At 37.2% G+C, this 72,089-nt stretch overlaps 2 protein-coding genes across 9 annotated transcripts in view; both read left to right on the forward strand.

Annotated features, from left to right (window-relative positions):
* The window catches only part of LOC131168553 (putative serine/threonine-protein kinase), a 4,842-nt gene extending 4,409 nt beyond the window's left edge, over nucleotides 1–433 (forward strand). For all 6 annotated transcript variants that reach the window (XM_058128065.1, XM_058128067.1, XM_058128068.1 and 3 more), the window contains one exon: nucleotides 1–433. This exon is cut by the window's left edge and continues 104 nt beyond it. In XM_058128065.1, coding sequence (XP_057984048.1) covers nucleotides 1–160 — 160 coding nt within the window. In that variant the 3' untranslated portion in view covers nucleotides 161–433.
* A 4,432-nt stretch (nucleotides 434–4,865) lies between these two features.
* On the forward strand, nucleotides 4,866–43,871 carry LOC131168227 (uncharacterized). Of its 3 annotated transcripts, XM_058127524.1 has the most exons (7): nucleotides 4,866–4,990; nucleotides 5,226–5,422; nucleotides 5,567–5,647; nucleotides 7,411–7,531; nucleotides 8,570–8,875; nucleotides 26,227–26,298; nucleotides 43,494–43,871. In XM_058127524.1, the coding sequence occupies exons 2-7, from the start codon at nucleotides 5,226–5,228 to the stop codon at nucleotides 43,584–43,586; spliced, it is 870 nt and encodes a 289-aa protein (XP_057983507.1). In that variant the 5' UTR covers nucleotides 4,866–4,990; the 3' UTR covers nucleotides 43,587–43,871. The 3 variants fall into 3 exon arrangements, with proteins under 3 accessions (XP_057983507.1, XP_057983506.1, XP_057983505.1); XM_058127523.1 differs by lacking the exon at nucleotides 43,494–43,871 and having other exon boundaries at nucleotides 4,909–4,990; nucleotides 26,227–32,844; XM_058127522.1 differs by lacking the exons at nucleotides 4,866–4,990; nucleotides 5,226–5,422; nucleotides 5,567–5,647; ... (1 more) ...; nucleotides 8,570–8,875; nucleotides 26,227–26,298 and adding an exon at nucleotides 26,623–33,288.
* Nucleotides 43,872–72,089: the final 28,218 nt, after the last annotated feature.

The following is a 72,089-nucleotide window of genomic DNA, read 5'->3' on the forward strand; positions in this document are numbered from 1 at the left end:
CCGTTGTGTGGACTCTTCTAGTGAGAGACGTCCTTCCATGAGCTATGTGGTAATGGAACTTGATCGTATACTTGAGAAAGAAATGAGTTTGACTACAATCATGGGGGAAGGAATTTCAACTGTGACTCCTGGAAGCCAGCTGTTTAAAGCATCAAAATGAAAGAAATGAGGGTATCTTCTGCATCTGATTTGTTGTGGGATTTTTATGAAATATTGTTCGTCTCCTCTCTCTTTATCAATCAAAGCATCAAAGAAGAAATTCAGCTGTTTGATAATTGTATAAAGAACAGCTGTGATATTTTTTAAATTCTTTTCCGGTCATAAATGTATGAGAAATCTTGTTGTAAACTACTATCTGTTGTTTATAGCATAGTGAAAGATGGGGTTGGCTTGATTTTTTTTTTATAATATATTTGATCCAATGATTCTTCAATCTACACTTTGCAATTAAGGGAATGTTTTTGTATGCAGGAACGAATGCAATACTCATTACAGCATTTTGTTTCCATTCTTATTATGTTTTGATTGAGCTTCTAAAAGCTAAGACCGCCTAATCCAAGATAATTTCTTGAAATCCCTTGGAATATTTGTGGAATACCTGACTCTCTCCCCCCTCTTGTCATCTTTGTCATCTTGCTTGACCCAGCCCAGCTGTGCACACCATTGCTGCCTTCTCCTTCTCCTTCTCCTTCTCCTTCTTTTCCGATTTCTCTCTTTTTTCTGATACTGTTTTCCCCCAATTATCTTCTTCTTCTTTGCCAGAACCCTAGATCATCATCATCTTCTTGTTTTGTGACTCTTTAGTGCTTTTTAAATTACTTTCCATTGGAGAGTAACCTGGTTCTTGGATGCCTACTTGATGTGACTGGTTTTTTCTCTTCACCCTGTGTCTCTGGCTTCGGAGGTAAGTTCAAACTAGCAGTCTTGTCATCAGCAGCAATTTTTTAGTGTCTTGAATTACTTTTGAAAGTGGCTTGGTTGCATCCTTCATGCTCTTGATGCTTTTAGAACAAGTTCAAGACAGTGCTTTTATTATCAATAAGACTTGCTTCTAGGATTCTCAGAATATTGTACGGCATCTATTATCTTCTTTTCCTACTTTAAAGACAAAATTGGTCTGACTGTCCTTTTGTACTTTGCTTGTCTCTAGCTTTACATCAGGGTCATAAGTTAATTTACTCGAATCACCAGACCAGAAACATGAATATACAGCAACACAGTTGATCAAGATAGTTTTTCTTGCTTGTTCGTTTATTTTCATTCTTCTATCCATCACAGGGGCACACCAAGAGGTTGAAAGCTAAAATTAATGCCAATCAAAACAACCATAGCAAAGATGGTTTAACATCTGATGTTCATTTTTTACCATAGCAACTGATCAGAACTGCACAACTAGAAAATTTCTGATTTACTCAATTGTAGTTTACGGAAACAAGAGGCACCAACACCATACCTTTAATTTTTCTGCAGTAATTGTTCTGTCTGGTGGCTTAAGTTTTTCTACAGTGGTTAATTCCCTTCGTCATTCTCCTATGGATCAACTATGCCCATTTCTTTTCCTGTTTTGTGTTCTATGATTTTTCTCAATTTCCCATGTTAAAGAATACCAATTCTAAGTCTTTGTTTCCTCTAAGAATTTTTCTGAAGCAACTAATTCTCAATCAAAACAAACGAAAGCTACTGCAGAGAAAGAAGATGGAAAAACTAAAAAAGAAAACAAAAGTCCCAGAAAGAGAGTGTGCGTTTATTTTTGGGTGAAGAGTACAGTACCTCTTGTGAGTATGGTTGGCGTTTTGAAGCAGCATGCACAAAATCTGTGTGAGTGAACGAACGAACGTACGAATATTGGAGTTCAAGTTCAAGCATTGTTTATGCATCTGTTAACTGTTCAATCTACCATGTATGCATCAACTAAAAACTTAATGTGTCAATATGTGTGTGTGAGTGAATCTTAGAGCTCAAGTTCAAGTATTTCTTTTTTCTGGTTTTACACTTCTACATTCTCCCCTTATCATGTGGATGGGTGTCTTAGCCTCCATTTCCATTATATACAACTAGTGAAGATAGCAGTTTTAGAACACTAATTTGCTTTTATTAGTTTAATTACATTTGGCTTGTGAAAACAGAACAAAAAGGTAGTTGTATGTTAGAAAAGGAGCATTGTTTTAGATCCAATGCCAGCATTATTATGGAAGTTGCCGACCTTAACACCTTGGCTTGGAATTTTCTACGTCGCCCCTGAGTATTTCATTCTACGCTAACACTCAAAAAGATTTAAAAAGAATAATTCTTTCATGCGAAGCTTATAATCTGTCAATCATAGGATAGCATCATTGGTGTTTAGACGCGCACGAGTAGGAAGATTAGATTTTGGGAGGATGTTTAGGCTATAGAGAGAGCAACCACATAGTTATTTCTTGTTAAATCTATTATTAATCTTTCCCCTTCATATCTTTTTATGTAATTTGATTAATTCCATGCATTTCTAAGTGGGGATTGTACCATTTTCTCCCAAGAGATTGAATTTTGGGTGAGGAAACAGAGAAGGGGGGGGGGGGGGGAATTATAGCAAAAAACTTATTTTATTTTTTTTTATTTTTTAAAATTTAGCGGCCATTTGGTATCACAAAAATCGTGAAAAAGAAAAATAAAAATCATAAATAAAAGTTAAAGAACAAGAAATGCCAATTTGCATGGTTAATATTTTTTTAAACTAAAATAAATTAAAAATTCAATTGAACAAGTGCACATTTTCTTCTTGAATCAAGTAACTACTAAAAAAATATTATTAAAATTACAAAAGCATAAAATATTAAAAACTAAAATATTATAATAAAAATAAAATATTACAATTATTTTTCTTATTATTATATTTCAAATTCATTTAACACGAATTGTCTTATTGTACATGAAAATTGAAACTAGTTAAAATATTTTTTTAAATGGATTTATTATTTTTTACTTATAAAATTGTAGATTTTCCTTTAAATTTGTATGATATTTTTGCTTAATTTCAATGAAAATTTATGTTCACATGAATATTCACAAAAAATAATATTGGATATGAAGTAAATAACTAATGTAGTGATTCAAAAAAAAAAAAAAGTTAATTAACTAATTATTATTAATTAAATAATATAATAATGTATTAATATAAAATAATATAAGGTGCACTAAGACCAGATGAGGCGCGCCTTGAAAAATTTGAGCTTGTTAAATGAAAGAAATAGCTAGAGTTAGAGTCGTAGCCCTTATTCAACTCGAACAAATAGGAGCCCTAGCCCTCTTTGACCCTTCGAAACCCCACGACTCTTCGTGACTTCGTCTTGCACATTTGAACCAGTAGGAGCCTTCGCGAGCCTTTGAACCAGCAGCGTGAATTTGTCTCCGAGCCTTTGAACCAGCCAGAAGCCTTTGCGAGCTCATCTTCGAGTCGTCGAACCAACGCCGTGAGTTCGTCTTCAAGATTTCAAACCAGCATGAGTCACACGACCCTTCGCAACTTCGTCTTCCACATTTCAAACCAGCAGGAGCCTTTGCGAGTTCATCTAGGAGCCTTTGCGAGTTCATCTACGAGCCTTCAAACCAACCGTGGGTACTTTTACTAGTAGACATAATATTAGTCTTAATTGACTAGTTTTAAATTATTAATTAAAAGTTTATTTTGGAAAACAAGGAGGCCTTGTAAAAATGAAGATGGAAAAATAAAATTAGCTCATAAACCATCCTAAAACCGGAGAGGCACATGGGAGCGTAGCAGTAGCTGCTGGTCCGCTTAGGCCTGACAAAACGGGTCATTACCCGTTGGGTTATCCGGACCCATCCGTTTAAAACGGGTTCGGGTTTAAAGAAGTTAACCCGTTTAATAATTGGGCGGGTCACAGGTTGACTTGTTTATAAACGGGTTCAACTGGGTCGGGTGGGTAACCCGTGGATGACCCGTTAATTTGGATCCTTTATATATATATATATATATATATATATATTTTTTTTTTCGTTCAGTTGATCAGTCTTCACTCTTCCCTCTTCCAGCTTCACTCTCGGGCCACCGAAAAAAAAACCCCAAGTCCGTAAGACACTAACCCGTGCGGCTGCGCCGCGGCTCTCCTCTCAGCCTCAGGCTCTCAGCTCTCACTCTCTCAAGTCTCAATCCTCTCCTTTCCTCAGACTCCTCTGGTGCGTTGCTACGTGCCGCGGTGCCAGTGCTCCTTGAGCTTCCTCACGGTCTTGGATCAAGCTCCCTCACGATCCACCGACACAAATCTACCCTTATATTGCAGAGGACAGAGGTGGAGCCGTGGAGGTGAGTTACCATTTTTTTATTTTTTGGGTTCTCAGAGTGATACATTACACTCGTCATCTACAAAACGATTGATTGCACGATGAATTGATGGCAACAAATAGTCAATACTGCTCCTCTAAGGCAATATAAATGTTTGCAAATTATAAATTCAAAGTTATTTTTTATTTATGAAAATAAAAATCTAATCTCACTTCATTAATCATTTCTTTGACTTACTGTATGTTGGTGAAGAAAAATATGATAAAATAAAATAAAGACTACAACTCTAAGTTTATGACTTGATACATTATTCAAGAAATAGACCACATTAATTAAAGCCTAAAAGGGGACATTTCAATCTTTTGTTACTTTTATTTTATGTAGTATTAGAACAGCGTCCATCTTATTCAATCAGCTATTGCAGTAATTTTTTTTTAATTGTCATTTTAAATGGAATTTTTAAAAAATTTTAGAATAAATAAATTATATTTTTTAAATGGTGACCGTTATCCGCCCGTTTAGGGAGTTTAACATCGGCTCGTTTATGACCCGCCCACTGGTGACCCGTCCGGACCCTGCCCGCCCGTCCGCCCGCCCATTTTGCCACCCCTAGGTCCGCTCCGTTTCCAGTGAGGTTTCCAACTTTACCTTTTCCGTCATTCTGGTTGTCTCGCCTCTGATTCTGAGTGTCTCTGCTTCTAGTTTCTGGTAATTATCTTCTTCTTGTTCTTCTTCTTTCTGCTTCTTCTTGTTCTCTTTTTTCTTCTGATGATGATGATTTCTGGAACAATTAGTTTTGGGCAGTGTGTTAGGTCCAGCACATTCAAGGCTTGCTTGCAATCTTTGGGACAAAATAAATTAGTGCTTTGAAAAAATTTCACGTTTTATGCTTTTCCGCAATTTGTTTCACCAATCCGCGTTTTTCCCCCCACTGAATGCGTAGATGAGATTTAAAAGGCAGAAGCGCCATCGCAAGACTGTGAAGTTCTACACAACATGCTTTGGTTTCCGAGAGCCCTTTAAGGTGCTGTGCGATGGAACTTTTTTGCACCATCTCGTTGCCAATCATATTCGCATTACGCCCCCTAATGATGCAGTCTCTAGTCTCCTCGGTGCCAAAACAAAGCTCTTCACTACCAGGTACGCGATTCTTCTTTCTGTTTATATCGAAGCCAAAAGATGCTTTTGTATTTATTTCGGCATATGTATTATGGGTTCATGCGACCCAATATTTGGTATGTTCCAACACTATTTTTTCATTTTTGACAATGTTTTGGATTGTAGATGTGTTCTCACGGAGCTAAAAAGCCTCGGTGATTCCCATTCAGAGTCTCTTAAGTTAGCCCATAACCTCACAACTGCGAGGTCATCTCTCTCTCTCTCTCTCTCTCTCTCTCTCTTTCTGCTGTTGTGTGTTTTTGTGGTAGTGTGTGGCATCAAGTAAAGCATGGATTTGAACATGCCGTCTTTTCACCTACTTGCCTATTAGAAGGGAACAAAATAGTTTGATTGTAATAAATTTAGCGAGGTGTTTGTGTGCACTTGATTGCCTCTTAATATGTTGGTCTCTTAATTTTGAACCAATCTAGTTTGGGTGTTTGATTACAAGAAGAAGAAGAAGAAGAAGAAGAAGCAGCCTTAAGTTCCATTAGGTGGGGTTGGGTGAATGGATTTTTTTTCTACAATTCACCCTATCAATAGCATTTTCTTGTACTTTTTCCCACCACCTCATTCTAAGTTATTTTAGGCCTAACCTTACCCCTTTTCATACTAGAAACAATAACTAATCCACTCCTCCTCACAGGTGCTCTACTAGGCATGTGTTCAAATGTTCAAATCATCTAAGCCGCCCTTCCCTTATCTTGTCTTTGACCTGTGCTATGCCTTAATTATTGTGTATACGCTCATTCCTTAATTTATCTTTTAATATTATAGCATTTATCCACCTTAACATTCTCATTTTGGCATACATGTTATTTCTCAGTTGCTCAACATTTTGAATCATTAAGCATATCTAGCCTTATAGTCGTCTTATAAAATTTTCCTTTTAATTTTAAGGGTATTCTACGATCACATAATACACTTGATGCACTCCTCCATTTTATCCAACCAAATTTAATTCTATGTATTCTTATTCAGTTTCTCCTTCTGCTTGTATAATAGATCCAAGATATCAAAATCTATTAGTGCTAATAATTTTTTGATTTTCAAGTTTTATCTTAACCTTGCTACTCTTCTTTACGTTACTGAAATTACATTTCATATATTCTGTCTTATTCCTACTTATCCTAAAACCTTTGGACTTTAATGCGGTTCTCCAAAGTTCTAACTTAGATTTCACTCAGCTACTAACATCAATCAATGCAATATCATTTGTGAACAACATACACCAAGGGATCTCTTCTCCAATATTTCTAGTAAGTTCATCAATCACTAAAGTAAAAAGATAAAGATTTAAAGTAAAACCTTGATGTACACATATTGTGATTAAAAAATTTTTAGATTCTCCTCCTATAATCCTAACGCTAGTTGTTATGCTATCGTATATATCCTTAACGACCTCAGTATATCCACTACAAACCCCTTTCTTTTCTAAGACACGCTAAAGAACTTCCCTAGGTACTCTATCATATGCTTTATCTAGGTCAATAAAAATCATATACAAGCCGCTCTTATTTTCCCTAGGTACTTGATGTTTGATTGCACCTCTTAATACCCTTGAAATTAGTAGTCTGATCCCTTAAAAACCCTCTTATTTGTTCAAAGATGATTTGACAAGCTCAGAATTCAGTTCAATGACCAGCACTGGACCCTTAATTTTATCAAACTTCCACTTGTAGATACTAGCCTAGTTAGTTGTAAAGGACAAGTTAGGAAAACTTCATTTGTACAAGAAAAGCATCACAAGAAAAATCACAAATGATGTGGCATCTTATAATTTGTTAGAATTTATTGAGGGGAAAAGTAAACTAATTCCAACAAATGGTGGGCTGTCACATATTTTTTCTTGTGATGAATAGAAAAACTCCTAAAGTTAATTTGTTTGGTTTAAAGAATTTCCTTGGATCTAAATGTTGGGATTTTTGAAAACCTTATTCCATTTCTCCATGTGGAATCTTCTTGAGCAGATGTGATCATGAGAGGAGGAAAAGTGCTGTGGCTTGCATCATGGAAATTATTGGAGAAAAGAATCCTGAGCACTTCTTTGTTGCAACCATGGATGCTGAACTGCGGAAGAAGCTTCAGGAGGTTAGTTTGTTTCCTTTCTCATTGGATTCAAATTGTTGCTTTTAGTGTTTTTCATTACATCTTTGGTAGTTAATTCGTTTTGCCTGATTGTACTATCTTAAAGGCTCACTTAATGCAGTTTCTCCTTCATTTGTAGATGGTATACCTCTAATAAAATTAACTCGAAATGTGCATCACTTTTTAGCTATAATTTTGTTAGTGAGAGTCCTTTATATTGTTGAAAATATTTCAAGCTTGAACATAAGTTACTTTATTGATCTGAAAAACAAGACACTATGATAAATACACAGTTTTTTTTTATGTGTCAATGATGCAATTTCTGGTATCAGAATCTTCTTAGTACAACTTGGTTCTCTAGGTGGTTTAAGCTGTAATAGGTGCATGTGTGCATATGTTATGATCAAATTAACTAGCTTGAATTATTTTTGAGATCCTTGGATCTCATCTATGAGCTCAATATCTTTTACCTACACCATCAATGTGGAACACTGGTGGTGACAAACCCTCTTCCAAAAAATCCCACCCTTGAGGGAGGTCCAATCCAATTAAACTGCCGAAATGGGCTTTTGTGTTACCTTTGGTTGGGATTTTGCAACGTGGTGGGCTGGGTTGGTTGGCTCTCAGCCATTTGCAGCACCATGACCCCTTTCCCCAAAAGTGCTAGTTTGATTCACCTTTGAATTCCTTATGTCTTATGGAGCCAATTCTTCCATTACATTGACGTGGGCTGTGACAGAAAAAAAAAACTCAATTTCAGAAAACTGTTATTTGTTGGATGTGTTTACAGTTTGGAATTATTAGAAAGCGTAAGGTATAACCTGGAATGTTTTATGAAAATTTCAAATTGTTGAAAATGGTTTGGGAACGGGGATAAGTTTTGATTACTTGCTCCTGACAAAAAAGAAATTGTTTCAATTTTGACTTGAAAAAAATTACATCAATTTTCTCATATTGCTTCTAATGTGTACAAGCTTGCAGATATACAATGTATGTACAATTTTTCCTATGAAGATATGTTAATTTTATAATTGAGTGCAGGTACCTGGTGTTCCTGTGATGTTTGGTTTGCGTAAGGCACTACTTCTTGAGCAACCATCTGCATTTCAGCGCCAGTTTGTTGCATCTTCTGAAGAGGGTCGCTTGCATATGACAGAGTTGGAATATGATATGTTAAAGAGGAGGACAAAGAACAGGCAGGTATCTCAAGAATCAATGGATTCTTCTGATGCAGATGAAGGTCTAGGAGATCCAATGTCTGAGATAGATGCTGTAAGAAAGACAAATACTACAAGAAAGAGGATGGGTGAAAAGGATAAAGTTCAATTTAAGAGGAAGAGGGCCAAGGTTAGTAGTTTGTAGCCATGATTTTATCTTCCCCCACTTAATCTTAATTGTATTTTTTTTTTCTTTTCAATCACTGATTGTTGACTCCGTGTTTATTATTTTCATTCTATTTTTTTGTGGATATCCTTGTTTGTCAATTTCAATATGATATGCCAAAGGTAAAAAAAATAAAATAGCAGAGAACAAACAAGGTACAATGAAAGTAGAACAATATGTTCTCCAAAGAACAAAAGGCCAAAAATTACAATAAAGCTGGCCTCCAATTCCCTGGTGTTTGGACTGTGACAAACCCCATAAAACCCCGAAAGAATGGGCTGGGAAAGAGGCCGTGAACACTACTCTATCCCATAACTGACTAGGAGAAATTGTGCTATCCTTGAAGTTTCGTGTGTTTCTCTTGATCCAACGGGTCTAAAAAATAGCAAAAACTGTCGCTCCTGCTTTTCCTTTCCTGCTTTTGCCAAAGCCCCAATATCTCTCTAGAAAAAAATTGCCCACAACTCGAGGCGGCACCCAAGCTTCAACAAAACAAGAAAAGAGAGCACTCTGTAGATGTTTGTCACCAACAATGAAGGAAGAGGTATGCATTTATTTCATTAGTCTTGTGGTACATCAGGCATATAATAGGACTGACAGCCTTGTAGGTTCTTCACTTCTTCCAATCTGTTAAAAATATTTCTTATTAATCATATTAAGAGTCATAATCTTGATGGAAGTCTGAATCTTGGAAGGATCTTTTGCCTTCCAAATGATGTGGGAAGGAGTTTCAAGAGGTGAAGGAAAAAGCTTTAGCAGAAAAGAGATGTTGAAACTCATGAGCTGATTTGTTTCGCTGTGCTGTTTGTTTGAGGCTTTCATATTTTAATGTCAGTAGAAATGCCTGCAATGTGCATATGTATGACCACAAAATTAGGCCATCGACTTATTGCATCATAGAGGCATGTTTGAAATTGAATTCTAACATATGCTCATTTGGCTCCAAGGTGTAGACTGCTGTATCTCTCCTTTGTCTCCCCATTCTACCTGTCTCCAAATTTTCTTATGATCTCAAATGTTTGCAAGACTTGATCTCTTTTGCTGATAGGCTTGAATCAATGCAGTCTATTGGTCACAGGCCTCAATTCTTATCTTCTGGCATATTATTGAGATCTGGTTTATAAGATATATGTTTTGTCTCTATGTTTCTGTCTGCTGAGAAATACTACTAAAGATATTATTGGGAAAAACACAAGCATATCTACTAGTTTACAGAAAAAGAAGTTATTATTGAGATAGTTGGAACTTGAAGTTGTAGAAGGAAGGCCAATGACGGCTGGAGTGGGAACTTAGTTGATGGAGAAGGAGAGGAAGTTTAAAGGGGCATGTTACAAATGGTGCTTTAACTAAGAAAACATCCATTGAGATTTCTGTTGACACTAATTGTTTGAGGTTACAAAGTCATCATTAAATTAATCATAAATTTGATTGTAGAAGTATTAGTCATTAAGCTGTAGCATGTAAATATCTAAGTTTATGAATGGAAACCTCCTTTATCTAATACCATATATAATTCCACATTTCTAGCACATGTTCAAACCCTTATAACAAAATCCACCTTGATTCACTTGAAAAATGTTGAAAGAACAAGCTCATTATGGATTTTTTAATGTGAACACATCATTTATTCATTCTTCAATCCTTCCATCTTCTTCTCTTGTTTTACTTAACACATGGATACACAAGGCACATCTACACAAACGATGCACTAACATATATATGTTTAAAGAATTTAGGAATTTAATTTGTTCAGCACCTTGCATTTGTAATAGGATGTACTTGTCTTTTTCTACAGCTTCTAGATTTGAATTGTATATTGCTTATTAATTGTGCAGAGATGCATTTGGTAGAGATAAGACAAACACATTTGAGGCTTTGGGCTGATCACTTGTTAGATCTTTAGTATTCTTTCCTTGATGCTTTAGAACAGATGGCCATTATGCGCACATTTTTTTTTTATAATAAAAAAATTGTATTAAAAGAGAAAAGAATGTGCATCAGAAAAATTAGAAAGAGATAGGAAAAGAAAAAAGAAGAGACAGGGAGAATAAAAAATCCTCGCTTTACATCAATAGAAACTAGTTACAAAGAGCTCAACCTAAACCGAGAACCAACTCAATGTAACAGGGCCAACCAATCCTGCTGCAAGTCTTCCTGAGAAACATGGTGAAAAAAAACCATTTACCGACACCTACAGCGATGCAAGATATACCACTCTAGTCCAAAGCAAATTATTAGTAGTAGCCACAGCTTTGAATATTCTAGCACAATAACCATAACAGTGCAAAGCCATAGAGCTTTCCTATCTTTTCCTTTCTCAAAACCCTTATAAGTAATGATATAAAAGGCTTTCAAAGTGTATGGATAGACCCAATTTTCACCAAATATGCCAAATAACTTATTCCAATTAGCCAACTTGAAAAGGCAACAAAGAAACAGATGTGCATAAGTCTCATTATGTGTACATTTTATCACAAAATTACGCATTATGCTTTGGGAAAGGCACTCTAATCAGTAGAAGTGCATAAAGGCCATCTACTTTCTTGCAAATATTGAGCAGATGAACCTTGTGGGTGCACTTATTGGGTTTCTTTGGGGTCTTCCGCTGTCCAACCTCACTAGGGATTTTTTGGGTTTCTCTTGTAATGAATTTTATAATGTGTTTTTTTTTGTATTTTTTTTCCCATTTAGGTATTTTCCTTGCTGCTTATAGTCTTTCTTCAGCTTTTCTAGCTTGTTGGGGAGGACTTCTTTGTCCTCTAATCGTGTACTCCAATTTTCAGATTTATAATATTGTTCTTTTCATCTATTAAAAAAAATTCATGTGCAGATGAAACATTGAATTGGGTAGATGGAAATAATTTTTTTTTCTTCTTTAAATTGAATCAATCTAGACAAGATGACCTATGGTTCTCGACTTCGTTTTTGTGAATATATTTGGGTGGGTAATATTGCATTGTTCATCTCATTTCCTCATCTTTATTGTTAGTTCTCGGGGCATTATAATTTTGTTACTTCCTTGTTGATATCTGATGGTCATATGCCGTCTTGGGAGTTCATTTCTGAAGAACTCTAAAATTTAAATAATAGGGAGATGGAGGAGCTCTCTTATTTGTTATTGTTGTTGGAGACTTGTCTTCCTTCCACTTGGCGGGATAGTTGTTTATAGTCGTTAGATTCTTTGGCAAAATTATTCCTGTAAATCCTTTTTTTTTTTTTTAAATCATTTGACTAGTGCTAATATGCCCTTTCCGCTCCATGAAAATATTTGGAAGGCCAAAGTTCCCTCTAAAATCAAGGCTTTTATTTGGTTGGCTGTTCTTAAATAGAGTTAACACCGACAATCTGCTGTAGAGTAGGAGACCTATTTCCAGATGTGTATTCTTTACGTTTTGATATTTCACAGAAACATTTTGTTATTTTTTTAGCTTTGCCATTTTGCTTGGAGAATTTGGAATAATAAGCTTTTTTGGCTTATTTGGAAACTCTGACCTTAACCCTAATTGCATGACTGCCGCTAAATCAAACCCTGAACATCATAATACCACGCAACCTGCTGCTGTAGAAGGGTCATCAGCCTCACCAAAGTCCAGGAGCAGGTTCAGCAGTTGCCAGGAAAAGCTGCAGTCACTGGAATCATCCTGGATGCTGTTGTCCTCTTCAACACCTAAAGAAATACCTCATATTTTTGCAAAACTAGCCACATAGCAAGCCACAGATCCTGCTGATCTGCCAGCCCTCAAAATTTTGCAGCCAAAGGAGCCTCCACACACCGGCCAAAAGCAGGCAGTGGGTACCCCATGCGTGGCGCACGAGACACTTTTAAGCAGCCATTTTGCTTTGATTTCCTCCCAAATGTGAGACTCGTGGACTCCATTACTTTGGGTCGTTCTTTTCTCCCATTGTCTGCACAGCCGCTACTATACCGCTTCAAATCAATTGTCGCCTTTGTTATCCGTCCTTGGACAAATTAAAACAGCTAGTCCCTACCTTGAGTTATGTGTCTAGTCTTGAGTGCGAGTCTTGTAGTTGGCAAAATATCATCATGTCCCCTTTGCTTCTTAAGTCAGCAAATGGGCAGATAGTCCTTTTGATGGGGGTCAACATGCCTTACCCATTTCCTTTGCTGATATGGTGACACATGGACGACCTCCCGATGTCCACTCCTTTGCTGACATGGTGACACATGGATGACCTCCATGTCCACTATAATAAAATCTGTTTTGTAGGTACACGTGAGATTTCTTGAAGACCATCTACTTTTGATGGAAGACTTAGTTTGAAGACTTTATTATTATATTGCTTGGATTTGTATTTGCTTGGACATTTTATTTCAAGATTGTTAGGTGCTTAAAGACTCATGTGAAGTATTGAAGCAAGCTTCACCTCAAGACCCATGTGGGCCCCACATGCCTCCAATGGGCCCCACACGGATTGGGCCTCCCTTTGACTTATGTTTCATATTTTAATTTGTAATATTGCAAGACAATTAAGCTTGCTTGCATGTGCATGTTTAGTAATTTGTGTATTTAGTAAGTTGTGAGTGTATTAAATGTGTCTAGTAAGTTGGTGTATTTATTACCTTTATCCGCCATGCTTGTAAGAAGTTAATGTATTGTCCCCCATGCTAGCTAATCTAGTTAATGTATTGTCCCCCCCTGCTAGCTATATATATCCGTTCATTGTAAGAACTAAAAGTTCAGCTGAGTTTGAATATATTGAAAGGAATTTCCTTTGTTAAAGCTTGAAAGCTTTGTCCAATCTTCCAATTGTGTAGTGTGAGGCTATTTTGTTCTCTTCGGAGATCAGGTGGTGAGAGACCACTATCTATCCAATGACTCCATCACCATATCTTCCATTTCTCACCTTCAAGGCCTCCCATCTACCACCCACATGGCCAGCACCTTCATACACCCACACGGCCACCTTCCCTTCATTGCATTGCTGCGTTCATCTTGGTTACTCAAAGCTTATATGAAGGACTTGAACAACATCAAGTCATCCAACAAAATCTTTTGATAAATTCAGCCCTTGCTTGAATCCTTGCTGTATTTTGTGAGCCATTGCTAGTAGCATAAAATTCCATACTTGAATAACCCATTTGAATCCATAGATTGCAACATTGGTACTTGTTAGCTAAAATCAGTTGTATGAATGCTAGTTTGGTAGTTTAGAACTTGAAATCTTGATTTTGAAAGTAACATCTTCTGCATAAAACTAGACTCCTTGATCAGTATACACTTGGGATTATTTTTGAATGGCATCATACACCTTTTCAAAAATCCAACAACATGTGAAATGAAGCATGATTTATGGTGTTTATGTTGGTTAATTAAATTCTTAAGTCAAAATGTTTTGAGTGTATATGCTTGTGTGAGGGTTGAACCGTGGACATAGGTCGATCAATCCCGTCCTACATCATCTTGGTATCAGAGCTTAGGTCGAATTAGGCAAACCCTCTAAGTCCCAACATCCATTAGTAGCTAGCAGGATTTCAGTACTGTCTAAAACCGTCGACAGTTTCAATAAAACAGTCGACGGTTTGGTCTTGTACAACTTGTGCAGATTTTGAACTTTGGGTATTTGGAACGTTAGTTAAGTTAGGTTCACATTTGACCCTACTTTGTGTGACCAAATACCATTCCAAAGGGCTGCCCTAGTATTGGCCGAATAAGCCTCAACCCCTAGGATGTATACTCAAGTCTGAAATCCTTATCTAGGTCGTAGGATTGATGTTGAGAGAGATACTTCAATAGATGAGTTGTCAAGTGATTTAAATGAGAGCGTCAAGTTGAGTTTGCTGAGACGAACTATGATCATTCCCAATGATCATGAGGATTGGCGCCGCACTTCTATTTTCCATACTTACATTAAATGTGGGAGTGAAAGTTGCAAGATGATCATAGATGGTGATAGTTGTATGAATGTCGTGTCTAAATCTGCAGCTGAAAAGTTGGGTTTGAAAGTTGAGCCACACCTACAATCATATAAGGTAGCTTGGGTTGATGCCACTACCATGCCCGTGAGCCATAGATGCCTAGTCCCCATTAAGATTGGTGATTATGAGGACGAGATTTGGTGCGATGTCCTTCCCATGGACGTTGCCCATATTTTGTTAAGAAAACCTTGGTTGTATGATTTGGATGTCTTATATAATAGACGTGCCGACACTTATTCATTTAGGTGTAATGACAAAAGAATCATTTTGAGTGCACTAGAGCCAAAATGAGAGAAAAAGAAGAAGGAAAAGACAAAAACTAATGGAGAATCATTGAATATCATAAGTAAAAATCAGTTTGAGAAGGAAAGTCGAGATACACAGGTAGTGTCTATGGTTGTTACTAGGGAAACTGAAACACCCCTTCCTGAGCATGAAATACCATTAGAAGTATCACCTATACTTTCCAAGTTCGAGGATGTCATTTCTGAGCCACCTAGTGAGTTACCTTCCATGAGAGACATTCAACATGTTATTAACTTTGTTCCTAGTTCATCTTTACCTAATTTACCACATCATAGAGTGAACCCGAAAGAATATAAGGAGTTGATGAAACAAGTGAATGAACTAAGGGAACATGACTTTATTTAGGAGAGCATAAGTCCATGTGTCTGCCCTGCTCTCCTCACTCCCAATAAAGATGACACTTGGAGGATGTGGATCGATAATAGAGCAATTAACAAGATTACCGTGAAGAATAGGTTTCCCAAGACCATTGTTCCCGATAGGGTTGTGAAGCTCGTAAGCTACTTCTGGAAAGCCTTATGGGCATTATTAGGCACCAAACTCCAGTTTTCTAGTGTTTACCACCCCCAAATTGATGGGCAAACTGATAGGAGCTTAGGTGACCTATTGAGATGTCTAGTGGGTGAAAACATAGATTCGTGGGATTTGTGTCTTCCTATGGCTGAATTTACATTGAATAGTTCAGTGAATAGAACCACATGATTGAGTCCTTTTTAGGTTGTCACTGGTTACCAATCTAAGAAGCCCATAGATCTTATCCCATTACCTCCACAGGCTAGAGTGAGCGAACAAGATGATGCTTTTGCAAAGCACATACATGATCTACACTCTGAAATAAGAATGAAAATTAACTTGAATAATGAGCATTATAAATCTAGTGCTAACATACATTGCAGGTTACAAGAATTTTCAGAGGGTGATATGGTTATGGTCCGTATTCGTCCCGAATGGATTCCTGTAGGAAAAGTAAGAAAGATGCATGCTAAAAAATTGGTTCCTTTAAAATTTTTAAAGAAAAATAGTTCTAATGCTTACATGCTTGATATTCTTATTGATTTTGACATAAGCAATGTGCTTAATGTTGAAGATCTAACACCTTTTCTTGAAGCATCATCTTTCGTGGAGCCATTCAATGCTAACCTTGTAGGTGATTCTACTCCATTCCCCACTCATGAACCTGAAAACCCAAAATTGCCTTTGCCTCCACCTTTATCCATTCCAAAGAACCTTGATGAGATTGAAGAGATATTGGATGACAAGACAACATTCACACGAGCAGGATCATACCAAAAGTTCTTGGTCAAGTGAAGAGGCAAACCACTTTCTGAGAGGAGTTGGATTCTTAGAGAGGACCTCCTTCATCTCAACCCGGAGTTGTATTCCCAGTACTTCACTTCTCATTCTTCGGAGAAGAATTCTTTTGGGCTCGGGAGAGATGATGGGGATCAACATGCCTTACCTATTTCCTTTGCCGATATGGTGACACGTGGACGACCTCCCGATGTCTACTCCTTTGCTGACACGGTGACACGTGAACGACCTCCATATGTCCACTATCATAAAATCTGTTTTGTAGCTACACGTGGGATTTCTTGAAGACCATCTACTTTTGATGGAAGACTTTGTTTGAAGACTTTATTATTATTTTGCTTGGATTTGTATTTGCTTGGACATTTTATTTCAAGATTATTAGGTGCTTGAAGACTGAAGTGAAGTATTGAAGCAAGTTCCACCTCAAGACCCATGTGGGCCCCACACAGTTCCAATGGGCACCACACAGATTGGACCTGCCTTTGACTTATGTTTTATTTTTTAATTTGTAATATTGCAAGACAATTAAGCTTCCTTGCATGTGCATGTTTAGTAAGTTGTGTATTTAGTAAGTTGTGATTGTATCAAATGTGTCTAGAAAGTTGGTTTATTTATTACCTTTGTCCCCCATGCTTGTAAGAAGTTAATGTATTGTCCCCCCATGCTAGCTATATATATCCTTTCATTGTAAGAACTAAAAGTTCAGCTGAGTTTGAATATATTGAAAGGAATTTCCTTTGCTAAAATTTGAGAGCTTTGTCCAATCTTCCTATTGTGTAGTGTGAGGTTACGTCGTTCTCTCCGGAGTTCAGGTGGTGAGAGACCACTATTTATCCAACGACTCCATCACCATATCCTCCCTCCCTCACCCTCACGACCTCCCATTTACCACCCACACGGCCAGCACCTTCATGCACCCACATGGCCACCTTCCCTTCATTGCATTGCTGTGTTCATCTTGGTTACTCAAAGCTTGTACAAAGGACTTACAACGTGGTCTAACTTGTGTTGAACAACGTCAAGTCATCCAACAAAATCTTTTGGTAAATTCAGCCCTTGCTTGAATCCTTTTTGTATTTTGTGAGCCATTGCTAGTAGCATAAAATTCCATACTTGAATAACCCATTTGAATCCATAGATTGTAACATTGGTACTTGCTAGCTAAAATCAATTGTATGATTGCTAACTTGGTAGCTTAGAACTTGAAATCTTGATTTTGAAAGTAACATCTTCTGCATAAAACTAGACTCCTTGATTAGTAAACACTTGGGACTTATTTTTTGATGACATCATACACCTTTCAAAAATCCAACATGTGAAATGAAGCATGATTTATGGTGTTTATGTTGGTTAATTAAATTCTTAAATCAAAGTGTTTTGAGTGTATGTGCTTGTGTAAGGGTTGAACCGTAGGACATAGGTCGATCAATCTCGTCCTACATCACCTTTTGTGCTCGTCCATTTTGATGTTTGGGGCCCTAGTTGTGTCACGTCGAAATTGGGGTTTCGGTGCTTTGTTACATTTGTCGATGACTACTCTAGGATGACTTGATTGTATTTGATGAAAGATTGTTCTGATTTTAATATCTTTTTATGCTTTCTGTTCTCAAATAAAGACTTAGTTTGATATGCCAGTCAAGATACTTCGTAGTGATAATGCCAAGGAGTACGTCAGTACCCAATTCAGTACCTATATGATTAATTCTAGTATGACCCGTAAGTCAACTTGTGCCCACACTCCACAATGAAATGGAGTTGGAGAATGGAAAAAACAGACATATTCTTGAAGTCACTCGTACCCTATTGTTTCGAACGAATGTTCCTAAAGTTTTTTGGAGTGATTCCGTGCTCATTGCTTGCTTTCTCATTAATAAAATGCCATCCTTTGTCCTTGGTGGTAAAATTCCATATTCAGTTAGCTTCCCTAAGGCTCCTTTGTTCTCCTTTCCTTGTATATTTGGTTGTGTCTTTTGTCCATCATTTACCTTCATGAACGGATAAGTTGGATCCTTGTGTTGTCAAATGTATTTTCTAGGGTATTCCTATACTCATAATTGATGTTATATCCCTAATCTACATTGATTCTTTGTCTTTGCTGATGTCATCTTTTTTGAGGCTATCCCATACAACTCTGATTCCTTGAGTTCTATTGACCATGATGAGTCTCTTCCTCTGCCTAGCATTCCGATCCTATCTTATTTCGTTCGTCTAGTCTTTTTGCATCTTTATTCAGTTTGAATCCTTCTCGTCATTTGGATCGTCCCAATTTGCATGTGTACACACACTGACTCAAGGGAGGAGAACCTCCTTCAACATCCACTTCTATGCCTCTAGTTCCCTCGTTACATGATCCTCTTCCCCAAGTAATTGATCTTCCTATTGCTGTTTGAAAAGGTAAATGCACTTGCACTCAACATCTAATCTCTAATTTTGTTTCTTATGTCACCTTTGTACTGCTGCTTTGTTAGTACCTCTGTCTTCAATTCTTTTTCTAAGTCTATTTTTGAAGCTTGGTCCCATTCTGGGTGAAGGAACGCAATGATAGAAGATATGCATGCTCTATAGGATAATGATACTTGACACTTTCCTCCTAATAAGTATGTGTTGGTTGCCGTTGGGTGTACACTGTGAAGGTTAATCCAGATGGTTCCCTGGCTCAATTGTAGGTCCACCTTATTGCTAAGGGATATGCTTAGGTGTATGACTTGGACTATTTAGACACATTCTCTTGTATAGTTGAACTTGCCTTAGTATAACGTTCATCTCCTTAGCCACCACCTATCACTAGCCTCTACATCAACTAGATGTGAACAATGCTTTCCTACATAGTGATCTTTAGGAGGAGGTCTATATGGAGCAACCACCTAGGTTTGTTGCTTAGGGGGGGTGAGGTTTAGTGTGTCGGCTCAAGAAGTCACTATGTGGTTTAAAATAGTCACCTAGGGCATGGTTTGGTGGCTTTAGTGCTGTAGCCCTTGAGTTTGGCTTTCAACAATGTGCTGTTGATCACTCTATATTTTATCATCATACTACATCCAAAAGGATTTTGCTTAGTATGTATGTGTATGATATTGTGTTTGTTGGTGATGATCAAGATATTCAGAGCCTAAAGCTTTTTTTGTTGACTAAGTTTTAGACAAAGGATTTTGGACCATTGAAGTACTTCTTGGGTATAGTAGTATTGAGATTTTGTACTGGAGCTGTCTTGTCATAAAGGGAGTATGTTCTTGATCTTTTAGATGAGACTAGACTGTTGGGATCCAAACCTGTTGATACACCTATGTATCCTAATAGTAAGCTAGTGCCAAATATGGATGATTTGATGCCCAACACACGACAATAACGAAGACTTGTTGGAAAGTTGAATTTTCTCACGGTCATTCGGTTATATATATCTTTTGCAACAAGTGTTGTGAGTTAGTTTCTTGATTATCTATGAACAAGTCATTGGGATGCTGTGATTTGCATCTTGAGATATCTCAAAGGTGCACTTGGGAGAGGTCTCTTATATAAGGATCGAGGTCACACTCATACTCAGGGATATATTGATGTAGGTTGCATTGGGTTATCATTCGATAGAATATCCACAATTGGGTACTGTATCCTTGTTGGTGGAAATTTGGTTTCTTGGAGAAGTAAGAAACAAACTGTAGTGCCAGTCAAATGTTGAGTTAGAGTATAGTGCCATGGCTCACACTACATGTGAACTTGTTTGATTGAAGAACATGTTGGAAGAACTGGGTTTTCCACATTCTCAATGCATGAAGTTGATGTGTGATGTTTAAGCTGTCATTCATATTTCCAACAACCCAGTCTTCCATGTGCAGGAAAAAGACATTGAAGTTGATTACCACTTTGTTCGGGGGAAAACTTGTGTGGAAGCTCATTATCACCACTCCTCATGTGAAGTCTGGTTGATTTATTTACTAAAGTTTTGGGGGTTGCTCATGTTAAATTCATTTGTAACAAGCTAGGAGCATATGGTTTATATGCTCTAGCTTAAGGGGGAGTGCTGATGGTTATCTTAGTCATTTAACATTGTTAGTGTGTTAGTGTTATGTTAACAAGTGAGAGTTAGTAAGGGCATTATGGTAATTGGTATGTACTTTGACATATATTATAAATAGAGGGAGAAATCTATCTTTGTGTGTAGGTCTTCCATTTTACCCAGTTATTCAACATCTATTCTATAGACTTTAATTCTTTTTCTAGAGAAGAACAAGAGGGATTTTGATTAGTCGGGAGGTTGTTAGTAGGCCTAAAGAAGGGGGTTGTGTCTTGCTGTCTTGGTATTTGGTGTTTAAAAAATTTCCATGGTAGGGAAATGGTTGTGGAGATCTTGTTTGTAGCTCCACTCTCTGGGGCATAAGGTGGTTAGGAACAAGTATACTAGTATTGTCACGACCCAAAAATTCATACCATTTTTTTTTTTCATACCACTGATAATTCCTACTAGAATACACCTATGCAGTGGGAAAACATAAAATTGATTAACCATAACTAGAATACTAGAATTCTGTATTTTCCCCAAAATATATACATATTTACACAGCTACCTAGAGGTACCTACCAGAACACCTAAATTCTACTAACAAATACATCATCCCAAAACACTTACCTTTCAGACAGGGCGTACTAACAATCTCTTTGTCTCTGAGCCTGATCTGCTCGTCTAATTGGATCACCTGAAAAATGTTAAATTACTGGGATGAGACAACTCTTAGTAAGATGAAATATGCTACTACCAGTGTGTGGCAACTGAGTTTACATGAGTAATATACTGATAAATGATTGAAACTGAAATAGCATGTAGGACAATATAAAGCATATTGGTTTAAAATACAACTGTAATATCTGAGTTTTCTATTTAATCATACTTGTAGTAACTATTAATATATTTGCTATTTTTTGTAAAGCTATATATATAAATAATGGTGAAAAACTTCCCTAGATGGCTGTATGTCGTCATGATTTAACCCCTCATGACAAGGTTGTGTGGCCCGTCGGCGGGACTTAACACTGGTTGGCTTACCAGGATAAGTCAACCGAAAACCTCTACTATCAGATCGGCCGCCTCAACCCAGACTACTGGGGAGCCTGCAATCCCTCCCAATGCACGGTCGACTACACATAAAATTCGCACACTATCTGAGATATGTGGTTGCACTCTGAACTGAAATAGTTACAGTACTGTGCTCTAATAACTGAACTGAACTGATCCATCAGGGTTTGATACTGTATAATACTAATATATATAATTATCTTACTGGTTTACCATGATTATGTTATAACTAAAATAACCATAACATTATATATGCTGATCTGAATAACTGAAATATCTAAATATCTGTATAATAGAGATATCTGAATAACAATTGGTTCTGAAATCTAATTATCATGGTATTCTGTAATATGCTGTAAAATATATGTTTCTGTGTATATACTAAAAAACATGGTACTCTGAAAAATTGTATAAATTCTGTACTGATCTAATATTAACTCATGCCACACAACTAAATAAATAAAAACCCCTGTACTAAAATCTGTATTTTCCTAATAATAGAAGTAATTTATAGTCTATATAATTTTCCCTGAACACACACACACACACACACACACACACACACATATATATATATATATATATTAATTACTGATAAAATTTCTAAAATTACTAGCATTACATATTTCCCTTACCTGGCAAACTAAGTTCGTCTGCTAATTTCTAACTCACGTCCACGGCGTTCACAAATTCAAAATCCTGAAATTATACATATATATCTCCCTGTCAATCAACTGAATATTTAGAATAATTTCCATACTCACATTTCCTAAATTATAAACTATCTATCATTTACCTGAGTTCCCGAGAATACCCACCAAAATCCTTAACCTGCCTGCGGTGTCTACACCAAACCCTGAATTTTACAAAATTCTAATTTCTCAATTTACTCCAAAAATACATTCACAACTAAACTTATATCTTCAATAATTAAATAAACTAACCATAAACACCCTTACCTCAGTTTTGGGAAAGTGCCCCAAAACCCCAAATTGAAATTTTGCTTTACTTTACGTTGTAGAGAATCCTCCCAGGAACCCTGTGATGGTTCTTGATCGTTGAAATGAGGCTTAATGGAGTAGAAATTGTAGAGAGAAGGGGAGGGGTTTCGTGGGTTTTAGTGAGAGAGAGAAGAGAGAAATGAATTTTACAAACTAAACAAGCTTGCAGGATCTTATACTCTCAGTACTGTCTCAGAAAACCGTCGCCGGTTTTCTATTATCCAGCCCAAAATTTACCTTTTTACCTTTACCCGGCCACGGTAAATATCCAAAACCGTTGCTGGTTTTCTGGCCCTTTCAGAAAACAGTCACTGGTTTTCTCCTGCCTTAGCCAAAAATCCACTTTTCTCATTTTTCTTTATTATTCTTTTTTTCGGGTCTCTACAAGTATAGCCTTCAACGGTGGTATGCTAGAGGAGCTGTATATGCCATGCATGCTAGTTAGTGGTTGTTCATTTCTCACGGTTCTTATTTATTTGATCTATTTACTACTTATAAAATTGAGGATGGATCTTCTCTTCATTTATGGATGATGTTTGGATTAGAAATGCTCCTTTCTTTGTCTCTTTTCCTTGACTTTATGGACTTCCAAATTCCAAATCATCTTTATGTTCCAGTTCACTCTTTCTAATTGATGGAGGGGAAATCTAGTTTTATTCTTTTTTCTTGGCAGATGCCTTGTCCTCCTTTTATCTTTTTCCTTTGAGTAAATCTTCTTTTTGTTGACAAAAAAAAATTTGATTTGTAAACTTGAGCTGTCTAACTACTTCTAATGGTTATATTTGAGCTTGGATGTGGAGGGTTGTCACTAGAATGGCCTTACTGAATTTTGAAGGTATATGAGAGGATAGGAGTTTGTTGATTAAAAAGTTGAGGGTAATAAGAAGTTTCCTGCATGATTGCATATCAAAGCACAGGAAATGCATGTTGGTTCTTGCAGTTTGTCATTTTGCTCATATTTCTCATTACCCAGTAGTTAATTTATTTATTTTAATTATAAATATTAGTGATATGTGAGCTCAAAATGACTAAATCATATATACTTTTCTGAAGGAGATGTATATTTGTTTGAAATGGTTTGGGCACCTATACTTGATGGATATCACTTGATGAGCATCAGGCACTCACTGTGTCCAAAAGTTAAAACATATTTATATATATATAAAAAAAACAACATTTTGGATGCACCTAAGATATTGTTCAGTACATTTAATTACGTTTGTTTTTTGGTTAGCAAAAGAAATTCATTAATGAGCGAAAGAAAGAAGTACATACCAAGAATAACGAAAGTTCAGTTCTCCAATCCCTCTGGAGATCAAACAAAGAATATTCCCCCCTCCTACACAAATTCTTTAAGCATGTGCCCAACAAGGGAAACAACTCTATCCCATGACAATGGGAAGCTGTTGTTTTGGCATTAAAAAGCCCTGTATTTCCCTCAAGCAATATAGTCCAAAGAGTGTGATACATGGCGTGAATCCATAAACTTATCCTTTTTTTTGTTTTTGCTGAAACCCCATAACTACACAACCAGGAAGTCCTCATTTGCGGTGTTCCCAAGCTTCACCAAAAATAGAGAAAAGGGTAGCCCTAAGCTGTCTAGCCACCCAACTAGGTACATGGACATTCACATTGGACTCATTAAATTCTAGAGTCTAGACACTAATATTTGGGCTAATGGCATCATAGGGTCTTGTTACCAGTAACAAGTCATTCATATTAATCCTAAAATTTTATCTATCCTTAATGAAAGCACTCTATGCCAAAGTCACTGTTCACTAATTCGTATAAAAAAAGCCTCCCTAGACAAAACCTCTGTCAAGATCTCCTAAAGACCAGTGACTAGATTGATAGGCCTAAAATCTCTCTCCTAGAATGCTCCTCAGGAATGAAGGCAATTAAGGTAGAATTCACGATGGTCCCCACCATCCCACTTCTATTAAACTCATGAAACCCATAACATTCTCCTGAATGACCTTCCTTCCTACCAGACTGGGAGAACATCCTTTTCCATCTCAAATACTACCCCCTTAATTTCCTGAATGTTAAATGGTCTCTCTAAGCAGAGAGTTTTATCCCCTTAAATGGGACTTCAATCTAGTTCCTCTATCATCAATCTATTCTGACAATCCTATGAAGTCTATTATTGCCTAACCGGTTTGTTCCTATAGAGTCCATACTCGCCTCACTAATTTTCTTGTGATATCTTATAAACAAACCAATCTAGCTTCGACTCCATAATAGGACTTCTCCTCCTCCTATTAGCTACTCTATGAAATAGTCTAGGATTACAATCCTCCTCCACCCATATATATAGCATTGTATTAATATTATTTTTTATATTTATGTAGTATATATTATATTATATTATATATAGTATTACATTATAATATATATGTGCTTGTGTATATTTAATATAAAATAGTATAATAATTTTTTTTCCTATACTATATCATTATTAAATTTTATTATTATATATTTATAATTGATGGTAATAATAAATATTTTATTTTATTTTTAAGATAAAAAATAATAATATAATGAATCAATAATCATATCACAAATATATCATAATATTTAACATTTAATACTATTCTATTAATTTGTAAATGTTATAATATTATTATATATAATAAAAAATATTAATAATGATTATTTAAATAATATTTATATTAAAATATATAAAATAATATTTTAAATATTAATTATAATATCATAATATTGATATTATTTTTAAATTTATGATATATATATATTATATTATATTAATATAAATTATTATATTATAATAAATACTGTGTTTCCAAGAATTAGGATTTGATTTCAGAGTAAGAGTCAGGAATCAAAATGTAGGTAAAAGGGGGAATCCCATTCCTACATGGAATGGGAATCAAAATGAATAATGAAATTAGTGTAAAACAAACGTTTGGAATGAAAATCAACTATTTGGATTCCGATTTCTTGAGTTGATTCCCAATTACCAAGCACCACCTGATAGAGAAAAAGATCCAAGAATCCAATATCTGAAGGAACACAATTATTTGGCCCTTTGATGCTCCTGAAGAAGGGAGAAACACCCTAGAATTCCAAATACTGTTAACTGGAAAAGCATCCACTTCTCCTAGTTAGATTCCTGAAGAAGCAAAATGTTAGTACTAACTACTAAGCCTATTGACTAACTCCTTAATTGCCTCCTTTTATTATCTTCCCTACCCCCTATATATTCCAAGATGGAAATTTTATTTAATTAGGATTTTTCACATATTATTAATCAAGTTATAAATGTCTATTTTTTATATAATTTGATAAAAAATTATTTCTGCGTTTGTGTGTTTGTGCTTTTATGGGATTTAAAGGAGTGGTGTGTCAAGAGCTTTTCGTGTTTATGTTTCAGTGTCCACGCTTTGCTGACTCGTAATATGTGAAGATTGTGCACCGAAGTAGTTCTGCGCCTAATTGTTGTCTCACAATTGACAAGTCATCTTTTATTTCTCTTGTGTTAATTCAAGTAGTTGAGAGTCTAATTGTTGTCTCACTGGTCATCTTTAATTTCTATTAATGAATTTGACAGTTGATAGTTTGTGATCATTTATACTTGAATTATTTGTGTTAATTTTCTATTATTAATTTTAGCAACTTTGCTTTCTAAAATGGCCATGCTGCTGCTCATAGGGTTCCTTGTCTTGGAAATTTTCAGGGTCCAAACCCACTTTCATGTTTAAAGAAAAAGACACATGGGAAGCCACAACCAAATGTAGTTCCAATGAAGGTGAGTTTTCTTTGCAGTACTAGTATCATTCCTAAATGCTGTTGCATTTCTTCTGTGTTTTTCCCTTTGTCCCTTAATTTTTTTTATTTAAAGTGGCAGTCTGTGTAATTGTAGTGGTATTGGATGTTGTTGTTTCAAATGTTATCTAATGCGCAGCAGGTGCCATGTTCATGCATTCATTTATCACATTGCAGACTTGTTAAATTGACTCCAAAATCTGCAGACGGTTCTCTTAAAAACTGTATTAGAGCCTGGTTCTGAGACCTAATTCTAAGTGCCACAGCCCCCTCCAAACGAAGCCCTAAATCCCACAATCCTCTGCATTTGTACGTGCAGAGAGTGTGAGCACCACTGCAAGCTTGAAACCAATCGGCAGCCACCAGAAAACATACCTGTCACCAGAAAATTCCTAGGAGATGCTGCTTGTTCAGAAACACAAAAATCCTATAAGATTTTGAAAAATCTACACCATAGCAACCTAGACATTGATGATTTTTCAAAAAAACCTAAGATCCCATTGCCAGAGCTCACCCTTGCTCCCTCATGCTGCAGTTGAAGGCTGACTGCTCTGACTCCATTCATTGGCGCATGCGGTTTTGAACAACCATGTTTTTGGTCTGATCTGATCTCACTTGTTTCAAATCCGTTTATAAACCATGTTATCAAGTTTTGGATCATGGATTTTAGTCCAAACATCTAACCTTTTGGTTGTTCTCATGTGACACTCTGAATGACTGTTTGGTATTATTGGAGGCTGTTTGTTAGTGGTAACTAGTTCATTGGGGGCTGATGCAGTGTTATTTCATCATGTTTGTTTGTGATTTGTTCTGGTTGTGTGCACTGTGAAGGTCTTTATGGTTTGCCTGAAGGCTCTTCTTATTGCCAAAGGGTATACTTAGTGTGTGGTTTGGACTATCATGACACATTCTCCCCAGTCGCCATACTTACATTAGTCTGGCTTTTTATTTTCTTAGCCACCACTTGCATTTGTTAGATGTGAAGAATGTCTGTCTATGTGATGCTGTTCAAGAGGAGGTCTACGTGGAGCAACCACATGGGTTTGTTGCTTAGGGACCAGCGTGTGTGTGTTGTCTTAAGAAATCCTTATTTAGTCTTAAGCAATCTCCCAGAGCATTGTTTGGCAGGTTCAGTGTAATAGTACTTGAGTTTGGCCTTCAATGATGTGGGTAGATAACTTGGTATTGTATTGGCATACTGTTGATGGTAGGATTTTTCTGGTTGCATACGTGGATGTTGTGATTACTAGTGATGGTGGTGAGACTAGGCTATTGGGATCCAAATGTGTTCATACACCTTCAGATCCTAACAACAAATTTCTGCCAGATGTGGGTTGATTTTTTGGCTGATCATCGGACTTTTTGGAGAGTTTAAACTATCTAACAATCATTTACATCCTTTGCAGCAAGTGTTGTGAGATTCTTCTTGAACAAGTTAGTAGGATGCTTGTTGTTTTTGGCCGTATCCTGAAGGTGCTCATGGGGGACATGTGTTGTATCAGGATTGGGTTCATTCTCATGATTAGGGATGTATAAACATAGGTTGGGCTGGGTCACCTTTGACAAAAAAAAAAATCCACAATTGGGTACTGGGTGTTTATTGGTGGTAACCTAGCATCCTAGAAGAGTAAGAAACAAATTATGGTGGCCTTGAGTGTTGAGCATAGGGCCATGTCTCACACTAGATATTAACTCGTCTAGCTAAAGAACATGGTGGAAGAGGTGAACAACTCCAAACGTCCTTCTCCCTTATCTGCTGGTTTGAATCCTAGTTTCTCGATTAACCTTGATCTAAAAAATTGAATCAAATTGTAGACTCAACACCTTAACGTGTTTGAACCCTATATCCATCAGCAAGACTTGTCGTCTCCTCATACAACCCCTGCAATGCATATGACAAGTCATCCTTGGCTATAGGGTTCAAGCAGTTTTATCAGTGATAGAGAGTGATCGTGCAATTCTTATCTTAGTTGATTGATTATCTAGCTAGTTGATTGACCTTCTACGAAGACTGACTAATTGACATAGAAAAATTTTCTTTGACATTATTTCTTCTCTGAGACCTATGTTTGACCATATGGGGAATCTTTTTCCTAGAAATTGATCTTAGTACAGTCTAGTAATAACACTATTGCAAGTCAACTCAAAATCCGCCAGGTGTTGATAAGGGCACTCAGATTCTGTCTTGTGGAACTGAGGTATCAGTGACCTCCTCCCATGCTTAATCGGGAAATTAAGTGCATCATTAGGTAAAACAATGTAAGACGGTGCAGTGACTTGCGTCCCGTGCTTAATCGGGAAATTAAGTGCATCATTAGGTAAAACAGTGTAAGACGGTGCAGTGACTCGGGTGGCGTGCAAAAAATCCATGAGCGTGCGTGGTGCAGGTGTAGTCATATATATTTTTATTTTCAAAACTTTTTTTTTTTCATGAAGAAAAGCAAAATAAAAGAGAAAAACACTAGTTTGAAACTAAATCTGGCATTCCCCGACAACGACGCCAAAAACTTGACTCTCTAAAAATGAGCAGCGCAAAGGTTATCCCAAGTATAGGAGTTCAGTCGTGTAATAATTAGCCCAATGGCCAGATCGTCTCCTCAGGGAATGCAGTTAAATTCCAAACTTCGTGTAATCCCAAAAGAAAACAAAAAAACACAGTTTACTGAACACAGTTCAGATTCAGGTTCTTGGATTTTTGAGATTTTTGCAATGAAATTTAAACCATAACTAAAAATTAAACATGCATAAAATAACTAAATGAACACCAGATTTAATACTAGACTAATGAAGCAAACAACTCTGCAATCATTCAACCAACTAAAGACCGATTATACTAAGCAATTAATGAAGTCCAATAAATAAAAATACCAGTTTTATTACGGAAATTAGGAAAAATTAAACTCTTAACAAATTTTCTAAATAAAATTACTAACTTTATTAATAAAACACCCAAAGAGATTATTTGAATCCTAAAACAACTTTTAAATAAGAAAAGGAGGACAAATTAAAGTGAACAATCTCCCAACAGAATTTAAAAGCATCAATTAATTAAAACAAGAAGTGAAAAACATAAATAAAGAAATCTAGTGCTACTAAATAAATTAAACCTTGGCAATACTTTAAAAAGACAAATAAAAATAAAAACAACTAAGAGATAAGATGAGAAAAATAAGAGAAAGATGAGAGAAGACGACTGAGAGCTGAGAGATGACAAGCAATCTGTGAGAGATGCCGGAGAAGAACCAGCCGAAGATGAAGAGAGATGAGCAAAGATGCGGCCGGAAAACAAAGAACTGACGGTGGAACACCGGAGAAGATGCCGCTGCTCTCCTTCTCCCTAACAGGTCTATTGCTCCTGCTCACGGATCCGCTGTGACGCCCCTCTCCAGCCGAAGACCCCCATTTACAATAAAACCCTACTCCCCTATTAAAAAGCAAACCTACCCTCTTATTCACCAAAAAGCCCCCAGCGCATGGATCTCTATTGTTCACGTGGTCAAATAACCACGATTGAATCCCTAGCTCACGGGCTTCAATCTCTTCCAGCGCATTTTGTTCACGCATGGGCTGCCAGTATTACATGGTCTCAGCCCACTCATGCATGCTCCAAAGGACTCCACCCACTCATGCATGCTCCAAAGGACTCTCTTCATGGACGTTGATCACAGACTCTTTTCTATTTTGCATGGCCCGGACCCCTGGCTTCTTGCATGTGCATGCGATCCACGTGCATGTCTCAGCGCATGGTTGGCAGCCCCCTTTGATGCTCCACTCACGACCTAGCTCACACGACTTGAAGCTACCGATTCCTCGCACACTCACGTGCGCCAATTCTGGAAATTATCAGATTGTGTGAAGTCTAGCTATTATGCATTTGTGGCACGACCTCTAGCTTGATGTACACGACCTCATGCATGACATCCGATTCACGTACACCTCACGTACATTTTTAATTTCAGCCTTAATGTCCAAATATTATCCTACGATAATAAATCACGAATGTCCAGAAATTTTTCGTAAAAAATATGATAATTATCTAAAAATTATCAAATTGGCTCACTGATTAAAATATTGGACATAATCGGGCATTTAATTAATATTATAATTTTAAATGCCTAATTACGTAACTTTGACGCGTAATCACACTCCCCCAACTAACGTTTTGCTAGTTTCTAGCAAATAACGTGAATGCAATCCATGGCAATACCACAAACACCAATTTCAATGAATATTAAATGAATGCACATGCAACACAAATATACTATTTCACATACAAGAATATCACCAGATTACTCACAAACTCATTCATACACAATTCATGCAACTTCGAAGTAAGTCACTTATGCAAATTTCATCATTTTATAGCCATTAAGAATAGTATACTCACATAAAATTAACCAGTAATTACAATTCAGAGTTAATGTAGCCATATAAATTTGAGTATAAATAGGCAAAATTTCGAGGCATGTGTAATGTGTATGACTTGTTACATCCAGGATACCAATGGACAACTATAGAACGGTTGTTTTGACTTTGCGTAACTGGTATATCCTAAAAAACGCTAAAAAAGGATGGGTTTACTCGTCATATGTGAGGAGGAGTGTCATGATTAAACATCAGCAACTGGCTTTTGACAATAAGAGAGTAAGATTTCGAAATAAACTAGAACAAGCAAAATACGAGCGGAATGGGGTAGAGGAAATTCGGCTAAACTAGGGTATGTGAACCGAATTTGGAAAATACAAGAACATAGAATAAATTGTTTCTAACTTTGCCCTGTAGCAATCATGTCTCGCAACAGTGCTAAGAGCGTTGCCAAAGATGCTACGGAACTGGTTGATCCGAAAGTGTTTATGGAGGCCATGATGAGTGAGATGAGGTTGGAACTGGAGCAGGTTCACGAACGGATAGATCAAGTGGAGAATACACGTGAGAAGCAGCCACAAAATGCCCCTAATGTGCGTAGAAGGGAAAGAGTTCAACCGAGGGGAGTGAGGGTTGAAGATGAAGAGCCTTACGGGGTTGGTTTTGATGAAGAAGATGATCGAGATTCTATTTTTAGTAATAGGAGACATGGAGGGCGGTTTAGAGAAGCTAGGAACTGAGAAGATAACAACTTGGGTAGTATTAAGATGAAGATTCTGTCATTTCAAGGTAGATCCGACCCTGAAGCATACCTTGAGTGGGAGAAGAAGATGGAATTCGTATTTGACTGCCACAACTATTCTGAAACAAAGAAGGTAAAATTAGCTGTGATTGAAATTTCTGACTATGCTATTACTTGGTGGGATTTGTTTGTTATAAACAGGAGGCAGAATAGAGAATGACCAATAGAAACATGGGAGGAGATGAAAATAGTGATGAGAAAGCGGTTCGTTCCAAGTTACTACTACCGAGAGTTGAACAAAAAGCTACAAGGTCTTAGGCAGGGAAGCTGGAGCATAGAGGATTACTACAAGGAGATGGAGATTGCTATGATCCAGGCTAATGTAGAGGAAGACCGAGAAGCTACAATGGCTAGGTTTTTATTTGGATTTAACCGGGAAATCCAAGATAAGGTAGACATGCAGCATTATGTGGAGTTGGAAGATATGGTGCACATGGCCATCAAAGTGGAGCAACAACTTAAGAAGGGGGGTGTGTCTCGTGCAGCCCATAACTCCAGTTCTACCTCTTGGAAACCGAGTTATACCAAGCAGATGGACAAGTCACAAACATCCATAGCTGAGCCCAAGTCCGCGAACACCTGCCACATTCCTTAAGGTAATCTACCTCTAGGAATCGTGACATTAAATGTTTTAAATGTCAAGGCAGGGGACACATAGCAAGTCAATGTCCAAACAAGCAGGTTATGGTGTTGCAAGACAATGGTGAAATTTTGACCGACAATGAAGATTCCGACGATGACGACATGCCACCATTGGAGGAAGTTTCCGAGGAGGAATATTTAGCCCCTGATGCATTGACATTGGTGGCAAGGAGAGCATTGAGCTTGCAAACAAAAGGAGTTGATGAAGTGCAGTAGGAGAACATCTTTCACACTAGGTGCTACGTCAAAGACAAGGTATATAGTGTGATTATTGACGGTGGTAGTTGTACTAATGTTGCAAGCACAATTATGGTGGGAATATTGGGACTACCCATGTTGAAGCACTCTAGACCGTACAAGTTGCAATGGTTAAATGACAGTGGTGAGATAAGGGTGAACAAGCTGTTAGTCGAATTTCGAATCGGTAAATACGAAGATGAAGTGTTGTGTGATGTAGTACTGATGCAAGCTGGACACTTATTGCTAGGGTGTCCATGGCAGTTTGATAGGCGTGTGAAGCATGATGGCTTAAAGAACAAATACTCTTTTGTACTTAATCAACGATCAATCACTCTTGTAGCATTGAGTCCGCAGCAAGTATATGAGGATCAAGTGAGATTGCAAAAAGAGAGTGAACAAAAGAAAAGGAGTGAAAATCAGAGAGAGGCTGAGAAAAATGAGAGAGAGAAAGAAAATCAAAATTCGGCCATTAAGAGAAAATCAGAGAGAAAACAAAAGAATTTCTATGCAAAAGTGAGTGAAATTAAGCGAGCAATGTCTTCAAATCAGCCGATGATTGTACTTTTGTACAAAGAGGCGTGTCTAAATACTAACGAACTTGACCTTGTTTTGCCTAGTTCTATTGTTTCTCTTTTGCAGGAGTATGAGGATGTCTTTCCCGAGGAAACGCTACATGGTTTACCTCTAATCCGAGGGATTGAACATCAAATTGATTTTGTTCTTGGTGCAACAATTCCAAACCGACCAGCCTATAGGAGCAATCTTGAGGAGACAAAGGAGCTTCAACGGCAGGTAAGTGAGTTGTTGGAAAAAGGGCACGTGAGGGAGAGCACGAGTCCATGCGCCGTTCCGGTTTTACTCGCACCTAAGAAGGATGGGACGTGGAGAATGTGCGTTGATTGCCGAGCCATCAACAACATAACGGTAAAGTATCGTCATCCTATTCCTCGCTTAGATGATATGTTAGATGATTTGCATGGTTCTTGTGTATTTTCTAAGATTGATTTAAAGAGTGGTTGTCATCAGATTAGAATAAAAGAAGGAGATGAATGGAAAACTGCCTTTAAAACAAAGTATGGTTTGTATGAATGATTAGTCATGCCTTTTGGATTGACTAATGCTCCGAGCACCTTTATGAGACTTATGAATCATGTTTTGCGTGCATTTATTGGCAGATTTGTAGTTGTCTACTTTGATGATATACTCATTTATAGAAAAAATGCGGACGATCATGTAGTACATTTGAAATCTGTTTTAGATGTCCTTAGGAAAGAAAAGTTGTTTGTTAATTTGAAGAAGTGTACTTTTTACACCGATAAGCTTGTATTTCTGGGATATGTTGTTAGTACACAAGGTATACAGGTTGATGAAGAGAAGGTACTTGCAATCCAAGAGTGGCTGAGTCCCACAAGTGTAGGTAATGTTCGTAGTTTTCATGGACTTGCTAGTTTCTATCGGCGGTTCGTGAAGGACTTTAGTAGCATAGCCGCACCAATTACCGACGTGATCAAGAAGAACGTTGGATTTAGATGGGGAGAAGAACAACAGAAGACGTTCCAATTACTCAAAGAGAAGCTAACCAACGCCCCCTTATTGTCTTTACCTAATTTTTCGAAAACGTTTGAGATTGAATATGATGCTTCAAGTATTGGCATAGGCGCAATTCTTATGCAGGAAGGACGACCAATTGCTTACTTCAGTGAGAAACTAAGCAGGGCAGCCTTAAACTACCCAACTTATGATAAGGAGTTGTATGCATTGGTTCGGGCTTTAGAGACGTGGCAACACTACCTATGACCTAAGGAATTCTTGATTCACACTAATCATGAGTCCTTGAAACACTTGAAGGGACAACACAAGCTAAACAGAAGGCATGCACATTGGGTGGAGTTCATTGAGACGTTTCCATACGTCATCCGGTATAAACAAGGCAAGGAGAACGTGGTCGCGATGCACTTTCTCGTAGGTATGCATTACTCTCCACACTTGATGCAAAATTGTTTGGTTTTGAGCACATTAAAAACTTAAACGCTGATTACCACGAATTCTGTGAAGCATACCGGGCTTGTGAGAAAACTGCTTGTGGTAAGTTCTTTAGGCTTGATGGATTCCTGTTTCGAGAGAATAAGTTATGCGTACCAAATTGTTCCTTGAGGGAGTTGTTAGTGCAGGAATCTCATGGTGGGGGATTAATGGGACATTTTGGAGTTGCAAAGACTTTAGCTGTTTTGTAGGAATACTTCTATTTGCCTCACATGAAAAGAGATGTTGAGAGAATTTGTGGTAGATGTGTCATATGTAGGCAAGCCAAATCCAGAGTGAGGTCCAACGGTTTGTATACCCCTTTAACAATTCCTAGTGAGCCTTGGATTGATATTTCCATGGACTTTGTGTTAGGATTGACTAGGACTAAACATGGGAGAGATTCAATTTTTGTGGTTGTGGATAGATTTTCTAAGATGGCACACTTTATTCCATGTCACAAAATGATGATGCCTCGCATGTTGCTGATTTGTTCTTTAGAGAGATTGTGAGATTACATGGCATGCCTAGAACAATTGTTTCGGATAGAGATGCTAAGTTCTTGAGCTATTTTTGGAAGACTTTATGGTGTAAGCTAGATATTAAGCTATTGTTTTCAACTACTTGTCATCCACAAACTGATGGTCAAACTGAAGTAATAAACATGACTTTGTCTACTTTATTGAGGGCAATCATTAAAAAGAACATCAAAACATGGGAAGAATGTGTACCACATGTTGGGTTTGCTTATAACAGATCTGTTCATTCTACTACTAAATTTTCACCATTTGAAATTGTGTATGAATTTAATCCTTTTAACTCCATTGGATTTATCTCCTTTACCTTTGACTGAGCATGTTAATTTAGATGGCAAAAAGAAAGCTGACTTTGTCAAGCAGATTCATGAGAAAACATGACTCAACATTAAGCGAAAAACGGAGCAGTATGCAAAACAAGCCAACAAAGGGCATCACAAGCTGCTTTTTGAACCCAGAGATTGAATTTGGTTGCATATGAGAAAAGAGAAATTTCCGGCGCAAAGACTTTCCAAATTGCTTCCAAGAGGAGATGTACCTTTCCAACTCCTAGAATGCATCAATGACAATGCTTACAAGCTAGATTTACCTGGTGAGTACAATGTAAGTGCCATTTTTAATGTTACTGATTTGAGTCCTTTTGATATAGGTGATGATTTGAGGGAAAATTCTTTTTCAAGAGGAGGGGAAGGATGCAAATCATAGCACAACTTCAAAGGAACTTGTCTAAGTGCCAATTGGGCCAGTTACAAGAGCACATGCAAGAAAATTTAAAGCTGCACTCAACGGACTAATTCAAGACGCATGGACTCAAGCAAATTCGTGGAGGCCCATTGAGCATGATCCACGTGAACAACAAAGATTCATCAACATGATTGAAGCTCTAGAAGAATCTGGCCAAGACCAAGCTTAAATTTGCATGTTTAAGTGCTGTAATAATGGTGTGCTATTCAAATATGGGATTTGACTCTTTGACTTTTGTATTATATTTAATTTGTAATCATGCAAGACAACTTGTTTGCTTGCATGGTCTTTAGTAATTTGTTGAGTTGTTGAGCCTACCTTTGACTTTTGTGTTATATTTAATTTGTAATCTTGCAAGAAGTTTTAGTAAGTTGTTGGGAGTTGTTGAGCCTAATTTGTAATCTTGCAAGAAGTCTTAGTAAGTTGTTGAGAGTGACTTGAAGTGTTTAATGCTTGGTCTCCCAGGCTATGCTTATAAAAGCTTTCTTATTGTAAGAACAAAGGGCATCATTGAATAAAATTGTGAGAGTATTTTCTCTACGGTTCTTTGAAGAACTATTCGAACTTATCGGAATTTCCCGTGGCGTTCACCAACGATTTATCAAACGGTTTTCCACCACTGTTTGTGGCATCTTCCTTATATTGAGGTTCTTGTTTCACAATAAACAACGGGTTGAGGTCGTATGTACCAAGGTTCTTGTTTGTCGTAAACAACAGGTCGAGGTCTATTATTCAATTCTGAACGTAGAACGATCTTGGGTTTCCTTTCTTTTGTCGGATCTCGTTATTTTGGCGGGAATTCGCATCATTTGTTGTTCATGTGGGTCATGCTCAATGGGCCTCCACAAAGCAATTTGGAATGTCTTTGCGCCGGAAATCTCTCTTTTCTCATATGCAACCAAACCCACTCTCCCTTGGTACATATGACCTCGACCCGTTGTTTACGACAAACAAGAACCTTGGTACATACGATCTCAACTCGTTGTTTATTGTGAAACAAGAACCTCGGTATAAGGAAGACGCCACAAATGGTGGTGGAAAACCGTTTGATAAGTCGTTGGTGAACGCCATGGGAAATCCCGATAAGTTCGAATAGTTCTTCAAAGAACCGCAGAGAAAATACTCTCACAATTTTATTTAATGAGGCCCTTTGTTCTTACAATAAGAAAGCTTTTATAAGCATAGCTTGCGAGATAAAGCATTAAACACTTAAAGTCACTCTCAACAACTCTCAACAACTTACTAAGACTTTTTGTAAGATTACAAATTAGGTTCAACAACTCTCAACAACTTACTAAGTTTTCTTGTAAGATTACAAATTAAATATAACACAAAAGTCAAAGGTAGGCTCAACAACTCAACAACTTACTAAGACCATGCAAGCAAACAAGTTGTCTTGCATGATTACAAATTAAATATAACACAAAAGTCAAAGAGTCAAATCCCATATTTGAATAGCACACCATTATTACAGCACTTAAACATGCCAATTTAAGCTTGGCCTTGGCCAGATACTTCTAGAGTTTCAATCATATTGATGAATCTTTGTTGCTCACATGGGTCATGCTCAATGGGCCTTCACGAATTTTCTTGAGTCCATGCCTCTTGAATCAGTCCGTTGAGTGCAACTTTAAATTTCCTTCCTCGTTCTCTTGTAACCGGTCCAACTGGCACTTGGACAAGTTCCTTTGAAGTTGTGCTATGATTTGCATCATGTGAGGTGTACGTGAACCGGATGCCATGCATGAAGTTGTGTACATCAAGTTGGATGCCGTGCCACTAATGCATAATAGCTAGACTTCACACAATCTGATAATTTCCGGAATTGGTGCACGTGAGCATGCAAGGAATTAGTCGCTTGAAGCCGTGTGAGCTAGGCCGCGAGTGGAGTGTCAAGGGGGGTTGCCAACCATGCATTGAGACATGCACATGGATCGCATGCACATGCAAGAAGCCAAGGGGCTGGGCCATGCAAAATAGAAAAGAGGCCGTGATCAAGGTCCATGAAGAGAGTCCTTTGGAGCATGCGTGAGTGGGTTAAGTCCTTTGGAGCATGCATGAGTGGGCTGAGACCATGTCATACTGGCAGCCCGTGCGTGAACAAAATGTGCTAGAAGAGATTGAAGCCTGTGAGCTGGGGATCTAGTCGTGGTGATTTGACCACGTGAATAGTAGTGATCCATGCGTTGGGGGCATTTTGGTGAATAAGAGGGTAGGTTTGCTTTTTAATAGCGGAGTAGGGTTTTATTGTAAAGGGGGGTCTTCGGCTGGAGAGGGGCGCCGCAGCAGATCCGTGGGCAGGAGTGGTAGACCTGTTTGGGAGAAGGAGAGTCGCTACATCTTCTCCGGCGTTCCACCGTTAGTTCTCTGTTTTCCGGCAGAATCTCTGCTCATCTCTTGTCATCTTTGGCTGGTTCTTCTCTGACATCTCTCACTGATTGCTTGTCGTCTCTCAGTCTCTCTGCTCTTAGTTGTCTTCTCTCATTTTTCTCATCTTCTCTCCTAGTTGTTTTTATTTTTATTTGCCTTTTTAAAGTATTGCCAAGGTTTAATTTATTTAGTAGCACTAGATTTCTTTATTTATGTTTTTAACTTCTTGTTTTAATTAATTGATGCTTTTAAATTTTGTTAGGAGATTGTTCACTTTAATTTGCCCTTCTTTTCTTATTTAAAAGTTGTTTTAGGATTCAAATAATCTCTTTGGGTGTTTTATTAATAAAGTTAGTAATTTTATTCAGTAAATTTGTTAAGAGTTTAATTTTGTATGATTTCCGTATTAAAATTGGTATTTTTATTTTGTGGACTTTATTTAATGCTTAGTATAATCGGTCTTTAGTTGGTTGAATGATTGTAGGGTTGTTTGCTTCATTACTCTATATATTGTTCATTTAGTTATTTTATGCATGTTTAATTTTTTGTTATGGTTTAAGTTTCTTTGAAAAATCTCAAAAATCCAAAAACCCGAATCTGAATTGTGTTCAGTAAACCGTGTTTTCTTGTTTTCTTTTGGGATTACACGAAGTTTGGAATTAAACTGCATTCCCTGGGAAGTCGATCTTGCCCTTGGGCTAATTATTATACGTCTGAACTCCTATACTTGAGATAGCCTTTGCGCTACTCATGCTTAGAGTGAGTCAAGTTTTTCACCCCCTACTAACGTTTTGCTAGTCTCTAGCAAATAACGTGAATGTAATCTAGGACGATACCCACAAACACCAATTTCATTGAATATTAAATGAATGCACATGCAACACAACCATACCATTTCACATATAGGAATATCACCAAATTACTCAAACTCATTCATACTCAATTCACGCAACTTCGAAGCAGGTCACTCATGCAAGTTTTATCATTATGTAGCCATTAAGAAGAGTATACACATAAAATTAACCAGAAATTACAATTTAGAGTTAATATAGCCATATAAATTTGAGTATGAGTAGGCGAAGTCTCGAGACATGTGTAATGTGTATGACTCGTTACACCCATGATATCCGTGGACACCTACAGAACGGTTGTTTTGACTTTGCCTCATTGAGTTGATGTTTGATAATCAAGTCATATTGCCTCCAATCTTGTCTTCTTCCATTTAAGAACAAAATATATTTAAGTTGATTGTCATTTTGTTTGGGAGAAACTTGTGTGAAAGTTCACTGCTACTGCTTGGTGAAGTCTGAATACCAACTTGCTGAGTTGCTTGCTAAGGCTTTTATTTTATTTTATTTTTGTTTTGGGGTTTTTTTTTTGGGGTGGTGGGGTGGGGAGTGAGTGCTTGGGTTAAATCAATTTGTAACAAGCATAATAGTTAAAAGCGTGCCTTAGGCGCGAGGCGCAAAGAGGCAAGGAGGCTAGCGCCTCATATCATGTGAGGCGAGGCGACCTGCAAGAGGCGCAGTGAGGCAAGATGAGGCGCAGAGGGGCGGCAGGCGCAGTGAGGCGCGCCTTGAAAAACTTGAGTCGGTTTAATGAAAGAAATAGCCAGAGCCAGAGCCAGAGCCGTAGCCCTTATTTGACTCGAACAAACAGGAGCCCTAGCCCTCTTTGACCCTTCGAAGCCCCACGACCCTTCGCGACTTCGTCTTGCACATTCGAACCAGCAGGAGCCTTCGCGAGCCTTTAAACCAGCAACGTGAGTTTGTCTCCGAGCCTTCGAACCAGCTAGAAGCCTTTGCGAGCTCATCTTCAAGCCGTCGAACCAACACCGTGAGTTCGTCTTCAAGATTTCAAACGAGCACAAGTCGCACGACCCTTCGTGACTTCGTCTTTCACATTTCAAACCAGCAGGAGCCTTCGCGAGTTCATCTGTGAGCCTTCGAACCAGCCGTGAGTTCATCACGATGTCTTCAACATTTCGAACCAGCAGCTAGCTTGTCTTCTTCTTCTTTATGCTACCTGCGTACTGCTGCCTTTTTGCATTTTGCTTACGTCCCGTGAGGGTGGTGGTGGATTTCGAACACGTAACCCCCCAAATCAACGGATCACAATGGATTTCAAGCTTCTACCGTCTTATTAGGATTGGATTTCGGACACAGCTTGCTCTGAAGGATGACTCCAAAAAAAGAAAAAAAAAATGATTTTCAAAAGGTTAATGTTTAAATAATTCTTATATGATCAAAATTTATGTACCACTCATTTAAAATAATATATATTCACTCTCCCCATAGTATTTTCAAGAAAGTTTTAATATATCAAATGTGACAATTTAAACTTAATTTTGATATTAAATTTTATGGGTATTATCTTAAATCATTAGAATCGCTTTAATACAAATTAAAGTCGTGATTATTGTATAGTCAAATCTTTAATTATAATTATTGCTGCTAAAATTTATCTAAAAGAGAATTTTAATCAATTATAATATTGATTGCATGTGAAAATTAAAATAGAAATGACTTAAGGGGCGCAAGTTGTACTTCAGAGAATCGCTTCCATGCTTAAATCAAGGAAATCTTTTTAAACGAGTCTCTCTCCCATGCAAACTATATTTTATTGTACTCTTTTCTTTTATACTTTGAAATCTTTTATTGTACTCTTTTCTTTTGATGTTGAACTATGTTGAATCGTCCTGGCAATTTATTAAATTTTCAATTTTGTTATGGAATATTTTTGCATTTTAAATTCTAATATTACTAGATATTCATATGTTCATATATCAATTACCCCAAATAGATATTTTACATGATATCTATGCTCCATCTTGAAGGGGAATGTGATTGGTTATTTATTAGTATTATTTAAGTTAGAAAAGGTATTATGGTCATTGTGGTGCATTGGAGATATATTATAAAATAGAGAGGGAGACCTATTGCTCTGATTTGGTTTTCCAATTTACTAAACCCTGTTAACAATGTCAATTTTCAAGGAGTTATCCTCAATAAGATAACCACAGGCTTATCAACCAGTCGCTTGCCTTACCATCTAAGCCTTGTTAAAATGATGGTTCAATTGGCTAAATGTTGGAAGAATTAGTGATCTTGATTGTTTAACTTGAAAGTTTATTGTGCTTAGCATTATCTATGTAGAAACCGCTTCCTCTGCAGCCTGGTTTAGGGGATAATGCTGCCCTCCCTTAGAGTCTTGAGCCCAATGACTGGATCCCTCTATCAATTTACGTAAATGGTGACTGTGAGCCAAGGGTGGATTCGTGGTGGACAATGCAGCCACTTGCCCCAAGTGCGCACCCAATGCCATCCCAGAATAAACTATGGTTCTATTTTATTTTAGGTTTAAGTATGTCCCTAACTAAATTTGCACCCATGGGGACAACATTCGGTTCTCTAAAAGCTTGTTATTTTGAAATTGTAGAAGATGTTTGCTGTTTTTAATATCCTGATACTACCACCTCCTCACTGGATAGATCTGAGTTCAAATCATAGTTACCTGGGTCACTATCCTCCTGCCTGAACAGCGATATATATATTGCATGTACTGATTCGTGGGCCAATAGCGTCCTGGATTGATGGGGGTTGGGGTTTGTTAACTATTTTCAAATTAAAAAATTATACGAAAATATTCACATATTTAAAAAATCATGTTGAAATATTCACTGTTGCTGCACAGCCTGTGGGTGAGAGAGAATAGAGCTTCCTGTAGCTGCGAAGCCTGCGACGAGAGAAAGGGTGATGGTGGACGGATTTGAACACTGGGAGGGAGGGAGGGAGGGAGGGAGAAGTATAGTCAGTATAAGTGGTTCATGCGTATGATCATCTGAAACAATGTTTTAAAAGGTGAAGGCGTAAGGTGAGGTGTTTTACCCTCCGCGAGGCGAGGCGTAATCCTTAAGGCGTAACCATTTTAGGACTGTATTTTTTTTAATTAATAAATAAATACGATCAATTTATATATAGTAAAAAAATGATAAAAAATTTAGAATAATGGAGAAAAAAATAAAAGCATAATTTTTGAATAACATATAGGCCAATTTTAGCTAACAAACACAAACAAAACTTGTTAAAAAATAAGCATGATCCATAACATTACAAAAAGAAGAGAAAATTGAAAACTGAAACAAACGAAAAACCAGCTGCAGCTACCTTCAGTTTTAGAGATAATGGCAGAGAGTCTCGTGGGAGTCTGCTACGAACAACACTGGAGCGAGTGAGAGTTGAATACTCAAATTAGTTCGAGCAAAGACCTTAGACTGGGAAGAAAACTCGAAGCAAAGAGGTTGTGGTGGCTCGCGGAGAGAGACGAGAGGCTGTAGAGGGTCGCTGGAGAGAGACGAGAGGTTTGAATTGGTTGTCGGAGAGAGATGAGATGCCGGAAAGGGGTCTTCAGAGGCAAATCAGAGGTTGGAAGGGATTGTTGACTCATCAGAGAGAGATGAGAAGCTGGAGGAGTCTTCGAAGCGAAACGCAAGCTTCGAAAGAGACGAGAGCTCCGAAGGGGTCGTTGGAGGCAGATCAGAGGTTGGAAGGGATCGTAGACTCGTCGGAGAGAGACGAGAAGCTTGGAGGAATCGTCAGAAGCAGTCGTCAGAGAGAAAGGAGGAGCTGGAGGAATCGTCGGAGAGATATGGAAGCTTGGAGGAAAGAAGCTTTGTCGGGAGAGGGGGGGTTTTGTTGTTCCTATCAGGCTGCATTTTTTTTTTCAATATTTTAAGTCTAAGTGCTCCCAAAAGGCGCATGCCTTCCCAAATGAGGCATAAAAGGTGTGATTTTTTGCCTGAGGTGTACGCCTTCTCCCCTAAGGCGTACGCATTTAAGCTTTATGCCTTAAGGTATTTTATGCTCAAAATGCCTCAACACGCGCCTTACGAACGCCTATTAAAACATTGATCTGAAATGGCATACCCCATGAAGCACATAACTCTTAAGTAGCATACCCCGTTCCCGTACCCATTCCACGATCCACCTAGGTAATTATGGTTCAAATTGTAGTCTTTCATGTTGATACTAATTGTAGTTCTTGAATCACATCCTTGAGGCCCATCTGGAAATTCTATCCAAATGGAAATGGTCTGAAACTGACTCTTTGATGAAACTGACTCTTTGATGAAAGACAGCTTGTGGTATATCACTCTGTTGGTTGAGCCACATTAAAAATTGCACGTACCTCTTTAAGTAGCGTACCCTGTTCCTGTGCCCATACCACAACCCGCCAGGTAATTATGGTTCAAATTGTGGTCTCATGTTGATACTAATTGTTATTCTTGAATAACATCCTTGAGGACCATCCAGAAATTCTATATGAATGGAAATCATCAGAAACTGACTCTTTGATGAAATACAGCTTGTGTGTATATCATTATCTGTTGATTGTACCACATTAAAATTTATATATTTTGAAACCTTTTTTATTGCTTTAACATGTTTTCAAATGCAGGAAGGCATAGACAGTAACAAAACTGGGAGAAGCAGGACTAGGAAACGGAAGAGGTCCCGTGGTGGCAGAAAGTCTGAAGAAGCAGATCATTAACAGTGTTGAGGACATCTGAAAATCTTTATAATTTCGCTTCTGTATTGGAGTTAGTTCAGTGGAATGGAACAATTTTGCAGGTTTATGGCTGATGGAGAGGTAGTACCGGTGAGATGTATATTTATGTAGTTCCGTTTTGGATCATAGATAATTTGAAAAAATGAATGTCCTTAGGATACGAGGTGCTGCTTTTTTTGGGGTTCCGCCTCAAGGATTATTGATTTTTCACAGGGACTAAACAGATGAAAATCTTGATCAATATTTGTAGACATGAGTTTCTGCTGACATCGTGTACTTCTTCCATTTCTTTATTTTTTTTTAGGTGAACCCCGCTGCGCCCGCCCCCGGGGGGGGGGGGGGGGTTTGTGTGGTTGAGGAACTGGAATGGGGTGGCATTTTGGCACTGCTTAGGATCTCATGGAAATTTTTGATTTGGAACTAACAAGTTGATACAACTTCAATTAGGAAAAAGCTCATCTTATTTCTTGTAATTATTGGTATGGGTTTATCTGGTATTTCTTGCAGTCCTTGGTTTTGAGCCATTTGTTAGCAACTTCTAAGTTGCTAATGCCTTTGTTGGTTTGCCTTGCCCCAAAGCTTAGTTTGCCTTTCCCCATGGCTGCTTGCTAGTTCAGGTGGAGTTAAGTGCATGGGATGTTGGTGCTTAAAAAGATCAGGATGATATGGGATTGTGGCTGGCTAATCCTGGAGGGAATGAAGTTTTGATTAGGGAACTAGCAGGATTCTGGAGAGATCTATCATTTACAAAGGAAAGGGTTTAAAGATGAGATTTTTCTTTATTGCTCCTTTTCATGGAGGAGGTGTACAGAGTCTTCAGAGGATCTTTTGGCCACCTATTTTCCTGGATTTGGGAGAAGTAGAGATGGCTTAGCAATGTGGAGGTGCAGGCTTTTAGCTGTTTTGTTGGGGATTTGGATGGAGCGGAATGCACGTATATTCATGAGGAAAAAGAATTGCCTTTATCTATCTTCGGGATAGGGACCAGTATTTGGCATTGTTGTAGGCTTCTGCTGCTGGTCATAGAGGATTATCCTAATTTTCAGATCTACAGCCAAAAAAAAAAAGAGGGTTTTATATTTTTTTCTTTTCTAATTAGGATTGGTTTATTTTTGTTTTGTTCTTATTTCCTTTTCTGTTTTTTTTTTCCATTGTTTCCTTTTGTTTCTTCTGTTATGAGTATCTCTCCGTTGCTGTAATTCTCTGCATTCTCATATTTAATATATTTCTTTTGCGACACTTAAGACAGCAGGATGTTGGTAACATGAAAAGGTTTGTTTACAATAATGGTATGCCTTAAGTGAGAGTGTTGACATGGATAGCTAGAAGACCTTCCCCCACTGCCTGGAAACTCACTAGTGAAGGCTGATAAAGTGCTGTATATTACTATATTGAAGGCTCACAATTATTGAGATGAATGTTGAAGAGGAGATGAAATAGTAAGAGCTTTGCTTTGTCTTTAATTTAGACATTCTTTGACAGCCTGTGAATGAAAGATAATGAAGGCGTGATGCCAGCTCTAGATGGCTGAGTGTTTTTTTATTTTTTATTTATTTTGTAGAACTATTGAAGCTCTTTTTTTATTTTGTTCTGCCCTAGTACAGGGGTGTAGGTTGATCATAACTCTCTCTCTCTCTCTCTCTCTCTCTCTCTCTCTCTTGTTTGGGGCTGGGGAGTGGGGATGATGTCATAGACGTGGAGTTCACAATCCTAAAGTGTCAAGTAGTCTCACCTGTGCAGCGGCAAGATTACATCAAATCTAGACCAACCATATTTATCTTTATCCAAGGAAATGCTCAAGCATCGATCCTAGTGGTCATGTCTGATGGCTCGACAATTGTTGAATCAACTAAGGTCATCACTAAGGAACTTAGATTCAAAATGGTAAGGGAAATAACTCACATTCCACCACTACTAAGGGTAACTCTCATCCCTCTAGTACAATAGGGGTCAAGGGTGACGTCATCCAATTGTATAGCCAACGACTAAGAAGGACGTACACCCAAACCTTTGGATTGAGAGTATCACACATTCTCATTTCCCAAATGGATCATCTGTGGGGCTCGCAATTTCGCATGGAAACCTAGAACACCCCTCATGGATGTCAACAACCTACCCCTAAGCGCTCTTTAGGTTGCTAATTTAGTACCCATTAGAATACTGGGAGAGGTAGGCCGCTCACCTAGTATTTCCCCAAAAGTTAGTTTCCAAAGTATTTTGGTTGCATACGAGTAACCACCAAGAATCTAATAATCATACATTTTAGATTCATGAACACAACAAAACTATCCAAACCAACCACGTCATAGAGATGTATTGAAATCATCCTCGTGATAATAGCATAGTTGAATTCAAGTTAACCAACCTTCCCTCCAATTTAATCATATACCAAAATCATGTGTTAGGGTCGTAGAACTCTACGACCCTAGCATTTTCCCTCACCTAATCTATCAACGTCCTCGTTGATGAACATACACGATCCAACATCCAGAAGTACTCACTAAACCCCAAAATAGGAGGCTTCAACACAACCACAATCTCAAACTCTTCCTAGTAGCCTAACTTGACTTTGATCCCATGATAGACTTGGTCCAAATTTGATTTAAAATCACTTGTGGCACATGCCTCTGAACACAAGGTCTTCAACCATACTCAAAACCAAAAATGAATGCAAGTTCCTCTGAATCACACTTAGATCTTAGATCCAACCTAAGACTTCTCATGTCCAAGGTCACCACTCAACTGCAAGCTGACCGCCAACTAGCATATCAGTAGTTTTGAAAATTAACACACTTACAGAACTTAAACTCACAAATCCTTGATATGGGTCCGCACGTACAATGTTGTCCCACAAAACCAAACTCTTACTAGAGTTCTGAAGAGCGTCTGCCCATTGATCCATGGAGGCAAGCCACTTCCCAAAAGACAAACTCAATTTGAAACCAGTTGAGACTCATCTTAATTTCATCCACAGAGCAACTAACCAAAATCATGTTACGGTTCTAATGTAGGACGGGAATGGTCAACCTATGTCCTACGATTCAACCCTCACACAAGCACATACACTTAAACACTTTAATTTAAGAATTTAATTATTCAAACATAAACACAATAAATCATGCTTTATTTCACATGTTCAAGGATTTTCAAAAAGGTGTATGACTTGTCCAGCAATTAAGTCCCAATTGGTTCTTTCACCAAGGAATCAAGTTATATGCTGAAAAGTTGTTATTTCAAAGATTCAAGAATAAAAGTTCTATGTTAGCAAACTAATATTCATACAATTGATTTTAATTAGTAAGTACCAATATTGCAATCTATGGATCAAATGGGCTATTCAAAGATGTGATTTTAATCTACTAGCAAGGGTCCACAAGATATAGCAAAAAATTCAAGCACAAGTACTGAAGTTACCAAGGAATTGGTTTGGATGAATACCTACAATCAAGTTGAAGCCAACAATTTCAATCTTATTCTCATTCAAAATTTGAGAGATTCACTCTAATACCAATTGTCACAGATGTGGAGTTCACAATGACCAACACGAAACACCCTTGCCAAAATCCTCTTGAGGTGTCGAGAAGTTATGTTTGTGCGGTGGCAAGACTACACCAAGTCTAACCCAACCGTACTTATCCTTATCTTAAAAAATACTCAAGTATCATTATTGATGAACCCTTAGCACAATTGGGGTCTAAGATGATACCACCCAACTGTATAGCTGATGACTAAGGACGTACACCCAAACCTCATAACCGAGAGTACTATGCAATCCCATTCTCAAATGGAGCATTTGACGGGTTCCTAGTCTCACAAAGAAGCCTAGGACACTATTCGAGGATATTAAGAGCCTGTTCCTGGGTGCTCTGTAGGGTGCTCATTTAGTACCTATTAGGATATCGTGGGAGGTAGGCTACTGACCTAGTGTTCCCCCAAAAGTACAAGTCTCCGAAGTATATGCTTGGTCAACATGTGAGTAACCACGAAGAATGTGATGATTATACATCTTAAATTCGAGAACACCATCATAAGAACTATTGAACCAAACACAACATCATAGAGACATACCTAGACCACCCCCATGACAACTGTGCAATAGCATCTAGGTTAACCGATCTTCTTTCTTGACAGTGTAGGAGGATTTCGGTGAGGGTGATTCTTGTTGGCCATTGTGAACTCCACGTCCGTGACAATTAGTATTATTAGAGTGAATCTCTCAAATCTTGAATGAGAATAAGATTGAAACGTTTGTGATAGATGACACACACACGCGTGCGCGCGCATATATATATGTTTTCTGTTTTGTTTTTGGATATTTTAGATTTATTTTTGTGCGGGTGGGGGTAGGTGGGTTTAAAAAAATATTGATGATGTGCAGTAGAGCCCAACAAAGGATGACGCTCAAACAGTTTAGAGCTCAAAGCCTGGAACAGCAGCATCCACAGGTAGAGAAGTAGGGCACACCACTTTCCAAAAGCCCAAGGAAATGGAATTTGATTTGTCCTAAATGCAACCTTTGTCATCTGATGTTTGCAGCTATGGCATATTTACCAACAACCTCAACCATCTGTCACAACACAGGCTTCTTCCTTCGCCCTGCCCAAATTTGCAATATGAGGAGCCCATAGCATTGTATATTGTGTGTGTGTGTGTGTGAGAGAGAGAGAGAGAGAGAGAGAGAGGAAAAGGGTAGGAGCCGCATGGATAAGAGAAGGGTGGTGATTCCTTTTGGAAGCCATTAAAGTGAAGATGGTATACAGACACTGGCTCTGTAGAACCCAAGCCTGTTTGGAAACACTAAAAATGCAGTCATGCTGTACAATAGGGGCTCGTGATGATAAGAGTCCATGTCCTTAAGTATATTCCTTAAAAAATAAATACTTATGGCTCTGTACTAATATCTTCTGACTTGGTGTGATGATGTGTCACACTAGGTTTTGGTTCATTTCCGTAAAAAACAACAGCAGAGGGAGGAAACCTCTGTTCTGGGTTTTTACTAATGGTTTCTTCCCATATCATTGACCACCTCCATTATCTCCTTTGATGTTCCACTTGGTATAGTTAATGATCAATAGTGAGTTTTGAGGGCTTAAGTGGAAATAATACGTGGGTTTTTTTACAAATGTGTATTAGGACTAAGGGTGTCACAGATGTGACACCAAGTGGTCTTCCTGTAGACTTGTGAAGAAGCGTGTTGACTTCATATGCATACTACTGTTGTTGCCTTTTAGGTTGGAAAATGCAGAGAGAGAGAGAGAGAGAGAGGTTTGGTTACTTAGTATTAATATATAAAGTTCTCGTAGCTTGAAGCCTTGAATGCTAATGATATATTTTTTTATTCCTTCAATCAGTATGTAGGTGACCTAACAAGGAAATGTGTACAAATGTGATGTCAGGATTCAACAATAAACAATGGGTCTGTTTTTGGATGTCCATTCTATATATATATATATATATATATATATATATATAGGTTTAAAATTTTTAAATTTTAAATTTAAATTTATATTGATTTAAATAAAATTTAGGATAAATTTCTACTATATTTCACTTAAATTCACATAAATTCAGACAATACTAAACAGAGCATGCTAGTAGTGAACTTTGGTTGGTTGGTAATTTAGGTTTGTTTGGGTGGTTAAGGCCCTTGCCCTTTGTGTTTTTATTTCTATTCTTCTTCTTCTTATTATTATTATTATTATGATTTTCTTGGGGCGTGGGATGTGGTTTGTAACTTTGTAGAGAAGGCACAATTAAAAAATGTAGTAACTAACCATCTGGCAGATCTTCAGAATCCAAATCCTTAGATTCTGAAATCTTGTGATAGTTTTTTAAGACCTGGTAATTCTGATGTGGGGGCTGATAGATTCTGACGGTGCATGTGGTCTCCAGCTCCATGCAACCCTGTTCCACATTCTCCTGCACATTGCCTTTGTCAATACAATCCTCTTTCCTTTTTTTTTTTTTTTGGATTACGCACCGGGTATCTGCGTGTCCGTTTTACGGTCCACGTGACTAATCTCGCGCCCCTTGAAGTTGACCCCACAACTCCAAAATGAGGGTAAATTCAGGAGTCCAGGGGAGAAACGAACACGAGAGGGTTTGAACACCTGACCTCGCAAGAGGCACTCCCGCAGTCCGCACTACCACCTGAACCACACCCTAGGAGTATACAATCCTCTTTCTTCTTCCATTGGCCGGTTGCAATTGGGTTTAATTCATTTTGTACCAGCACCCATTTTCATTCTTTTCCAAAATTTGAACTTAACCCAGAGGTTTTAGATTTAAATTTGTATTGGTTTGAATAACATGTAATATAAAATTATATTAAAATTTATTCAAATTAACTCAAAACCAAATTGAGGTTCAAAATCCATACTTGCAAATACAACATAAAAGATTTTCAACATGAACGTAAATTATTGGATATTCGATGTCTGAATGTTTCTTAAGCAACTCTATTAAAAGAGTATTATAGAGAAAATATGGTGGTTTGATCTACTTTTTTTTTTTTATCATAAGGATTCACCTTTTATGCAAGAACAAAGCTACATTTGGTATAAAATGGGCAATTACATCCTTATTTTCACTAAAAAAAAAGTTATAATTAAAGTTAAAGATTGAAATAACAAGGCTTTACTTTATATATTTTCTTGTCTTTGACCCCTTAGTCTTTTGAAACTGTTTCCTCCATTTGTCTTTGTTCCCCATCCATTAAGTATGAGTTGATGCTTACTCCACTTCCATCCATTCAAATTGTTATTTTATTTTTTATTTTTCGGTGATTGGAATCTATGTGCACCCGTGAGGAAGAGTGATTTAGTTACTGTGGAGGACAGTAGAAGGGATAGGGGTAGACCTAAAATAATTTAGAAGAAGATAGTGAATAAGGATTTAATATCCTTGAATCTATCAAAAGAAATGATCTATGATCGCATAAATTGACGGTAAATGACTTATATAGCCGACCCCACTAAGTGAGACTAAGGCTTGGTTTTGTTGTTGTTATTGTTGGAACTGCGGTGACCAGGATGCTTACCTCCTTACTACGTTTAGGGTGAACTGACTATATTCACTATAGTTAGTACAATAAAATTTAGAAATGATTCAATGAAAATACGAGTCTAAAACCTCCTTTAATCCCTCATTTTGCCTTACCATTGAGCAGCACCTTGAATGACCTTTTTTTTCCCAGTTTTTGCTTTTCTTGATTTTATAAGATTTGAGCCTTGGACTTGTCTAATTTTACCCCGAACCTTTAAATATATAATATGGGTAATATAAACGGTGAACTTATTATTATCATTTTGCCCCCGATCTTAATTTAAATACGAGATTTAAACAAAAATCATATAAAAATATGGTCTACTAAAATAATATAGCATGTAGTAGTAGCGAAGTTTAAGAAACAAGCTATCCTAATGAAGAAATATCATTACATCTGCTTTTTGTAAACTAAAATTGGATGGGAAGAAGAGTTATTTTCATCTTTAGGGGCCAGTTTGGCAGTCTTCTATTGAATATAAAGAAACTAATGAAAAGGAAGATGGTGGAAAAGTTTTTGGAAGTGTTTAACAAGTTAATCTAAGTATAGCTTTTGCTTTTCAAACAGTCCTAAAAAAGAAGAAGATTAAAAAGAAGAAGCTTGTTCTTTTTCTTCCTTTTATTTTTATTTTATTATAAATAGTTTTAAAAGTTTAGTTATATCTATTTTTTTAAGGTTGATATACTTTTTCTCTTAAATCTTCTAATTTGGTCAATTAATCTTTTTAAATACTTTTTACCGAATGCTCAATAGTTACAAATATTTATCGATCTCTTTTCAATTAAATTCTTAAACAACGTCATTTTTTTTTCTCAAATAGAGAAGTCAAACAAGCATTGAGGATGCGATAAAAGTTCCCTTAATAGTATTTATCTCTGAGATAAAAGAATAGTGAAAATTTCTTTGAATAATTAGAATGCATGTTCCTTCATAAGAAGAAAATTAAAATTATTGGCGAAGAGATTCAATATGGCTAAAACTGGTTATCTTAATTAAAAGTGTTTTCCCATCCTTACTCCATAATTTTTGGTTCCGCATTCTCTTGCACACTTTACTATCAATAAACTCTCTCTCTCTCTCTCTCTCTCTCTCTCTCTCTCTCTCACACACACACACACACACACACACACACACACACGCACACACACATTGTGTTTAAAAGCATTCACCCATTGGGGGACTATTTGCGCCCTTATTTTTGTTTAAAAAAAGTATCTATAATGTTAAAATTGAGTCACCAAAATTCTATCTTATGTATTTGTTCGTGTTTGACCTCTTGTCCTCTAAGAAATTCATTTCTCATTCTAATTTCTTGAGGTAACTTCTCCTATAAGAGTTATACAAGAGGTATTAATTAATTTATTAGGGCAAGTTTGGCATTCTTCTACTGAATGAAAAGAAATTAAATTAAAAAATGGTAAAATGTAGAAATATGTAACTTAGAAATTATCATAGTATTTCAACAGTTTTAATTAAAAAAGAGTATTAGGTAATTAAGTAGAAAAAATGAGTGTTCAATGGATGATGTTAAAGATCAATTAAAAAAAATTAAGAAGTTCAAGAGAAAATCTCTTATTGCCTTTTAAAAGAAGTATATATAGTTGATGAGATGAGCTCTTTAGCAGTATTTGGACAAAAGCCAAAATTTCATTTAAATAAAAAGTATAATGTTTACTCAATTTCAAACATGCCTAAAAAGGGGGAAGCTTCCTCTTCTTCTTCTTCTTCTTCTTTTTAAAGGTAGTTTTAAGAGTTTAATTGTATCTATCATTTACAAAGTTGAAAGAAGTTTTTTTTTTTCCCGACTTAAATCTTCTACTTTGATCGATTTTGAAAATTTTAATACTTTTGTATCATCATTAACCAAATGCCGATGGAGAGATATCCTTATTATTAGCCTCTTTTCGCTTAAATTTTCAAACAATCGCACCCATCTTTTATCAACTAAAAAAGTCAAACGAATGTTGAGAGTGTAATATGTGCTTTTATCTTTTTTTTTTTTTCCACTAATGGTCACTTTATACAAATTGAAATTCTTACCGAATTTATGAGATTCATGTGTTAGCTTAAAATAATGACCAAATAAGTTTTTTCGATAACATGTCTCTATTGTCTTATTAGCGTGGTGCAATACCAATGTATGCACACACACACACACACACACACACATATATATATATATACACACACACATACATATCAATTAGAATTAATTTTTCTTCCATTTTACAATATTTCTTTGAACCGCAAAATCTAAATTTAAGGTATGAAATTAATGTTTCCAAACACCACCTTATGTCATTTGTTAGCTTGATTTAGTTGAGTTTTTAAAATAGATGCACTTTTCATAAAAATAAATTAAAAATATTGATCATGAGCTTAAGAAAAGCTAGCAATTAGAGATATGCTATAGTTTTCTTTTTTAGTCCATTACTTCTTTGGTCCATATTAATTTTTCTTGACATTTCATTGTCAATGCTTATTCTCTCTCTCTCTCTCTCTCTCTCTCTCTCTCTCTCTCTCACTCACACACACACACACACACACACAGCAACATAAATATCTCATTCTTAAATTACTAGCATGCATACTATGAATGTCAATGAAAACTAATTAGAAAAAAAGAGCTCACAACTTTTTTTTTTTTTTTTCATAAGTTAGAGTATTATGACAAATTTTAGTAAGATCCACCCTTTACGCGAAAGAAAAGTTACGTTTAGCATAAGAGGGATTTTGCCTTCATAACTTTTGTTACAAAAGTTTACACCTAATTAAAGTTAATAATTCAATTACTTGAAGTTTGATCTTATTTGTTACATTTTACCTTTTGCACTTTGAGAAGCTATTTTCTCAAAGTACTCTATTTGTCTAGGTTTATATTGGCGTTTCCCCGTCCATGAAGTCCCAATCTTTTAAATACATAATTCGGTTATTATTGAGGAAAATAATTGAAGTCCAAAAGACTGCCTAAAATCCCATAAGAACTAACGAGGCATTTGGTTTGAGGAATAACATGCTTGATATATAATAGTAGGATGTTATTTTTATCTAAATTACTGAATAAAAGAAATTTGAATGTGTCGTATCGTAAAGTCCTGACCAAATGCTGATATGTAAGATTTAAAATGAATCAAAAAAGGCATTAAGAATTCTTAAGTAGCATTTCTTGGGAGTTGTCAAGAATTTCTTAAACCAAACAATTAGTGGAGTTGACTATTTTGTTTTGAGCCTTGACTACACAAAGGAGATGGTCAATCTCCCATATTCTATATGCCCCTTCAACTTTATCAATAAGTTTCAACTTGAAATCTTAAATATGAGAGTTGCAAGTTTTAACCATTGAGATGTTCTATAAAGACACTTAAAAAAAAAATAAAAAAAACAAAGCATCATTTTTTGTTTGGTTGACATTTGCTTGCAAATTTAGCGCAAATTTTTAGGGCCAACTTGATATTCTTTTATCAACTAATGAAAAGGAGGACGATGAAAAATGGATGCTAGAAGATTAATAAAGTAAAAACTACAAGTAGTTTAATTAAAATTAACTGTAAACAAATAAAAGTTAATAACTACAACTTTAGGCTGAAAATGAAATAGACTAAAATAAAAAGTTCAAGCATTTAGAAGGATAACTATTTAGTCTTTGAAAATTCTATAAAAAGTCAACTTTCTTAATTATTTTGAAGTTGCAAAAATAATTATTTTCAAACTACTTAACTATACAGTTTATTCTAAAACAATTCTAAAAAGGAAGAAAGCATGTTTTCTTTTTTTAAAAGGTGGGTACAAATTAACTTTAAGTGATGCCCTTTTTTTTTTTTTGAAAGTTAATAGAAAAAATCTTTTCATCACTACATAAGTCCTTAATTTTTAAAGTTCATTTAGTAAGTACACAACAGCTATATGTGCTTAATTATTATTAGCTCATCTTCAATTAAAATTTCAAAATGCCTTTCTCAACCATAGAAAAGTTAAACCTATGGAACATAATGTTCTTTTTTTTTTTTTTTTTTCCTTTGCCGATATGTTGGCATCTGATGTTGTTTTTGAGTACTTGACTACTCTATTGGAATAACGGGTCCATCCCTCCATCATTTTTAACTTAAATATTTAAGTTCAGTTTCAATTAAAAAGTTAAAACCCCCAAGATACAAACCCTAACATCTAACTAAGAAAATCTTGAATTAGTCAATTGAGCAACCCTTGTTTCCAATCAGGCAATAACAATTATACTATGGAATTGTTATTGAGTAGATCGACCCAAAAATATCTTGGCCATAAGTTTCATCTTTCTTAATAAATATATACTGGAAATTATAGATGTATTTTGGGTGTACTTTTGATTTACTTGCCTTTTCAAGTAGGTTGGGGTTTTTAAATAAGAAAGCACATTTTAATTTTAAGAAGAAATTAAAATCATTAACAATGAATTTGATAAAACGTGTCCAAACTAAGATAATGTTGTGCTTAACTCTAGGGATTGGTTGAACTTCGAAGAATTATTCCCATCTTTTATCTATCCCTTCTCTTTATTTCTCTTTTAAAAGCTAGCGTGAAAGAGGCAAATGTTTAGCTTGTCACAAGTTAGGCTAAGGATTGTTATTAATAATTTGTCTAATATTTCTTATATGATCAGTTTTAATAATAAAAAACATAGAATAGGAAAAAAAATTCTAATTAAAACTGATAAAAAATATAGTTTATTGGGAAATTTAAAGTTTTGGAGGGATAATTAAGCCAAATAAGCGCATTGAAGAAACCTCACAGAATGTTAAGTATAAAAAGTCAAATAGGTTTAGCTTACAAAATGACTAAGCATGAAAAAATTAAGCAACTTTATTTGTCAAAATGACTGAGTATAAAAAGCCAAATGGGGCTCACTTAAAAAAGAGAGAGAGAGGAACAAAAAGCTACAAAAGGTCGAATAGACCTGTTGTAGTAACCCGAACCAAGGAAATAAAGAAATAAATTAAAAAAAAGAGAAAGGAAAAGGGAAAAGAGGAAATTGGTTTGGCCAGGAGAAAATCGGTGACAGTTTTGTGAGGATCAGAAAAATCGTCGATGATTTTCCTGCAGGTAAACAACCGAGAGCTGATTTAAGGTCAAACCGTCATTGGTTTGGTCAAGCCCAAAAAAATCAGCGACGATTTTCCTGCAAGCCTGTTTACTTAAATGCTAAGTCACTCTTTTTTTTTCATAAGTTACATATGCTCTCTCTCTCTCTCTCTCTCTCTCTCTCTCTCTCTCATCTCTCCCTCTCTCCCTCTCTCTTCTCTCTCTCTCTCTCTCTCTCTCTCTCTCTCTCTCTCTCTCTATAAAAATTAGGGTTTTGGTTCTTTCTCTCTCTAGCTCGGCGGATTCGTGCGGTTAGATTTTTGTGGTTTTGAAGGTTTAGGCATTTTCTTCAAGAACAGGTAAGGAAATTATATTATGTCAGTTGTTTTTGAATTATGGACTAGCTAAATTACAATTTATGTTTACGGAAATGATATATATGATTTTCTAAACGAATCAGTTATATGGAAATGGTCGTTTGGACTTTTATACGTTTTTGGGGGAATACTAACGTGATTGGTTTGAAATCTCCTATTTTCAATAAAATATGTAGTTTGAGTTAAATTAAACCCTAGAGATGCTCAGACCTTGTTTTTAGCAACTTGTATGTTTCCCCGTTAGTTTATTTATTTATGGTTATCAGATGAAAATTGTGTGGCATAAGAGCAGTTTTTAAATGGCATATCTGACAATAATGTTTTTATTGATATTATATAGTATGATATGACGACTATATGCTGAGTTTTGATATAATGGCTGGGGGTCGAGTTTTGATATAACGGCCAGGGGTTGAGTTTTGACATAACGACTGGGGGCCAGGTTTTAGTGAATGGTAGGTTCTATATGAAATGAAATTTAATACAATTTTTATTGTGTAAATTGCCATATATGATTCTAGAACCCTATGGATATGAAATGTGATATTATGAGCATGGTACTGTAACTAGATTTGGGAGGAGGTGCAATCACAAGGGGATGGAAGTATGATACGGGATAGTCGATTGGAGACTTGGGCACAGTACTACCCTGAGGTCAATTTCGGGGGCGGCCCCATTCGATGCAATTTCGGGTGACCTTAGGTAGGTACAATCGTACTTACCACCTTTTTCTGACTCAGCTATAGCCAGTCGGCCATATGTTGAGTCCAGCCTTCGGGCCGCATAACCCGTCATGGGAGAAGCATGTCGTATGAGTATGTGATAGTGTGACGATGCTAATTTAGCAGTCCATGTTGTATATTTTATGCATATATGGGCAAATTTACTATAAAATGAGTTATATTGAGACAACATTTTATTATTCTGAAATTATGTATTTTGAGATATATAGTGCAGTACAGTTTTAAAATACCATTTTTATATACAATGAAATAATGAAAGTTTTATCTTCACACGGGAACTCATGCTTGCCACACACTGATAATAATATAATCCGTCTTACTAAGAAGTGTCTCACCCCATTATACAAATCATTTTTCAGGTCCTTCAGGAAATCGTGTCCAGCTTACTACGAGGCAGGGGTTTTACTTTTGGGGTGATAGACAGAGCCGGTGAGTCACCGGTGGTTTCATTTTGTTGTTTGGATGGATTGTATAGTATAGACAGGTAGTTGTATGTATGTATTTGGGAACAGTTAGATCTCTGGTAAAGTTTTTTGGCATTTTAGTATATTTCGCTGTATGGTTTTAATTCTAGTAATGACAGGTACACTCGGGATTCCCTAGTTAGGGCGGGTTGCAATATATATATGTGTGGTATGAGAGAGACTTATATGTTTTACTAGCATTCCAGGCTCACGAGGCGGGTCGTGGCGCTATAGGTGGTATCAAAGCCTAGGTTGTTAAGTTCTATAGACTAGGTTAGATGGTTTTACTAGAGTATAGGTCTAAGTAGGACGAGGATAGGAATGGGTAGAATAAGAATTTTAAGTTTTGCTTCGTAAGCTTGGAGGCATAAATTCTTTGACGGACTTCTGTGTTTTTCTGGATTAGTTGATGGGTTCAGAAAACCAAGGCAAGCCATTGATGATTTTTTTTTTCGAGTGGAAGGGTAGGAACTTGAAAATTAGAACGGGAATATGAAATTGGCAGAGTATGTCGTAAATTAGGGGAAAAGATTTAGGCTGGTATTTGGAATTTATTTAAAGTGAGCATTTTAGTGTTATAATTGCACTAGACATGTTAGGATATAAGAATTCTAAATTCGTTTTGGTTCTATCTTCAAGATGTATGGATCCTAAGGATAGTAACGCTATCGTCGGAGGGAGTAGTAGTGAGGGGGTTGCCCATGAGGGTGGCAGCAACTTTACAGTGGCGCTTTGGGATTTCTCCCAGTAGTTTATGGCTGAGGTTATGCGGAGTTCTCGGGGGCAGGATCGTCCCACTGCTGAATTGGGTGATTCTATCGAGAAGTTCATTTGCCTGAAGCCTCCTACCTTCGCAGGAAGTACCAACCCGATCCTTGTAGAGAATTGGATTCGGGAAATCGAAAAGATCTTGGCTGTACTGCGATGCACCGATAAGCAAAAGGTGTTGTATACCACGTTTAAGCTGACTGGAGAGGCCAAGAGATGGTGGGAAGCTGTAAAGTTGCTAGAGGAGCAGAGGCTGGTACCGGTGGCGATGACATGGAGCCGCTTCAGAGAGGTTTTGTAACGCCCCGACCCGCCATGTGGGCCTAGGGTACTACTTTAGTTACGTCTGTGTACTTGATACCTTATTCCTTATATATGAAACACATATACGCAACGAAAATAAAATATAAAATTCTCAAATTATATTACCAAAGTTCTAACTATCTTTATACACAAATATCTCCATTTTCACATAATTACATCCTATAAAACTATACAAAAATGAAATCTCTGTCCATACATACCACCTATATAAATTTAAACCACTAGCCCGACTCCTCTAGCATGCCAGACCCGATCCCTAGGATTCCTGAAAAGATAGTTTGTAAAGCAGGGGCGAGGCACAGTTCAGTAAAGGAAAGACTAAGTTAATGTCAGTGTGTGGTTAGCATGCATTTAGTGTACAGAAAATAACCAGTTCACTAAATAGATAAACACATTTATGAAATCATTCTTGTTTTACACTCACACACACAATTAGCCGAGGATAGGGAAGATTACTTGCCCATACAAGTAGCTTCCCTATGCTCTAATACCATTACTGTTACTAGGGCACTCACCTTTTTTCATAAGCCCTCAATTTATCTTATTAATTATTCCATATTCACATAAATTACAGATTTCATCTAGACACTCTGGACAAAACGCCATTTACTTCCCCCATGGCACCGGTTGTGTGGCCAAAGGTTGGACTAATATCCTGGGGGACTCACCCAAACAATAGTCATTTATACTCTCTGCTTACATACTCCGCGGGTATATGCAGCTCCAACTGCTGGTCCAATTGCCCTTACCTAGAGGGGTACATTCTCCTCACGTAGGCAAATAGGACAAGGCCACCCTACACCTCTTAGCATAGGTGTGGGCGCACATGGCCACATTACAAATCCCTAGCAATGGTACCATGCTCATAATACACTGGTCCTCAGGGTTCCTAAAGCATATTATGCAATTTAGATAATAGAAATAACCATTTAAAACGTCAATTCACATATATTTCTTGTTATTCCAAAAACCTGGCCCCCGCCCACAAAATAAAACCCAACATATAGCTGTCAATTAAAACTCAGCCCTCGGCGGTCAAATAACAATCGTAGCCGTTGGCCAATCAAACAATACCCAGCCACTGGCCGTTATTTCAAACTCCTACATTTCATAAACAGTTCTAGTATTTTCGCAAACATTTCCAATATTTCTCAAACAATTTAGTATTTTATGATTTCTAGCCCATTCAGATCATCTACCACACAATTTCACATTTAAACGCACTCATATATATTCAACTATTCACCATTCATTTTATACAAAATTACATATTATATATCCTAATTTTGTAAAATGAATTAATCTGAACGAGGTTTTTGAAAATAACTTTTGAATTCTCAAATCAAATTATATATATAAACATAACAATTAAATTAATTCAAATTCCATAAAATTATTGGTTTAACTTAATCCCCTTACCTGATATCCCGAAACTACGCTAACAAGGACCCCAAAACGATGCTGGTGGCGCTTACCCAAACCCTGATTCAATAACCCTAATTTAATCAAATCAACCCTAAATAAAATATTATTTTAACATTTCATAAGCCCATAAATTTCAAATAACAATTAAACCCCCCAAAACAACAAATTTTCTTAGTTCCCTAAATCCCACTCTTGCTTTGGAGTGGTGTCTAGGACCCTCAAATTGAAAATTCGCTTCGGCCAAAATAACGACAATCGAGACTAGGACCCCGTGGTGGTGCCTGATTATTGATTTAGCCGAAAATTCAAGGAGAAATTGAGGGAAGAGAGGAAGTATACCTTTTCCTAGGAGTGGTGCCTACGTCGCTCCCACGACAAATCCGCTCCGGTAGGAATGTCGGTGGAGAAGATAGGAACCCAACGGTATCTTCGATTTTCCAATCGGCCGAATATTGGTTGAGAAAATGAGGAGAGAGAGGTGGAAAACGGAGGAGAGCGTGAGAGATGAGAGGGATGAGGGCACGCAAGATATTAGGGGGGCGTAAATCTCTGTTCTACAGGAAATTTCATTTCCTGATGGATCTAAAGATCCTTGAGGATCCTTCCTTTCCTTATATTATATTATATATATTATTATATTATATTATATTATTAAATTAATAATAAGAATTTATTTATTTTAATTAATTATTTAATTAATAATTTAATTTAATTTAATTTTTATTTATTTATTTACATTTTCCTGCATACAATTTACTACGATGTTACATTCTCCCCTCCTTAAAAGAATTTCATCCTCGAAATTTGTTGAATACAAGCCTAAGTAAAATTCATCATTAATCTAACAAGTTTTGAGTTAATCTTTTAAACAACTTTGTTAGAATCGGTAACTAATATAAATCATGGGATTATACATCTTGTTCAAATTCACCTTGCTTTAACACCATCACATAACAACTTCAATTTTAATCTCTAGTCTCTCAAAGATCTAACACTAACATAACCTTAGAAGAATCAATAGGCAACTATCCTTTGATTATGACATGACCCACAAATTTCGTATTAATTGTCCAGAACTCACATTTCTCATTCAGCATATAACTGATGCTCTCATAATGTTTATAAAATTAATCCCAAATGTTGTTTATGTACTTCTTGAGTCTTAGACTACCCGAAAAGAACTTCCATAAAAATTATAACGAATTGATCAAAGTATGGTTGAATAACTTGATTCATTATATCTATGAAAATGCAAGATGCCTTGGTAACCTAATTATTAACACCTGAAAACTTATAGCGATCTTACTGTGTACTCAATTCTGTCTTTGGGATGTGTAACTCCCAAATCTTAATTAGTGATGATTTAATTTCCAATCAATTTTTAAAATTTTAGGATTTTACCAAAAAATCAAATAATCCACCAATCCCTGGAAGTCGATACCAATTTTTAATGTAACATGATTCAACTTCTAATGATTAATGCATAGCCTCGAGGTCCCATTATGTTTCTTAGTGAATAACATAGGTGCAACCTATGATGATATACTAGGTCGAACATATTCCTTGTCGAGAAAATCTTTTAGTTGCACCCTAGGTTGTCTTAGTTCAGTTAATGTCATTCTATATGAAGAAGTTGACATAAGCTCCATTCCTAGCACTAAATCAAATATTAAATTCAATCTACTCTCGGAGATAGCCCCAATAAATCATCTAAGAAGAATATCTAAAAATTCATCACCTATGGGTAAAGAAGTTTGGGATTCGTTAATTCGTATGTTTCTTTCATTGCTGCTACCACCCCAAACATGTGTCCAAATTATATCCTTTCACTAGCTCTCAAGATGTCAAATATGAAAGCTTGTTAGTTAGAAAGAAAATCCTCACTCCATTTGGATCTCTGAGTACTATTTTCTTTTTGGAAACAATCAACTAGGTGTATGATCAATAGATAACCACCCATGGTTAGCCTTATATTTAAATAGAGAACTTGCATTGATGACTCATACTCATCAAGGACCTTACCTGCTGGAACATCTCAGACCAGGATGTGTAATCATTTGCCTGTCAGATCAATTGTATAAAAGCACTTCAAAACTCTTATCATAACTTGTGATTTGTTTGAGTAAAAATTATATGAATTTCCAAACATTCCTTGGAATTCTAATCACCCAATTCCTTTTCAGTGCCAAACTAATGTACAAGCTTACACTTTTAAATCAGGGTAAAACATTATTTTCCTACCAAACTGATTTTAGATTTATTTTTTTTCTTGCTTCAAATAGTTTTTAAGACTCCACTTCTAGCCCATTTTGGAAAACATTGAATATCAAAATATAGTTAGAAAATTTCCTCAATGAAAAACAAAAATTACAATTATGGTAAGTCCAAGTCTTGGTATACTGACTCAAGCCAACCTTGATCTGGCTCCAGTGACTGGACAATATGCAGTAAACACGTGTCTTGGTTCTTGGTACAGAATACAGTACTAATGAAGTTGTTTAGTCAGCTACGATCAGTGATCGTCAGTGATCGAACATTATCTGGCAGCATGAATCTTATGTGAAATGGACCAGGAAGGAAAGGGTGACATTTATTTGTACTAGAGAGTAGCTAACGGTAAAAGGATTAGATTATGGAAATTGCTCCAAAAGCTACAATCAACTGCAGATCACCACATAAGATTTCACATTAAGATGTATACGAATCAAATCCCAATTGACCTGATGCCCAAGCGGTTAAATTAGTGTCCCATTGCCAAGTAGGATTCGCACAGGATAGAGCAAAAAGATAAAGTTCCAGGTCCTAGCATGTATGATTTTCCTTGTAGATAGCAAATTGCTAAAGATCCGAGTATCATTATGATTTTTCTTCTAGGTAAGTTACTAAATATGATTCTTTTAGGTGTTATTTGGTTCACAGGATCCTTTAGAATACTTGACAATGTGATGCCCATGACATCTTATTCTCATGTTTATTTTTAGGTTATGGTGATAACACCACTTCCCAGGAAATAAAGAATTTCACCAAAGCATAGGAGTCCAATTGTTACCCACTTAGTATCTTACATTCTTATGGGAATCTTAATTTTAGGATTAAATTGTTCCCACTATTTTGGCGGGCTTATGAAAATTTGAAAATACGTAGTCAATGCACATTCTCACCAACCTATTTTATTTTTCACAAACAATATCAGCGCTTCTCAGGGTTACACGCTGGGCCTAATAAACCCTTATCTAATAATTCTTGTAACTGTTCCTTTAACTCTTTTAATTCTGCTGGTGCCATTCCGGACGGCGCTGTCCCCGGAACTAGATCCATAGTAACCTCTACCTCATGATCAGGAGGTGGTCCCGATAAATCCTCGGGGAATATATCAGGAAAATCCCTCACTACCGAGATATCCTCTAATATCAACTCCCCTTCTGGTGACCCCCTCGGGGTGCCTGATTACCTCCTCGGCACTGATATGTGGAGGTGGATAGTTCAATGTCGCGCGACAGTTCCGCGCTATATGTCCAGCCCCACCACATCGATAGCAGACATATGGTCCTTCGCTGAACTTGCCTTAATGCCTCTGATAGCATCTGGAATAGATAGGACATTGTGAACTCCCCTAACGGGCTTGAGATCCCATATCTTATTGCTGGCTGGAGAAATCACCAAGTCGCCTCTATGAGCCTTGACTAGTGCTGGTCTGAAACCCTTGAGGCAAGGGCCTCTTATTCTGGTTTGCGGCTCTCTCCTCCTTCTGAATACTAGCCTCAACTGTCATGGCCCTGTCCACCAGTTCAGAGAAACTCTGAGTCAACAATGCCACCATCTGTGCGCGTATTCCCTACCTTAGACCTCTCTTGAATATTCGAGCTTTCCTCGGCTCATCTGGGACCATATGAGGAGTGAAACAAAATAACTCCATGAACCTAGCCATATAATGTTGTACAGTCATGGGTTCCTGGGTCAGATGCAGGCATTCCCGAGCCTTTGCCTCTTAGGTTATAGTAGGGAAGTATTTGTCGAAGAAGACCTCCTTGAAACGGCTCCAAGTGATAGGTGTATGACGTGGACGTTGTTCCTCAACCATGTTCGCTGATCTCCACCACCTCTTTACTTCCTTTACCAATTTAAAGGTGGCAAACCGCACCTTTTACTCCTATGTGCACTCCAGCACACCCAGCAACTCCTTTATTTCCTGAACCCAATCTTCAGCTACGACCGGGTTTGCTCCCCCTACAAAAATAGGCAGATTTGTCTCCGGGTAAATTGCTAAAAAATGGATCCTTGACCAACCGGTGGCTGATCCTGCTCTCTAGAGTCCCTCTGGTTCTCCTTCCTAGCCTACTGTGCTATACTTCGCAAGCACTGCCGAAGCATCGGTATCATCCTCATTGGAAGTATCCACGTGATTATCCCCTCCAACTACTATGTCATTTCCCTTAGAATCCATCCCGAAGATAGGATAGAAACCAATTTAGAAACTCCTCATTTATCATAATTGAAATAGGTATGAAATGGAGAAACTACTAATACGTATGAATTCTCAGTTTAAAGATTCATTCCCCTAGTTCTGTCGCAAAACTAACAAGATATTAGTCTCCAACATAACACTGAATCCACACATGTACTCGACTGCCCTAACATCCCAATCTAAATTTTTGAGCTCCAGTATCTTAACCCAGAAATGAAACCATCGATGGATTTACCATGGTTTTCCTAAAATCATCATTCCAAGAAAAGCACAGAAAACCTTCAAGGATCCCCACCTCCAAGCTTCAAGACCAAAACCCAACCTAACCTACCCATTCCTGTCATTAATTTATCTCAACCTATACTCTGGTAATTATCAACCATCAAAGTCTGCAGAACCTAGCAAACCTAGGCTTTGATACCACCTGTAATGCCCTAACCCGCCACGTGGGCCTGGGGTGCTACTTTAGTGACGTCTGTGTACCTGATACCTTATTTCTCATATATGAAACACATATATGCAACGAAAATAAAATATAAAATCCTCAAATTATATTACCAGAGTTCTAACTATCTTCATACACAAATATCTCCATTTTCACATAATTACATCCCATAAAACTATACAAAAATGAAATCTATGTCCATACATACCACCTACATAAATTTAAACCACTAGCCCCGCTCCTCTAGCCTGCTAGACCTGATCCCTAAGATTTCGTGAAAAGATAGTTTGTAAAGTAGGGGTGAAACATAGCTCAGTAAGGGAAAGACTAAGTTATTATCAGTGTGTGGCCAACATGCATTTAGTGTACAGAAAATAACCAGTTCACTAAGTAGATAAACACATTTATGAAATCATTCTTATTTCACACTCACACACACAATTAGCCGAGGATATGGAAGATTACCCACTCATACAAGTAGCTTTCCTCTGCTCTAATACCATTACTGCTACTAGGGCACTTACATTTCTCAACAAGCCCTTGAAATTATCTCATTAATTATTCGTATTCACATAAATTAACAGATATGCATGTAAGACACTCCCTGTGATAAATACGCCATTTACTTCCCCCATGGCATGGTTTGTGCGGCCCGAAGGCTGGACTAATGTCTTGGGAGATCCACCCAGACAATAGTCATCTATACTCTCCGCTAACATACTCCGTGGGTATATGCAGCTCCAGCTGCTGGTCCGATTGCCCTTACCCAGAGGGGTACATTCTCCTCACATAGGAAAATCAGACAAGGCCACCCTACACCTCTCAACATAGGTATGGGCACACATGACCACATAACAAATCCCTAGCAACGGTACCGTGCTCACATTACACTGGTCCCCAGGGTTCGTAAAACATATCATGCAATTTAGACAATAGAAATCCCCATTTAAAACATCAATTCACATATATTTCCTGTTATTCCAAAAACCTGGCCCCCGACCATAAAATACAACTTGGCGTATAACCGTCAATTAAAACTCGGGCCTCTACCGTCAAATAACAATCCTGGCCCTTGGCCAATCAAACAATACCTGACCACTGGCCGTTATTTCAAACTCTTGCATTTCATAAACAGTTCTAGTATTTTCACAAGCATTTCTAGTATTTCTCAAATAATTCAGTATTTTACGATTTCCAACCCATTTAGATCATCTGCCACACAATTTCACACTTAAACACACTTATATATATATATTCAACTATCCATCATTCATTTTATACAAAATTACATATCATATATCCTAATTTTGTAAAATGAATTAATCTGAACAGGGTTTTCAAAAATAACTTTTGAATTCTCAAATCAAATTATATATATAAACATAACAATTAAATTGATTCAAATGTAAAGAGGAGGTATGGTAACGGCGGAGGCCAACGATGGGATACGAGTGATAAAGCATTTTAGGGTACCTCATCATACCTTGTTTGCCTTATGTGTGGCATGAGGCATTCAGGAGAGTGTAGGGGTGGACTAGGTGACTGTTTCTGGTGTGGCAGGCTGGGACATATGGCGTGAGATTGCTGTACGACGTTGAATTTTGCACCTCCAAAGCAGCAGTATCATGAAGGTAACTAGGCACCTCATGGAAACTATTAGAGGGGTACAACCTAGGCACGAGTGTATTCCTTGACTCTTGGTGATGCCAAGAATGTAGGAGATGTGGTGACAGGTAACATTTACATGATTTCAAATAAAGCCATTGTATTGTTTGACTCAGGTGTGACGCATTCTTTCTTTTCTCGGGGATTCATCAAATTGTGCGAGGTAGAAACACGATCGTTAGATGCCGAATTAGATGTGGTCACACTGACAGGGTCAGTGGTAGTGGGTAGTAAAGTGACTTGAGACTATATAATGGAGATTCAGGGGAGAATGATGCCTGCTGATATGCACATTTTTTATATCATTCTAGGGATGGATTGGTTAGCAGCCAGCTATGCGAGTATTGACTGCCACAGGAAGGAGGTAGTGTTCCGACCTCTTGGGGAGCAGGAGTGTAAATTTTTTAGATCGTGTGTGCGCTCTGCACCACGGATCCTTTCAGCCATTTAGGTAAGGAGGTTACTCCTAGAGGGATGCCAGGGGTACTTAACAATTGTGAAAGAAGCACTGAGGGAGAAACTTAAAATAGAGGATATCCCCATGGTAAGGGAGTTTTCAAATGTTTTCCTAGAGGATTTACCAGGATTGCCTCCTTATCGAGTTTGCCATTGAGTTGCTTCCAGGGATAGCGTCTATTTCTGAGGCTCCATACAAAATGACTCTAGCTAAATTAAAGGAGTTAAAGGAGTAATTGCAAGAACTTCTTGACAAAGGGTTTATTAGACCGAGCGTATCACCCTGGGGAGCACCGGTGTTGTTTGTAAAGAAGAAGGATGGGGCGATGAGGATGTGCATCGACTTAGAGAGATTAATAAAGTGACAGTAAAGAATAAATTCGTTACCCTGAATTGACGATCTATTTAACCAGTTACGGGGCAACCAGGTCTTTTCCAAGATCGTTATGTGATCCGGGTATTATCAAGTGAGGGTTAAATCATAGGATGTACCAAAGATGACCTTCCGTACTAGGTATGACCATTACGAATTTCTGGTTATGCCTTTTGAATTGATCAATGCTCCTGTGGCATTCATGGACCTGATGAATAGGGTATTCCATAAGTACTCGATGACATCTAGATTTATTCGAAGAGTCTTGAGGAGCATGCAACTCATTTGAGGTTAGAACTTCACGGTACTTAGTGTAACACCCCGAACCCCTTGTGGGCTCGGGGTGCTACTTTAGTGATGTCTGTGTACCTGATACTATAACCATTAAACATAGATGCAGCGGAAGTATTGAAACAATCACCAAACATACACTACCAGAGTTCTAAGTTCTTTCATACATATAAGTTTGCAAACATCCATATTACAATCCGACCAAAATTGAACAACTAGTTTGGTCCATACAACCATAATACAAGCCCAGAGGCATACAACATAGCTACTCACATATGAGTTTTTATAGACACTCTAAAAAAGAAACTATTCTATTTTCCACTCCCTGATCCTACTAAGCACGATACCTGGTATTTCCTGAAAAGATGATTTGTATATTGGGATGAGACACTTCTTAGTAAGGGTGATCAAGTTAATATCAGTGTGTGGGAAGCATGCATTTGTATTTACAGAAAAACATCAATTCTTCATATAACTGAAAATAGCTGTCTTTACATCATACGTACTTATACAGTTGGAAATACTTGTTTCATTCTCCTGACATAAACAGTTTAGTCATTTCATAACTTCATTTACATAAATATACAAATATGCATAAAAGACACCTCCTGGGACTAACGCCATGTATAACCCCCGTGGTCAGAGTTGTGATGCTCGATGGCTAGACTAAGCCCGGGGTGATCAACCTAGACAAAGTAAACATACATCTACGCCATAAATCAGACTACGCAGGCATTCGTAATTTTACTTGCGTGACCCAATTTCCCTACCGTGTCCTAAAAGTCCAAGCTTCCAGGTATGGTACACCCTTTACCAAGGTTAATTGGCATAGAACCACCCACAACACTCTTGCAATATAGTGTGGGCGCACATGGCCACATACATAATTCCTAGCAACGGTACTGTGCTCAAAACATAATGGTCCATCAGGGTTCCTAAAACATATCGTGCAATTTAAGTAATAGAACCATATTTCATCATCATTTCATATAAAACCTGGCATAATACAAAACTCGGCCCTCGCGGCCATCTTACATGTAAAATTCAGCCCTTGCGGCCATCATACATATAAAACTTGGCCCTCGTGACCATTATATAAGTATTCCTGCATTTTCATAAACAATTCTAGTATTTCACAAACGTTCATCATTCACCTGCCACACAATTTCCTGTAATTTGAATATAGCCCGTAGGCAACCAAGAAAACATAGCATATATAGTTTAAAACATAAAACCGAATTTTCCACTGTTCGTTTTACTGAAAATACCATAACATATATACTAGGTTTGAAAATAGATCTTTTGAACGGTTGGTTTTAGAAACTTCAACTGAAAACCTGAATATAATTACTTCATAAACATTTCAAACACTTCAATTTTATTAAAAACGCAGACTTAACTTAACCCCCTTACCTATTTCTAAAAAAGAATTCGAAACGCTCAAAAACCGAATCCTAACTTTTTCATGAGATCAAGAATCTGCTCCACTAGGATTGGAGATGTTCATGCCCTAATCCTCGTGATAACTTCCGATCGTCGATTCAAGCTACGAATGGCGAAGAAACCAAAGAGAGAGAGAGAGAGTGGTTCGTGGTTCTAGAGAGAGAGAGAGAGTGTGTGTGTGTGTGTGTAATGACCTTAAATTCTCAATATATAATGTAACAAATTAAATGAAAAAGTCGACCCAAACTCGTGGGTTATGGGAACACCTGTCAATCACAGCAGAAACCTAAGTAGCAACAAGCATAAAATCTCGAACATCCAACCATAAAACATAATACCAGAGTTTACTATATCATCAAAATACTGTTACTATATACAACCTCCAAAAAGTCAAAATAACACTAGGATCATATAACAAAAATATCCCAATCCTTGTTCAACGCTTACCCTTCTAGTAGGGAAGCTCCAATCACTCAATGGCGGCCGGCCCTGACCCGCCGGTCTCTCTAGGTTTCCTGAAAATCATTTAATGTTCGGGGGTGAGACACTTCTCAGTAAGGGAAAATAAACTAAATACAGCTGTGTGGCAACATGAATATTTAATGTAATTATACATATACAGTACATTTCATATATCTGTAGACATTTATCATCACATACTGAATAATCATATAATTTCATAATTGCTGATAAATCATATCGTATGTAAACATATGTTATACTGATAATACTGAAAACATACCTAGGATGAATAGCTAGTTGGTGTCATGTATTACCCCCCCATGACGGGTTGTGCAGCCCGAAGGAGGGACCCGACAATGGTTGGCCGACCACTGCCGAGTCAAATATGTCTGTAAGTACGATGGGCCTGCCGCACCTTAGTTTGGACTGCCAGGTGGACGTCCACACTCTACTGAAAGCCTCATCGACTATCCATCTCCCACCCCCTCGTGGGGTGGTTAGCACTAATCTGATCAATAAGCTACGGTACCGTGCTCCTGAACTGAACTAAACTAACATCCAAGTTTTGATAACATATAGTACATGATAATATGGCGGCCTCGTGCTGAACGTTTCATAATTACGGCCTCATGCCGAGCATTACATAATTACGGTCTCGTACCGAACATTTCATACTCACGGCCTCGTGCCGAACATATCATAATTACGGCCTTGTGCTGAACATATCATATATATCATTCTGAAAATAAATCATTTATCATGTAATTCAACATTGTAATGTACCGTACTCTTTCATAATTTATCAAAACATATTTCATTCATATCATCGTCGTATCATGATATTCTTTCATGGAAAATAACATTCATGCCACACATTTGCTGTATATATTAAATTCTAAAAATCTTAATTTCTGGCATCTCATACATATATATATACATTTCATCACATTAGCAGTATGTTTCTCAATCGTACATTTATTCCATGATATTCAAATATTGTAAATATTTTCAGGAAATCAACTTACTCAAAAATAATAATAATTTGCGTAAAAAGTAATTGCTTTAGTTTATTCCTTTACTTGGCTACTGAGAAAGCCCCTAAAATATCCTGGTCTACCTCATGTAGGATTTTTAGATCAATACCCTGAAACTGAAAACTCTCAGTATTAAACTTCAGTATTTTTACGTGTACATCATTTCTTATAACTATCATAAGACCAAATTTGGCTTAAAAAGCCTTACCTCAACTTAGAGATGATTTCCAACTTGCTTTCACCAACGATCCGCTCCAGCAGATTTGGAGAGAACTTCCCCAGGAGCGTCGTGGTGACTTCGGATTGTCGATCCGGCGTAAATCTGGCCCAAAATCAATGAAAGAGAGAGAGCGAGGGCAGAAGGGGAGAGAGAGAGAGAGAGAGAGAGAGAGAGAGAGAGAGAGAGAGAGAGAGGAGTGAGTTAGCTTAATGGGGAAGTTGAAATACGGATTTTTTCATATTTATAGAACTGGATTCGTCGACAAGTCACGTCATTCGTCAATGAGTCCTTCAATAATTTCGTCAATGAAATTCAGTCCTCGTCGACAAAATTCAGTTGGTTCAAACCTCTCTCAGTATCTCTTCGTCAATGATTCCCCTGTATTCGTCGATGAATTTTCTAAAACCCTCGTCGACGAATCCCCTGTATTCGTTGACGAAGTCGACTTCCTCCTTCTATTACTCTTTCCATTTCCCTTCCTCTTTATTATTTAAATCCCATTATTATTCGGGTTGTCACAGATAGAGAGAGAGAGAGAGAGAGAGAGAGAGAGAGAGAGAGAGATATTTAGCTTTCTTAATGAAGAAGCAAACAAAAATCCTATTTATAGACTCTTGACCCGGTCAAATTCGTTGACGAAGTGGCGCCTTCATCTACGAGTTATAGAAGGCCGTTCGTCGACGAAATAAGGCTTTCGTTGACGAACCCTAAACCTGATATTTTTGACAGTTCTGGATCTCTTCATCGATGAGACTCTAAATTTCGGTGACGAACCACATAAGGGCCTTTATCGACGAGAACATGAACCTCGTCGACGAAGCCTGCTACTCCCCTTTTAAAAATTTTCCTTTCTTATTTAATTTCCTTTTTTTCCTGGTTCGGGTCTCTACAGTCTCCCCTTCTTATAAAAGTTTCGTCCTCAAAATTTGCTAATTATTTTCTATCAAAACATCTGAACTGTATTGCTCCGAATCAAGGAAGAGCCGGTGGCCACTCACATAGCAGCCCCGTCCCAAATTTATTACCTGTCTCACTTATGGCGGAGGAATACTGTGGTTACACATAGTGTATCGAAAATTTACAATACCATACATAAACTCATAAATAACTACCAAACTAAACATACTTACCTTACCTAACCTGCATATAAAACTAACACGTACCTGTTCAACCGTACCAGTCTGTTTAACACTGATCATCATTGAAACGTGAAACACGTCGTGAACTCTAGATAATGCTAGGGGTAATGCCACTCGATAAGCAACTGGACCTACCCTTTCCTGGATCTTGAATGGCCCAATGTACTGAGGGTTTAGTTTCCTCTTCTTCCCAAATCTCATTACTCCTTTCATCGGAGCAACCTTTAGGAATACCATATCTCCTGCCTCGAACTCTAGCTTTCGTCGATGAGTATTTGCATAACTCTTCTG

This window comes from Malania oleifera, chromosome 11, assembly GCF_029873635.1.
Source record: "Malania oleifera isolate guangnan ecotype guangnan chromosome 11, ASM2987363v1, whole genome shotgun sequence".
NCBI lineage: Eukaryota > Viridiplantae > Streptophyta > Magnoliopsida > Santalales > Ximeniaceae > Malania > Malania oleifera.

Coding starts and splice junctions, on each gene's coding strand:
- LOC131168227 (XM_058127522.1), top strand. CDS start 32,434: ATGGTGGGAATATTGGGACTACCCATGTTGAAGCACTCTAGACCGTAC. Junction 33,289..43,493: donor GAGCCATCAACAACATAACG/GTAAAGTATCGT, acceptor TTTCAAATGCAG/GAAGGCATAGACAGTAACAA.